Source organism: Hibiscus syriacus, unplaced genomic scaffold (genome assembly GCF_006381635.1).
Source record: "Hibiscus syriacus cultivar Baekdansim isolate YM2019G1 unplaced genomic scaffold, ASM638163v2 tig00009013_pilon, whole genome shotgun sequence".
Taxonomy (NCBI): Eukaryota; Viridiplantae; Streptophyta; class Magnoliopsida; order Malvales; family Malvaceae; genus Hibiscus; species Hibiscus syriacus.
In genome coordinates, this window is record NW_024062182.1 from 277,418 (window position 1) to 338,822 (window position 61,405).

General features: G+C 33.8%; 4 protein-coding genes and 1 pseudogene across 6 annotated transcripts; 2 read left to right on the forward strand and 3 right to left on the reverse strand.

Annotated features, from left to right (window-relative positions):
* Window positions 1-468: 468 nt before the first annotated feature.
* Window positions 469-29,956, reverse strand: LOC120203033 (annotated as a pseudogene).
* Window positions 29,957-36,122: 6,166 nt separating this feature from the next.
* On the reverse strand, window positions 36,123-37,165 carry LOC120203011 (60S ribosomal protein L7a-2-like; the record flags this gene model as incomplete). The annotated part of the gene is made up of 5 exons (XM_039203379.1): window positions 36,123-36,276; window positions 36,361-36,453; window positions 36,541-36,669; window positions 36,776-36,945; window positions 37,156-37,165. Coding segments are annotated over 5 exons (534 nt in total), but the record flags the coding sequence as incomplete, so codon positions are not given.
* Window positions 37,166-41,552: 4,387 nt separating this feature from the next.
* LOC120203035 (protein DEK-like) lies at window positions 41,553-46,565 on the forward strand. Of its 3 annotated transcripts, XM_039203406.1 has the most exons (12): window positions 41,554-41,840; window positions 42,003-42,224; window positions 42,306-42,339; window positions 43,203-43,282; window positions 43,354-43,413; window positions 43,604-43,717; window positions 43,803-43,883; window positions 43,981-44,052; window positions 45,245-45,734; window positions 45,850-45,947; window positions 46,047-46,077; window positions 46,164-46,565. In XM_039203406.1, the coding sequence occupies exons 1-12, from the start codon at window positions 41,754-41,756 to the stop codon at window positions 46,331-46,333; spliced, it is 1,539 nt and encodes a 512-aa protein (XP_039059337.1). In that variant the 5' UTR covers window positions 41,554-41,753; the 3' UTR covers window positions 46,334-46,565. The 3 variants fall into 3 exon arrangements, with proteins under 3 accessions (XP_039059335.1, XP_039059336.1, XP_039059337.1); XM_039203404.1 differs by having other exon boundaries at window positions 41,553-42,224; XM_039203405.1 differs by having other exon boundaries at window positions 41,553-42,224; window positions 43,984-44,052.
* Window positions 46,566-48,883: 2,318 nt separating this feature from the next.
* Window positions 48,884-51,938, forward strand: LOC120203037 (glutamate-1-semialdehyde 2,1-aminomutase 2, chloroplastic-like). The gene is made up of 3 exons (XM_039203407.1): window positions 48,884-49,087; window positions 49,741-49,914; window positions 50,660-51,938. The coding sequence occupies exons 1-3, from the start codon at window positions 48,908-48,910 to the stop codon at window positions 51,725-51,727; spliced, it is 1,422 nt and encodes a 473-aa protein (XP_039059338.1). The 5' UTR covers window positions 48,884-48,907; the 3' UTR covers window positions 51,728-51,938.
* Window positions 51,939-59,119: 7,181 nt separating this feature from the next.
* Window positions 59,120-61,035, reverse strand: LOC120203008 (bidirectional sugar transporter SWEET10-like). The gene is made up of 6 exons (XM_039203377.1): window positions 60,881-61,035; window positions 60,368-60,404; window positions 60,063-60,273; window positions 59,806-59,967; window positions 59,603-59,722; window positions 59,120-59,502 (listed from the first exon to the last, which is right to left on the reverse strand). Exons 1-6 carry the CDS (start codon window positions 60,921-60,923, stop codon window positions 59,236-59,238), a joined length of 840 nt encoding a protein of 279 aa, XP_039059308.1. The 5' UTR covers window positions 60,924-61,035; the 3' UTR covers window positions 59,120-59,235.
* Window positions 61,036-61,405: the final 370 nt, after the last annotated feature.

The window sequence follows — 61,405 nt, forward strand, 5'->3', positions numbered from 1 at the left end:
CGAATGTCGATTATCCCAACGTAACAATTTCGAACATGAATTATTACTTTAACTAATATATATATATATATATATATATATATATATATATATATAAGTTATTTGTGCACAGATTGTATTAAAAAATATTAAAGCTAAAAATAATAGAAAAATATATTGTCTATGAGCTTTCATGTAGATATTTTACTTTAGTATTGAGAATTCAATCTGTTAAAGAAAAATACATCTCAAGGATAATTTAATAAAACATACATTTATCTTATCTTATACTCTTTCAATCAAACACTGTAATCTTACATACCTTTCAAACAAATCAAACGAGGTAATACAACATTCCCATTAATATATTAAGTAATGCCACATTCCGGTAATGTCATTCCCAAATATAATCTTACATTCCATGAACTAAACGACCTCTTAAGTGCCAAGACTCCAAATGAAACTAAAGATCCAGAAATGCATTACTTTGTGTGTGTAAATTTAATTATAAGCAACATTGTTTATATGTCCAAACCACATAACAGCATTCTTCATTCCAACAAGCTTTTGGCTGCTGGAAATGTGGGAGCTATGTCGACGGGCACCTGAGAAATAAATGGAAGCAAAAGAATATAAGCAAAAATACCTGAAACATGCACTTCAATCCAATATTTATATCATAATCGTCTATTCACAGAATCATACAGCAACATCATCTACCATCAACGATTGTTACTTTGTGTTCCATTTAAGAGCAAAGCCCTCCAGAGGGTATATAATGTGGGCATGTAGATTCTCTAGTCATGCAGCTTCCTATTTATAATCTCGTTTGCAACAGGGGAGAAAAAGGATCACTGTAGGAAATACAGTTTTATGCATGAAGGTTCATTATTTAACACAGGTTGCTTCCACATTGGTACATCTCAAGGTAGGCTCAGTAACAATGCGAATCTAGGAACTAATCATATCCTATGTCTTGTAGTATCCAAGTATGAAAAATAATTCCCCCAATGACCCTCCAAACACGTGGAAATCTTGAACAAAGTTGATCATACCATTGTCACACTTGTATCGAACACTCACACTCCGACTAACATAGAATCTAATCCCGTTTATCCCAAAAATACTTAGAATACTTAAATACTGACAGAAATTAGTAGGTAACCAATGGAAAGTATTTTATCAATAAAGTATACTAGAATGTTGCAGGAACATACATTAATGGATTCCAACTTTCGCAATGCAACTTTCAATGGCGGTGTCATGATGCAGTATTTCTGCAGAAGCAAACTTGCACCTTCCTTGTCACCCTTAGCCTGTATGGTGAGTATAGCCGTACTCAAGCTTTCAACTGCTTCGTCAACCTTAAAAAAAAAGCAATAGTTTATGGGAACTGTTTCATTAAAAATATTTATATATGTGAAAATCCGAGTGTGCTGTACCTTTTCAAAATTAACAGAAAATGTCTCATCGGGATGAAAACAAAGGCTTCCTTTTCCAATAACCAGTTAAATTGTAATGCTTGACCTTTTCTGAAATTATTCAGCAAATCAAGAATGGTTAGTAACAATGATTAAAAATATTTTTCCAGTGAATAATTAATGGTCCGCTTACCCATGAGCTTCCTCCAAGCCAAACCGAACAGAGCGAAAGCATCCCGCAAGGAAGGAAACATACATGGATTTTTCCAGATTATTTGGAAGTAAATGCTGCCCGAAGATGTAAAAATATTACAGAGAGAAACCAATGCAGGCAGTCGTTACAAATGCACAAAATGTTAACATAAGATGACAACCAATGCGTGAACAAAGAAAAAGTAGACTACTAATGCAAAACTTCATATCTAATTTGTTAACAATATGGAATATGCAGGCAATCGTCTCTTCCAGATTCCTCTTTGATAATGTAAGGTTCAAGTTTGAAGTTGATTCCATGTCCTTCATTGGGCGTTTGAGATTTAAGCTTGACTGAGAATACCCCTCAAATCGATAACGAATAGCACTATATTACTAAAAACTTGGATGGTAAGTCCGCTTCCAGCCTAAAGACTTAGAACAGTGCAAGGACATTAAGAAATTAAATGCATGCTGAGGATTTGTCAGTGGTGGGACTGGTAGCAAGGTATTAAATTTGAAAAATGGTCAAAATAACTCCTCTTCTATACAAACTCTTTCACTCTTTAAGATTCTCTCAATAGTTGTCAGTGGTGGGACTAGTAGCAAGGTATTAAATTTGAAAAATGGTCAAAACAAACTCCTCTTCTATACAAACTCTTTAAGATTCTCTCAATAGAGGTGTTAATTGAAAACCAGGCATTTCTAGGAAAGAATGTTACAAGGTTTCAGAGGAAGGAAATGGTACTTGACAGCCAAGTCATATGCTTTAATATTAATGTTCAATTCTTCCTATGTGGTGATTTCCACTAATTGCAGTCCTCAGACAGAATAAATTTATTGAAATGATCATATCTAATCGAATTGATGATCATTTTTGCTAAGTTCTGTTATTTTCTTACACAAACAAGACACATGCGGACAGGATGTTGAAGTTAAAAATCTCACAGTCGCCAAAAAAATTTTAAAAATAGCCAACTACTACATCCCCATTTGGTAGACTGTTAGATTCTTGGTCACTTCTAGTTAACCAGGTTCAATCGTGGCAATCTGAAGTACCAAACAAACAAATTAATAACAAAAAAAAATCTATAATTAATTCTCAGAGTGATGTGTAAACATTCTTTCAACTTTGCATGTCAATTTTTGGAAGGAGCAGGGAGCAGTCATCCAATTCTGTAGTTAGATTCGAGACATTGCAGCAACTAAATTCTCGTGGAAGCATTACGAAATTGAACCAAAAACTTTGTTGACATGGGATACAAATGGTTCGGTTTCAATGAATTGTTAGACTCAAAAAATATGTTAAGTCTTACTGAAAGCAGCTTTTTCAATACGAAAGAACCTTAGAATTACACAGTTCTGAACTCCAGAATTTACCGCCTCTACTCTTTAAGCTTAGCATCCCACCTAGAGTTAACTTACAATACTCTTTTTGGAATGGGGTTAGAATCTAGGTAGATTATCATTTTGAAGTCATTTTTGGTTCTGGCTAAAATTAGTAAACCATTTATTCTTAAAAGAAGCAGCAGAACTTAAAGCAGTTGAAAACAATACTAAATTGCAGCAAAGAATTAAAATTTCAATCCCAAAGACAGAGCAAATTGAATGAATAAAAAAATAAATCAAAACTTGCGAACAGCACCAGCTAACATGTATGGGCATGCTTGATGATCACAAGTAATGATATCATATAAATGAAAATAATAAAACTCGACTTTTTAATAACCTTTCTGATCAGAAATTTCAGTGCCCAAAGGCCCACTATGTCAGCTTTTGCTTCTTCCAAAGCCGAGTGTAAATCTTGAAGCTCCTGTAAGAAACAGTAAAGCAGAAACCATAGGATGCCATAATTAATTAAGAATAAGGCACTTCTTTTAAGGAAAATAGTAACATCAGGAAACTCCATTGAACTTCAAAGGACCATGTCAATACACAGGTTATGCAGACATCTTCTCCGTGGAAAGCATAGATAATTAGAACACTTGTATTTGACAAAAAAAAGAAGGAACTCTTGTAAACTTAAACGACTCCTGCAGAAATAAGAAAATCCATATAAATGTACCTCAAATCTATTGATGGTGACAAAGCCAGGATTTTTTTTTTGTGGGGGGAGTGCAATTTTCATGGGACTAATTTAAAAATACATAATTTTTTAAGGAACTATAGGACATTTTTTATTTTTTTTTTTGGGGGGGGGGTAGATCTGTCCCTAGTGGTGCTCTTCCATCATAAATATTGGATGCCTAAATTACTCCCTTTCCTTTCTTTTACCCCCAGCCTGAAATCATACAAACCTCAACATTCTGTTCTATTTAAGCAACTGTTTCTCACAGTAAAAATTATTACATGAAGATGCTCAAGGTATGTAGACTCAAGTTTAGAAAAATATAAAACCTCAATCGTAAACAAAGCTTAGCTTTTCTCTAGCCATTTTCATCACAATGGCATGTAGAATATATGGATAAAACCAGCATAAGTGAGCTGTATGTCGATAGTTAATTAATAATTGGACATACATGATTAAATTACTAGATTTGCCCCAGTTTTGTACATGGATTTATGCTTGCAACAAAAATGCTAGACACACATTCTAGAAACGGATAAATAAAACATAAATAAAAAGGAAACATTATAACTAACCAATCTAACAGTAGACTTTCGGCCATCAGGAAGGATTATGGTATGAGGTCCAATCCCATGGCAGCACTCATGGCAGATTGTGTGAGTGAAGAAAGACTCAAAATCAACAAGTTCATGTTGTTCCTCTGCAACATGCATCAGCTATGGGACGAAGAATCTCTTTGAACCTGATTAGGATGGAAAAATTAAATAATGGTTAAGAATTATGGAAATGTAAGCCACAATATATCAGTAAATAGGAGCAACTTCAACAATTAATTAAAGAATTGAAGAGAACTTTGTACTTTGCTTCAGAAACATTCTTAAGGATAACCATTGCTGTTCCTCGATCTTTTACTATACGCTCATCATTTGGCAGATTAAAAGCAATAGTCTGAGGGCCCTTCACATCCTGATGTAAATACAATATGTTAAACATATATTTATCTGAAATAAACTATTACATATAAAAATGGAGGTTCTAGAGAAAACTGAAACTAATTAAGACCGAAAAATACAACACCTGGCTTTCCAGACAATACATCCCAATCTATGGAATAAAATTATAATTAAGGATTATCTAATAAACATTATAGCAACTTTGCAGCCATAACTACACAATAGTAATAGTAATAGTAGGCAACAGCAACAATTCTTTTTCTACTCATTATGTGCCAAAATGTTGTCCAAAAAGGTGAATTCAGGGAGCATGAGTTGCTTGTTGAGTTTCATTCTTTCCATTTCCATTCCTGAAATCCAGTTGAGTCAGTAAACTGGTAAATGATCCCACCCAGAACCGCACAAATATGTCTAATCACATTTGAACTTCATTTACTCTCTTGTTGTATTTATATCCAAACACAATGTTGTTAACTATTTAGTAAATATACAAATGAAAAATTCAAAATTGAAGGCATAGAGAAAAACAAGCATATGAATCATTAATAATTTGAAGAAAGTAATTAAGCATTATGCAATCCTTAAAAGATTAGTTACAAAATGCATGCATCAAACATTTGCATGCTTGCGTGTGAACAAGCGCATTACTGCCAACAAAACCATTTGATTATCATAAAAGACTTGTCTCGATGCTCCCCAAAACTTACCCCCGAATTGAAAAGAAGTTGGACAACACGAATTGGAGCAGCAATAATGTCCTTTGATTTATATGCATCATCCATAGGAAGATTTTGTTCCAAAACCTAAAATATTGAATATTTAGATAGAAATTAGCAAGTTACCAGAAGAAATGTGTGGGGACTTGGGATATGAATGACATTACCTGCAAGTTATCACCAAACAATTTAAGTTGAGCAGTGGCTTTTTCATCCCGAATTCCGATAAATGCTTCGAATGTAGCCTAAGCAAATTTGTGAATCTAATGAGCAATATATAACATCCACAGAAACTAATATATTGCAACAAAACAATTATACCAGGTTACAAATGGATTTCAACCTTTGTTAAGAGAACGTGGACGTAAGCATGGATGAGAGCAAGAGTACACAGAAGCACTCAAACTCTTCATGACTTGCTAGAGTAAGTCAATAAAGGACAGAAAAAGGAAGGACATTGAAGGGACATAAATTAAAAATGAAAAGGAATAAGAAGCAAACAAAGCATATAATAGACTAACAAACAAAACCAAGCACAATTGTATAGTGCACATTTGAATATAATTAAACTGGTACAAGTTTCTCGAGCTCCATGATTAAAGTTATTTGATTGCCACACTGAACAGGCTTTTGGCTGAAAGAATTAGCGAATCTTTCAAAATAGCACTCATCCTACCTAAGGGAATTGTGTAAAAATGGACAACCCAAGAATGCTACTTCCTTTAAGAAATGATACATTTGTGTGTGTTTTTCTTTGCACACTGTGTTTGTAATTATTGTTTGATTCTGTTTTGTTTACTTAAGTAGGAACCTAGCAAGATTTCCGTCTGCAAAAGGTTGTACAATTTTTAGCACAAATAAACTAGCTTTATAAACAAGTAATCCGATACTAGCACAAGGAAAATACCTATAAGACATTCAAATAAAATAGATTGACTTCAAAATTAAAGTTTTAACACTTTAGCTACACAATTTTAGTTATAAGGGGGTGATTGAACCATGTGTAGAAACTAGAAATGAACATCGTTGGTTCTAGTTCCCTATAGGTAACCCTGTATTAAAGGAGAAGCCACTTTTGCATGGTCATTTGTATTAGTATATCCATCTTATAGTTGTTCTTTTTCTAGAAAAGGTGAAACTTTGTACTGTAAGCTTTTACATTCACCACAGGTTTGCACTCAGATTACTCACTATTCATTTAACTAACAAACTACAATAGATAAAATTTGACCATTGATAAAACTTTCAAAGCAAACAATTCTAGCAACCTACTAAAAAATAATGCAAATAGATAAATAACATCATGAAAAAAAATGGCATCTCGAATCATGCTTTACTCATCATCTTACGCCATGTTAAAAGCTGCTCACTTTCAACAAGATTTTGTTTTTTATAATACAACTTTTAAGGAATTGAAACCTATAATCTTAATGCCAATGCAGATCATGCTACTTAATATTTAATTGTATGCATATAAACTAAAATTAATGACTTTTACTTTAGGAAGGATTTCACCATGCTACAGAGACAAACATGTCTACAAGTCAGAATTACTTCACTTTCTTTATTATTTGGAAATGAAACGTACTGAAAATAGGTTTCTTTTGATCCAAACTTATTCAGTAAAATAGCAGTCGAGTGTTTTGCAAGAATGGAAGGTTTTACTAAAATTTTACATTTTTGGCATAATCATTTTGCTTTTACACAAATTTGAACCTTTCAAGCACCACCCATTTGCATGTTCAAGAAAAGCTTTCAAGTTCAAGAAAAACTTGTTTTGATGTATTACAAAAAAAAGTGATACATTGTAAATATTTTGAAATATTATCTTTTTTTTTATAAGAAAGGGAGGCCTCGTTAAAAACCTCCTTCATAACCGTCAAAAACACTAAGGTATCTCGACGGACATTGGAAGAGGAAAAGAGTGCCTCAAAATTTTATTATAGTACAAGATAACCATTACAACAACGCCTAACATCGGACGAAACCTCCTAGAAGAACCAAAAAAAAACACAAGTTCATCCAATTCATATCTTAGCTAATTCATCCGCTTTACGGTTCACAACACTACTAACATGTTTAACAATAACATTCCTATCTACTACCAAAGACCCAATTTCCTTCACTAGCGAACTAAATAACATAGGACAAGAGCTCGGAAATTTGATCCAGTCTACCGCTTTACTGCAATCGCTCTCCAAAATAAGTCTTCCCCTTGAGCTCCAATTCGAATTCATGAAGAATAATAAACCGGCTTTGATAGCCAACAGTTCGGCCAAAATTGGAGGGCCCGACCCAACACTCTCAGAAAAAGTCCCCAACACCGAACCATCTTCATCCCTTAGTAAGCCACCTATACCCCCTTTATTCCAAAACTTCTCCACAGCTCCTCCTCGAGTGGAAGTCTTTTTATGGCAGGTTCTGACGTTGAAGGTAGGGGTTAAAGTTGAGCTTTTGAAACGAGGAGTTAATGGGGTTGTGGATAATCTATGTCCCTTGTGTGGTTTGGATGCGGAAACAGTTTCACACTTATTTATCCTTTGCCCGGTAGTGTGGAAGTTATGGTCTTACTTTTATTGAGTTGGGATGTTGCTTTTGTTGTTCCAGAAAGTCCTTATGTTTTTCTTGCAGGATGGAGAGAGTTGGTCCCTCGTTCAAAAATATGGGCCTTTATACCTGGAGCTGTTATTTGGTCTGTATGGAAGTTAAGGAATGAGATTATATTTGACGGAAGAAAGATGGACATTGCTATGTTGCATTTCTTAACGAGATATAGACTGGTTTCTTGGTTTGTTGCGAAATTTCCCAATGTCCATATTATGTTCGATTGTCTTGTGGGGAATCCGGTAATTGCTGATTCCTGTGTGTATAAGGTTAAATCTGTTGATTCACCGCTTTCTTGGAAACCTCCTCCTAAAGGTTTTTTCAAGATTAATGTTGATGGAGCCGTGGAGAAGTCTTGGTGTAAAGGGGGAATTGGTGGTATTGGGTACTTTCTCTGATAGTGTTGGGGGAGGCCCTCCAATTTTGGCCGAGTTGTTGGCTATCCAAGCAGGATTATTATTCTTTTTCAAGTCTAGGTGGAGTTCGAGGGGAAGACTAATGGTGGAGAGTGATAGTAGTAAAGCTGTGAAATGGATAAAGTGGCCGAGTGCTTCTCCTACGATTTTCAGTTCGCTAGTCAAGGAAATTAGTGAATTGGTAGAAGATAAGAGTGTTGTCGTTAAATATGTCAATAGGATTGTGAATTGTAAAGCGGATGAATTAGCTAAGATAGGAATTGGGTGATCCTTTGTTTTTAGGTTCTTATAGGTTATTTTGTTTTGTTGGTTTTGTCTGTGTTTTTTTTATAAGAATTTCAGGCCTCATTAAAAAACCCCTTATTGATTAATGGAGCTAGTAGGGAAGCTCCTTAATCAACGGAAGGAGGAAAAGAGTGCCTTAGGATTTTATTGAACCAAAATTACATAAGATACAACCAACAATACGACCGACAAAACCACCCCAACAGAACCAAATAAGTTGGATACACCCATAAAACACCCTAACTAAAAACACAGAATCAGCGAAAACAGCACTAGTAATCCCCTTACAAAACACATAAAATCCAGACACCACCCTAAACAGCCATCAACAACTTTACTGACTCAGCCTATGCCTTCTTTAGCTAAGGCATCAGCCTCTAAATTGGTTGTCCTACTAACCCATCTAACAACACCTTCAAAGGCATTAAGCCTATGAGCAATATCTTTAATCAAGAAGGCATATACAACAGGACATAATTCATCTCCTTTAATCCAATCCACAGCCAGCTTACTATCACTCTCTATAATCAGACGGTCCTTGATCCTCTGTCGATAGTTTGCAAAGAAAGACAACCCCATAAGAATAGCCTTTAACTCCATCAACGTAGGAGGTCCCGGACCAACAGTTTCCTTGAAATAACCTATAGTATAACCTGAGGAATCTTTTAGAACTCCTCCTAACTCGCTTTTCTTCCAATCCCTTGTAGTGAATAGTTTGTTATGTGTTGGTTATAATGTAATGGTTTATTTGGAAGTAATAAAATTTTGGGGCACTCTTTTCCTCCTTCCAATGGCCTTCAAGTTACCTTAGGGTTTTTTGATGGTTATGAAAGGGGGGTTTAACGAGGTCTCCCATTCTTATAAAAAAAATTGAAATATTATCAATGCTTCAAATCCATAATCATCTCAATTTATGTTATGTTCCCTTGACACAAATTGAGTCACCAGGCAATGCACACCTAAATCACAATGGAATGAGGAATAATCTCCCTTCTTATTGTTTCTTGAGTGGCCTAATTTTTAAGAATATTACAAAAAAATAAGAAAGACTTGATTTATTGAGATGTGTAGGAATTATAGAAATATATGCGCTGTTACCATCCCTTCAGTTAAGGGATTATGTAAATATTCTTCTTTTTTTTATAATCCCTTATTTAAGGGATCATATCTCCTAGAATTAGTATCTCCTAACTTAGAGTTTCCTAATTTAGAGATATATATAAGATACAATATGTCCTATTGAATTAACAAGAAAATACAAAAAATTACCCTGATTTCTACATGGTATCAGACTAGGTTACGGTTTCTTTCCAACCTAGACCATGCCCGCGACTTTTTCTCCTACATCTCCTTCACCTACTCCGAAGATCACTTCAAATCCAGAAAATCTTTGTGGTTCTAATGCTCAATCAGATTCATTTGGTCTGACTATCATCTGCCATCGATTGAATGGCAACAACTTTCTTGAATGGTCTTAATCGGTTAAGATTCTTCTCTTGGGCAGAGAAAGATTGGGCTACGTTATTGGTGAAATCAAGAAGCTTGCTGCGACTGACATTGTTTTTGCTAAGTGAATGCGTGACAATGGTTAGGTTATGAGTTGGTTCCTTAATTCCATGACCCCGAGTATAAGCAGAAACTTTCCTCTGTACACCACAGCCGTTGAAATCTGGAGTGCAGTCCGCGAAACCTAATCTAGCATTGATAACATTGCTGAATTATTTCATATTGAAGATCAGGCGCCACCCTTAAACAGGGAACCATGCCCGTCACTCTCTACTACAATACCCTTACCGCCCTTTGGCATCAATTAGATTTGTATGCACAGCATGATTGGGCAGATCCAAGAGATGCTACCCTTCACCAGCAAATTGTCACTCAGCGAAGGTTTTTTCAATTTCTCCAAGGCTTAAACAAGGACCTAGACGAGGATTGCGGCAGGGCCCTAGCTATTTCTCCTCTTCCCTCCCTTCGAGAGGCTTTATCTATTGTCAAGAAGGAAGAAACCCGAAAGTGTGATGCAGCCTGATGAACCATATTCCCCTCCTAAAGGATCTGTCTTACCCATCAATCATCTCCCAATTCAAAACGGGGTAGACCTTGGTGTGATCATTGCAAAAAGCCCAACCACTCCAAGGAGAAATGTTGGAAGCTTCATGGTAAGCCTCAGGACTGGAAGTCCAAGAACTCTCGCGATAACAAATCAAACCTAGTTGTTGCCACATCTGTCACTAGCTTTACCAAAGAATGGATTGTTAAACTTCAAAAATTGTTTGGAAAGTTTCAGGGGCCTTGTGAGGGTAATCTGGTCATGAAAGAACCAGAAGGTAACCTTTATGCTACAATTTTTTTCTCCTTCCAGTTGACTCCTAATTGGATCCTCGATTCTGGTGCTACGAATCATATGACTGTTAACAAGACTTTGTTTTGCAATTTTTTCCCAACCTTTGGTAAAGCTGTCAAAACGAATGATGCTTCCTTGTGCAAAATAGAAGGACATGGCACTGTTGTTCTCAATGAACAGATTGCACTTAAAAATGTTCTCTTTGTACCAAATTTGGCTTACAATCTCATTTCTGTTAGTAAACTTTCCACATACTTGCACTGCTCCGCAATTTTTAATGATATCGATTGTATTTTGCAGGCACTGAACTTGAAGAAGATGATTGGTAAGGCTAGCTTGCAAAATAGTCTCTACATCCTCCCTTCCTCTCCTAAAACCGAGATATCTAAATCTTTCACCGCTTTAGGAAAAGTTGATATTGTTATGTTATGGAACTTTCGTTTAGGCCATCCTAGTTCCCAATACCTTGCAAAATTGTTTCCTACTCTATTCATTAATAAAAGGCCAAATTCTTTTTCATGCAAAGTTTGCTCCCTAGCCAAACATACTAAATCAACTTATTTTCCTTCTACATTCAAGCCTTCTCACCCTTTTGCTTTGATCCACATTGATATTTGTGGCCCTTCTCGGGTGAAGAATGTTGATAATTGTAAGTGGTTAATCACTCTCATTGATGATCACAGTAGGATAACTTGGACTTATTTGTTGAAAGATAAATCTGAAACCGTTGGTGTTTTTGCCCAATTTTATTTTTTTTTGATAGGAAAAGTAGGTCTCATAAAAACCTCCTTCTTAGTAGCCCTTACCATGAGGTCAGAACCTACTAGGGGAAGGAGGAATAGAGAACCTTAATATATTGATAATGTAAAAATTACATAAAACTAGAACCACTCCTTTAAGATACATAAAACTTAAGCACACTCTTATAACGCCTTGATGAAAAACCTCCGAACCCAGTACTAAAAAAGTGACCCACTACCCAATCCCCTCCTTTGCAAGCAAATCTGCCTCGCAATTACAGCTTCTCGGAATCCACCTCACAATGACCTCATACTCAGAAACCGCATCCGCAATATCCTTGACAAAATTTAAAAGAAAAGGAGGAACTGACTCCTGATATTTCAACCACTCCACAGCTAACTTGCAATCAGATTCAATAATAAGCCTTCCCTTCAATACCCATTCTGATGACACAAAGATGTCTATTCCTCTTTTGATGGCTTTTAACTCTGCTAAAATGATAGGAGTAGGCCCTATTTTTTCTGAAAACGACATCAATTTAATCCGATTCCAATCTCTAAGAATGCCCCCAATTCCTGCTAACAACCCAACCCTACTAACTGCTCCATCCACGTTAAACTTAAAAAAATCGACTGGAGGAGGACTCCAGTAAACCACAGGCCTGTTCGAATCAAGAGAAGCTGAAATATTATCAGCCAATGAAGGATCACCAATTAGAGAGTCCACTTGAATAGAGGATAAAGGATACTTAGCTAGGAACCATTTCGCAAGCCTTAACCTGACTGTGAAAAACAATGAGGATGTGTCCAGCTTGCCTCTTTCAAAAACAATTTCGTTTCTCATCTTCCAAATCGACCATAGAACAGCCCCCGGAATAAACTTCCACATATTAGAAAATGGCCTAAGAACAGACCATGAAATTAGAATTGATGAAGGATCAGTAGGTAAGGCTAACTTGATACCCCAGTAGGCTATGATTCTGTTCCATAGTACCCAGGAAAACTGGCAGGAAATAAACAGATGCTGAACTGATTCCTCTGCTTGATTGCAAAAGGGGCATAGAGAGTCCTCCCCTAAGTGAACCCCTCGTTTCTTCAATTCCCCTCTAACCGCTACTTTATTAACTGATACTTGCCAAAGGAAAACCTCTACTCTAGGAGGAACCAGACCTTGCCAAACATATTTGTTCCACCTAAAGTTATCCTCATCCACTGAGTAGAAAGATTTCGTGCAAGCTTTAACGGAATACAAACCCTCGCCCGCACCAACCCAAAGCATACAATCCTCCAAAGATTCATTTAATTTGATAACATTGAGCTTGTCCAATAGATCAACCAGCTGAGCCACTTCCCAATCGCATAGATTCCTCCTAGTCTTAATATTCCACTCCCAACCATTCAAATCAAAACTACCAAATTCAGCAACCTTACCCCCTTGATTTGTTGACAGAGCAAAAATCCTAGGGAAAAGAACTTTCAATGGAAAATCCCCCAACCATGTATCATTCCAAAAGAAAATCGAATTGCCATTCCCAACTTGTAACCTCACATGAGATCTAATGCATCCTCCAAAGAAATCATCCTTCATGTAGCTATTCACAATACCTCTCCAAATCCAAGAGTCCTTATGGGAGGAGACTTTATTGACATCCATAGAAAGACAACTAACACTATGTTTAGAACATAAGAACTTTTTCCACAAAGATTCTTTTTCGTTGGCAAACTTCCACACCCACTTTCCCAATAGTGCTCTATTAATAAGCTTCAAATCAACAACTCCTAGACCACCTCCACACTCGGTTTACAAATCTTAATCCAACTCACCCAATGCATTTTCTTCTTTTCTTCTCCTCCACCCCATAAAAAATTAGCCATCAAAGAGTTTAATTTTTGACAGATTTTAGCTGGAATCTTGAAAATAGCGAGATAAAAGATAGGTAAAGAGGATAAAACCGACTTAATAAGCACCAATCTACCGGCCATAGACAAAGAAGAAGCTTTCCATCCCGCCAATTTCTTATCAAAGTTAGCTAGGACTGGCTCCCACAGTTTCTCACAGTTTCTTTTAGCCCCTAGCGGAAGGCCTAAATAAACTGTCGGAAATGAACCATAGAGCAGCCAATGTCCCTAGCCCAACTTCTCAGTGTGTCCTCCTCCACATTAATACCATACAATTTACTCTTAACTAAATTAAGATGAAGCCCCGTCATAAAACTAAAAATCATCAACACTCGTCTAACGTTTTTAATTTGAGTGATGGAGGCTCGACAAAAAATAATTAAGTCATCCGCAAACTGAAGATGGGTCAAATTGAAACTGTTTTGCACATTTCCAAAGAAAACCCTTGAAATAATCCTAATTCCACAGCTTTATTTAACATCATATGAAGGAGTTCACCAACCACATTAAACAAAAGAGGAGAAAGACTACATCCTTGTCGCAAACCTTTAGCAATAAGAAACTCTTTTGTAGGAGACCCATTCAGTAGAATAGATATAGAAGCTGTAGAAATACCTGATTTATCCAAGAACACCACCTTTCTCCGAAGCCCATCTCCTTCATAAGCCTTAACAGAATCTGCCAATCCACGGTGTCATAAGCTCTGCTAAAATCCACTTTGAAAACAACCCCCTGCAGCCCTTGTTTCCTCCAATAATCTATGCCTTCATTTGCTAACAGGCACAATCCAACAATTGCCTCCCCGGAATAAACGCGAACTGTGTAGGGCTAACAATATCTTTAACACAAGAAGAAAGTCTTTCGAAAGAACCTTAGAGAGAATCTTATACAAGCTGCCCACTAGACTAATAGGTCTATAATCTTCAATACTCTCAGGATTACCTTTCTTTGGAATCAAGGTAATAAAAGCATGATTCACCCCATGAACCCACTGCTTTCCATTGTAAAAATCTGAAAAAAACTCCATAATCTTCACCTTCAACAAATTCCAATACTTCTTGTAAAAACCCATTGTGAACCATCCGGCCCTGGAGCTTTTGCACTATCCGAAGCTGAAATTGCTTGCCACACTTCTTGCTCTGTAAATACCTCTTCTAGAGAATCACTTTGAACTTGAGACAACTGTTTAAAATCAAAATTCAAGCCCTCAACTTCCAGTGTAGTTTTTTCATTATATGCATTCTTGAAAAACTTAAACACACTGTCTTTTATCTTTTCTGGATCCGAAATAACTTTGCCTTTACAATTGATAGAATGAATAGTGTTGAATCTATTCCTTTTCAATGCACTAAGATGAAAAAACCTTGTATTCCTGTCACCATCTTTAATCCATCTGTTTCTAGATTTTTGAAACCAAATTCTCTCCTCAATCCTTAACAGTCTCCATAATTCCTTTTTAGACTCAATCAATTGTGCCCAATCCCCTGCAGACTGCTTTCCACCTTGACACTTTAAATCCAGACTGTTAATTTTAATTTCCAGCAACGAAATTGACTCTGACAGCCCTAAATGTCCACTTCCAGACCAGTTTCTGATTTCATTTTTTGCACCCTGCAGGATTCTGAAAATTCCACCACTATTGTTCTTCTTCTCTTCTACTTCCAGTGAGTCTGCAACTAAATCATCAAAACCTTGTTCTTCTAAAAGAAAATTAAAGAACCTAAAAGGTTTTGGACCCCAATTTCTAGATTTATCCTCCAGCAAGACTGGATTATGGTCTGAAATAGATTTCGGTAAAATCGACTGCACAATGTTAGGGAAAATCTTAAGGAATCTTGCGCAAATAAGGAACCTATCCAATTTCACCCATGTTGAAGATTCTCTATTACTGCACCAAGTGAAAGAACCTCCTGACATAGGCAAGTTAATGAGATTGGCTTTTTGTACGAATGACCTGAAAATATCAATAGTATGCCAATTTGTGATTTGCCTATCTTTTCTTCTGAATCAAGATACGCGTTAAAGTCTCCCCCTAAACACACTGGTAATTTAGAGCTCTAACATACTTCAGCAACTCCCCATAAAAAACCTCCTTCTCAGCTTCGACTGTAGGCCCATAAACATTAATAGCTACAAACTCCATAGAACCATGCTTAGATTTTCCTACTAACGCCAGAAACCTACTATGCACAATCTGATCAATGACTTGAACCACGTTCTCATTCCACAATGTAATCAATCCCCCCGATGACCCCTGTGCTGGAGAAACCAACACCCCCTTTAACAAGTTACCTCCAATCCTTCTAAAAATCGCCCCATGGCATCTTTCCAACTTAGATTCTTGAATGAAAAGAAAAACTGGTTTCGTCTTCTTGACTAACCTTGCTGCAGCTACACACTTCTCCCTCCTCCCAAGACCCCTAATGTTCCACGAAATAATACTAAAATTATTCATAAAAAAGAATTACTCCCCCTACACTCAGCTAAAACTGAGCAGCCTTCATCCACCCCTAGCTGCATCTGTCTCTTTACCAAGACATAATAATTTATCAATAAAAGCCTCCTTCCCTTCCTTAAATGAAATACCTAACATCTCACACACTTCCCAAGTATCCACTGCTTCCTTCAGTAATTCCACAAAAGAGGAAGAAGAAGCAGTCGAAATATTAACCAAGTCAATAGCTTCAGAAATTAAGGCTCTCCTCTTCCTTCTCTTCCTTCTCTTTTCATTTCCTTTCCCTGAAGCATTCACAGAAATAGCTTCCACCCTTTCAACAACATCATTACAAATGGTAGGGATCGTAGATGTATTCTGAAAATCGGCAGAACTATTGAGGTCCTTATCTTGTCCCTTTCCAATACTATTCGTAGGAAACTGCTTTATACTTCTAGGAACAGAATTGTTCTGCTTAAGCTTCGGAGGAGCCATGGGACAGAAGACATCATCTTCAATAGCTGGACACAACCATATTCTTCTATCTCTTGACCTTTTATAAACTCGGGCATAGCGTCCTCTTCCCCTTCTGCCAACAGGAGCACTCCTAATTGACAAACCTTTCATAATATCTTCATCTTCCATATCCCCATTTTTTCCTTCTTCTATTGATACACTTCTTTCTTCTGCAAAAATTCAGACAGATTCTGCTCCTTATTCTTGTTTGCTAGCCTAGCCCAATTCAACTTCACAGCAGGGCCAGCTGGAATAATTTTAGTAACAGAGAATAAGCCTCCCAATTAGACTCCGAATGGGCTGAACTCTGGACTGCAACCTCTCTCAGCCCAAGGCCTGCAAACTCCCCCCTGGGATTTAATTCAAATTCAAACTTGTCTGACACCCCATTACTATTGGGCAGAGTGTCTGACTTATTTTCCAAATCCTGTTCTCCACCTTCTTCTAACGTCCTCCTTTCTTGACTTTTCTGAAGCCACGTGTCAACTTTTGACCAGAACCTTCTGCAGAGTTCTCCCTGTTGTCTCCTACCTTATCTTTGTTTCTACCATCTTCCTCCTTTGACACTTCGTCATTGCAGTTGCCGAATGACACAGTCTGCCTCACGTCTCCATAAGCTTCAGAGAAAGCATTAGAGCTGGATCCCACATTAATTTTAACTTTAAACGATCTGCCATAAGATCCTACAATAACAGATTCTTGTACATCGAACGGACTTGCCACCCTTAGCAGCATTCTAGCCGAAGAGAGGTCATCTCTGTTTCTTGTTCCCTCCGGGATACAAACAACCTTTCCCCACTTTCCTCCAAGCTTCTCTAAAAAAGGAATACTCCAACTAAGAAGCGGTAACCCAACCAACTCGACCAAGCAATAAGCCAAAGGGACTCCATCTTCACTCAACAATGGATCTACCCAATCAAACCAGCAGTAAAGTTTCTCTCTAAGACTCGACCACGCCTTCAGGAACTCTTCATTTGTATTGAAGATAATATGCATGCGTTCCTAACGTATCCCCACTTTACTATCTTGACCTGGAACCCCTCTTTTGCCAAAGCTCGCACCACCATAACAGGCTGAAATGTATCTTTAAAAATCCCTGTTAAGGAATTTTTCACCCAGCAAAAATCCTCTGATGGGATGTGCATATCCCAGACATTTCTTACTCCTTTTGCTTTCTTCTGACCTTCCCTGTTCACCCTTCTTTGTTGATCCACACTCCTACTGTTATCCACATTCACAACCTCCTTATACGTTCTGCCATCTCTCAAACTTCTCGGTGACTCCAAGTTAACCTGCTGTCTACCATTAGCTTCTCTAAATGGCTTAACCCCTTCCAGCTGAGATCTTTTAACCTCTGCATCTCTCTTCCTGCCCCTCTTATACTTAGCCACCCCCACAGTGACTCTCTTCCCATCAATCAACGTTCCATTTACATTCATAACTGCTCTTCTGCAACCTTCCTCCACCGCATATTGCACAAAAGCAAACGTTGATGACTTATAATTCGTTTTAACCATAAAACTTGGGATAAAGACCCTCACTATTCTACCATAATGGTTGAAAATCTCTCTTAACTCACTTCTGGTAACTCTCTTACTAAGATTTCCAACAAAAACAGTCCATTCCTCACCGGAGAATGAACGACCAAATGCACCCGCTCTCTTTCTCTCTCTACTTTTCTCACTCATGGTCTTTTTTTTTAGTTTTTGGTTGTACCGTACCGTGTTCTATTTGTTTCTAACATGGTTCTCACTCAATTTAGGTCTAAAATCTAGCTCTTTAAATCTAATAATCGCAGTGAATTTTTTGCTAGGTCTTTGGGTGAGTTTTTTAGGGAAAAGTGCATAGTTCAGCTTAGTTCTTGTGTTGGAACTCCACAACAAAACGGAATTGTTGAAAGAAAAATAGTTACCTCCTTGGAGTTACTCGTTCTCTTCTATTTACCACTAATGTTCCCAATATTTGTGGGGGAAAGCCTTATTAACTGCCACATATTTAATCAACCCAAAGCCTAGTAAGGTTTTACAATTTCAAGTATCTCAATTTATATTTTTATAACATTTTCCTCATTTTAAACCTATATCCCTCATTCTGCCACTTAAAATCTTTGGTTGTACTGTTTTTATCCAAAACATTGCTCCTAACAAGTCCAAGTTAGATCCTAAGTCTTTAAAATGTGTATTGGTTGTGTATTCTTCACTTAAGAAGGGTTATAAATGCCATCATCCTCTTTTTAAACGATTTTTTACCACTATGGATAAAACATTTTATGAGCAGGATTCCTATTTGACTCAGGCTGAAATTCAGGGGGAGACATAGAGGAATTCTCAGCCACATCAGGTATCTCCTCTTAATATTCATTCTCAACCTTCAGAATTGCCACCATTTTTGCCTTTACCTACAAATTTGTCACCTGTGACTACTCCTATTGGCTCTCCTGTAATACCTATCATTAATTCACCCACACCTATTTTAAACACCCTTCCTGAAAATACACCTACTCCCATTGAAAGTCTTCCAAAAACAACACCACCCAAACAGTTTCGTGTCTACACAAGGAAAAGAAAACATATCCCTGAGGCTGTTTTGCAATCTGATTCTTGCCGAGAATTGGATTTGGGTTCAACTGCCGAAATGGAAGAAGAAATCAGTAAATCCATTTCCTACTCTAGATGACTTCCCTATTACTATTAGGAAAGGGATTAGACAGTGCACAAAGCATCTTATTGGAAAATTTGCTGGTTATAATTCGTTGATGTCTTCTTTTCAAGTATTTACAGCAACCTTAGATAAAGAACAGGTTGCCACAAGCATAGCTGAAGCTCTAAAGGATCCAAAATGGAAAAAGGTTGTTGAAGAGGAAATTTGTGCACTAGAGAAAATGCTACTTGGACCGTTACAGACCTTCCTCAAGGAAAAAAGGTTGTTGGTTTTAAAAGGATCTTTGTTGTAAAGTATAACTCCAATGGTAGTAACCAACCATACAAAGCTAGATTAGTGGCCAGAGGCTTTACGCAAACATATGGGATAGATTTCACAGAAACTTTTGCACATGTGGCAAAGCTTAACACTGTTCGAGTTGCGATTGGCAATTACACCAACTTGACGTAAAAAAACACATTTCTTAATGGCAAGCTAGAGGAAGAAGTCTATATGAAATTGTCACCTAGCTTAAAGTCTGATGAAGGTAGCAACAAGGTTTGTAAGCTCAACAAGTCTCTATACGGGTTAAAACAATCACCCAGAGCTTGGTTCGAGAGGTTCACTAAAGTCATTCTTAAAAACGGCTACAAACAGTCTTTCGTCGATCATACTCTTTTCACCAAGGAAACTTCTACAAAAAAGAAAGCTATCCTAATTGTATTCGTGGATGACATAATTCTTACTGGAGATGATGAGGAAGAGATAGCAATTTGAAGTTGTTAAATAGGGAATTCGAAACCGACTTGGGAAAGCTAAGGTATTTCTTAGGAATGGAGGTAACAAGATCAAAAGGACTTGTGATCAATCAAAGAAAGTACTAACTTGATTTACTCAAATTGGTTTTCTTGGTTGTAAGTTGGTTAATACACCAATGGAGGCAAACTTGAGATTCAACAAAAAAAGATGGGTCCTTAGTAGACAGAGAGAAATTTCAAAGATTAGTTGGGAAACTAATTTACTTATCCTTGACAAGGCCAGATATAGCCTTTCCCGTAAATGTGATAAGTCAACGCATGACTAATTCTACTGAAGAGCATATGGCAGCAACAAATAAAATTCTCAAGTACTTGAAGAAAACTCCAAAACACGACTTAATGTTTAAGAAGATACAAGACAGAACTGTTAAGATTTTTACATACTCTTGTTGGGCCGGAGATCTCACTGAAAGATCCAATAGTGGCTATTGCACTTTTGTTTGGGGTAACCTTACAACTTGGAGAAGTAAGAAACAATCAGTCGTTTCAAGAAGTAGTGATGAAGCTGAATTTAGCACTAGCATTGGAAATATGCAAAGGAATTTGGCTACTTAAACTACTAAAAGAACTTGGCACTAATCAGGAGGATCACTTTGAAGTTTTGTGTGATAATCAATCTGGCATTCAGATTGCCAAGAACTCAGTTCAACATACCCGAACAAAACATGTTGAGATTGCTAGGCATTTTATTGCTGATCAAGTTAACAAAAAGACAACCACCTTTCATACATTCCTTCAGAAGGACAAATTGCAGACATTCTTATTAAGGCTTTGCCAAAGCCTGTTTTCAATAAATTCCTATTCAACCTTGGATTATAAATGTATATCTCCAGCTTGAGGGGGAGTCTAGGAATTATAAAAATATATACGCTGTTACCATCCCTTCAGTTAAGGGATTCTGTAAATATTCTTTTTTTTACAATCCCTTATTTTAAGGGATCATATCTCCTAGGATTAGTATTTTTTCTAACTTAGAGTTTCCTAATTTAGAGATATAATTTTTATATATAAAGATGCAATATGTCTTATTGAATTAACAAGAAAATACAGAGAATTACTCTAATTTCTACAAGATGTTCCTAATTTTTGGGATACATTAATTTGTAGGGATTCTTTAAGAAGAATCCATATTTAATTAATATATTTTTTCCAGCTATTTGATTCACTTTCCAAAAGGGTCAATAACAATCTAATGCTGAATAAAAAGGATTAAGGGGGAAAATATACATGTTTTCATACAAGTATTTATTACCTTGTACCCAAACAATGAATCTTCATATGTTTCATACGGACCGATGGTGACATCCAACATAGAATCCTAGAGAAGGAAAATCAAACAGAGAAAGAAAGAGAACCAGTGAGTTCATCAAAATTAAGTAGAGAAAAAAAGTTGTAGGGATACAAGAGAATCGGTGGCTACTTTGTACATTGAAAATAAAAATAAACAAATCCTTTCATAAACAATTAAACTAGCTTTATAAACAAGTAGTCCCCTCATCAAGATAAGGATATTATTATAAAGCATATTTTGAGGGCGGCAAACTGGGAAGCTGATAAACTAGCTAAAGATGGGATAGGGTGATTCTTGGTTTATATTGGTTATGTTGTTTTGTAGGAAATGTTATATTCTGTGTTGTAAGGTTTTGGAGTTAAGTCTTATGTTCTTCATTTGGAGGTTTTGGAGTCTGTTAGGCTCTACCTATGTATTATTGTTTTTATGAATAAAATTTTCTATTCCTTCTTACTTAATCCTTCATGTTACTCGCATAACATGGAGGATTAGAAGGGGTTTTTTAATGAGGCCACTATTCTATAAAAAAAAGTACTTTTTGAGCAAATTGCCTCAAGTGGCAGTCATATGTTTGATCTCTTATCATGATATTATTTTAAATCATATCATAATAAATGTGTGCTCAAAATTTTCTCATGTTAAACATGAAAAAGCACCTTGAACAAGTGGAAAGAAAAACTTAGCAACAACTAACCAACTCCATCCAAGCTATATCAGAGTCATAATAGTCATTTGAAAGGAATGCGTCAGCCTTGCTATGGAGCAACCTCTTCAAACTATAAAGTAAAGCAACCAAAGAGATATTAGTTGACGGTAATAGCATTCAAAGTATGAAAACAAACAAGGCAGAACAAAGACCTGTCATATTCATACCTAGGAGAACTGACAAGGTCCCCAGCTTTATGCAACAGATCAGAAGCTCTTGTCAGGAAAGAATGATACTCTTGGGAGTAAGCAATGCTATAAAGATCACAAGTAGACCCTGCTGAAAGATGTGTTCCATCAAATATATGATTGTAAGCGAAGAGTCCCAGTTTACTTGACTGTGCCTTCTAATAACAGTGAAAAAACTCATTGCATCCTGTTGCTGGTCCAAGTTTAGACTTTTAGTCCATAATTCAAATTCCTATGACAAAGATGAAACTTGTCAATCTCTGTCCCATTTTAAAAGTAATACTAGATGGCTAAACTGGAAATATTATCGTATAGCCACATGTATAATCGAAAACAATCTTTGCAGCACATGATAAATTTTCTGTGCTACCATTTTGTCCATGTCCGGAGGGTAGAAGTTTGCACCAGAAGGTTTTATCATTGGAAATGCAACTCTGTACTGTACACCCTTCCACCCAGTGATGGGCTTCGTAGCTTCAGGAAGGAGCTTTATCGCTGAATCTGCAGTTGTTAAGAATGCCTCGTTTTCATCAAGGCAGGACCTGTTGATAAAGAAAGAATTATCAATGATAAAGGGACATTCCATCCAAATAACTAAGTAGAAAGACGTACCATGGACTCTTATTAATTAAATAATCCACTTCAAGCTGTCCAATTGAGACACATCAGCATGCTCCTTTAACCATTCTCTTAGAACTGGATTGCTGTACCACACCTGATTGTTTGGGGTGAAAAAGAACAAAGGAAAATATCATGCCATCACAATTAAGCATTTACATTATGATAGCGAAATTTTGTAAAATTCCACAATAACTTAAAATTAAGAATGTGTTTACAATTAAGGTTGCAAAATTTTGCACCATGTTGATACTTCCCGTTCCAAGTGAACGAATTTAGGTGCTTTATGGCAATAAAAATGAAGTAAAACTAGATAAAACATTCATAAAATCAGAATATTTACAAATTTAGACTAGGAAACAATAATTCATTAAAACAAGGTTACATCAGCAAAATGATTAAGATGCTATTTGATATACTGAAAAATTTAACACTAAAAAACAAGTAGAGGTTTTAGTTTGGAAAAATAAAGTGCCGAGTTTTTTTTATTTGTAAAAATTTGCTTGGTATTTGATGCAAATTAATTATTGATCAGATATTTCTGGATATTATATTAAGTATTTTAAAGAAATAGACGTGAAAGGAAAAGGTAAAAGCCTAAAATGGACAGAATGGCTCATGTAATTTTTTTTTGATAGGAATAAAAGGCCTCAATAAAACCCCCTTGGTGATTAACGGAACTTAACAATAGTTCCTTAATCCACACAAGGAGGAAAGGAGTGCCCTAGGATTCATTAAACTCAAATATAACAAAGTAATACAAACCAATCTCCCTCAAGAGATACAAAACCAGAAAGAAACAGCCCTTAACAGGGCATATTCAACCAATACCCGCCTTAGCTAGGATAATGGCTCATGTAATCAAATAATAAAACTTTCTTTAATGATTTAATTCATTAAGTAAATCTTAGATACCTATGTTTTGTAACACTGTGCTTTCTAAAATAGTAAACTTTGAAACATTAGAACATTGAAAATTTTCATTTTCAATGGCTATCATGCATGCCCTTTGCAACCAGCTCAAAATCCTATAGTGATAATGAATACTTCTAATCTGAATTGCATCCTAAATATGTCCGTCCAAATATTTCCGCAAGTTACTAGATGATGCATTCTTATCTAAAATTTATTCAAGGTCGTGCCATTAGTGCAAGAAAGATTCTACCATTCCAAACTAGCAATATAAGTTATCTTTTGCATTTACTTTCTGGGGAATAATAGACTTATGCCTTCATAATGTCTTTCCTAGTTTCCTGTAATATCACCTGAAACGTTGAATTGCATCTATAATACCACTTGATTCATTGAACTGAAAACAACTTTTCACAAAAGAAGCAACAAGTAAATTAGATAACTCAAAGAATATTGCTGAAGCGTTGGGAGAGAAATCAATCAAAACCACCGGTATTGTAATAGTACACTAGCAAATCATTGTTATTATGAACTCGTCTTCCGTTTGCCAACTAAAAAACAACTCATCCGTATATATTAAGTAAAAGTTATTTGCATTTGTTCTTGTCAATTTTTGCATTAGACCATCAATTCAATGGCACAAATTTTCTCTTCTTAGTGCCATAATAAACCAACAATGCTATTCTAGCTAGTGGCTTATAGAGAAATGCTATAACACCAGAGCAGATGTTTGTGTGATTATATGTACTTGTGTGTGATGTTTTGTCTACTCATATGCACCTGCAAATAAAAGATTTCATCCATAATCATTGCAGCCTTAATAAGTAATACCAAAGCCTCCATGTCTGCATCGTTAAGCCCTGTCAACTGCAATGAGGGAATAGATTTGGTAAATAATTCAATACATGCTAGGAAGGTCTGACTGTTATATTTATACAATATTTGAATGAATATGAAATAGTGGAAGTTGGCCACAAGGAACACAGTAACATGCAGATAAGTTATTGAGATGTATCAATAGTTACAACAACCAAGAAAAGCAGAGTAGCTAGTATTAAAATTGCAGAAAGTTAAGAACCTCTGCCGTCAGAGAAACAGGAGCATAACGACGAAGTTGCTTTAGTAGAACTTGACTGCGTTCCTCATTGTTCTCTTTGTACCTGAGGCAAGAATTTGAAATCTTAACAACAACATGAATGGTCAACATGAATATGACATTTAGATGAATTGCTGTGGCCTACTTAGCTCACCTTTTTGTAATTATATCAAAGAGAAGACCATACTGTTTATTTACATCATAAGGAACATATTTAGGATCCGCTTCAGCTAGGAGACTTCTATATTCCCCAAAAGAAATGTATTTTACATCAGAGACTTCAGTATCCTGTCATCAAACAAAAAGCTAATAATAAACATTCACATTTTCAGATAGTTTTATAGAAAGAAAACATTACTTTTCACTATTCCCTATTTACCATTCACCGTTGACGTTTTCAAAGCATGACTTTCATATATGATTGTAAAAAATGTACAATGAACTATTGATTAAGTACCACATACCATCAACAGCCTTATATAAAACCAACTCAAAGGAGAACAATCACGGTAAAGATGGAAATCCATATAATGAGACCTCAGTCTATAGAATAAAGACCTGAGAGCTATAATGATATACATAAAAATAGGGATTCTGCTGCAAATCTGTGCATACCTGATAGGTTCTCAAACTAACCATAAAAAATGGATTTTCTAACAAGTTACAAATATGTGTGATCAAACATTAAAAGAGGCACCAAAAGTTAAATTGTACTTAATGCTTCAGAATTCCAAAATATTTTGGAAGTTTTTTTTCCCTTTTGTTGGTTGTTTGGGGGGGGGAGATAAGTTCAACTGGTTTCCACTAATTCATCAATGACATTTTTTTCTCAGATATCACTTAAGATCAGCAAGGAACTTTCTAATCAAATATTAGTCACAAAAGTTGCAGCTTGAAAATAGATTGATATACAAGCAAGAATTGGTATCTCTACCATGTAGAAGGGCTTCAGTGTTGGAGTTAAATTCCATATGTTCATTCCTTACAAGTGATGTTTAAGCTTGAGATGATAAAGCATATCTAACCCTAGATATTTCACTCTTGTCAACTTCGTCATCACTGGACAATTTTCGAATGGAAAGAAAATTAATCCATACTCCATCAAAAAGAAAATTAGAAAAGAAAACCAATGCAATGTTGAATGATACTTCTGACTGTTATTGTTCATCTCAACTTTTTATAGACATCGAAAGTACTTGTTACAGAAAACAATTACAGAATTTGGTATATAGATATCAAATAACAATGAATGAGTTGAGATGTTCAACTGAGAATAATGATTAACTTCCTTACCTGAAGTGTAAAGGCCTCCCGAGGAATTGGATCTAGAGTTGTTACTAGGTATACATCGCTGTATTCATTATTGATGAATTTGCCATTGTTTGTGACACTGCAATCAGACGAAACAGCATTTTTTAAGTCAAAAGGAAACTAAAAACATCACAAAACCACTAAACCGTACCAACAATACTAAAATTAATCAATTAAACAGAAAATTCCAAGAAATAAACATGGAATGTAATGGTAATAATGATAGATTGAAAGTGATGCTGACCAGGTGAAAACTTAATGCCTAGATGGTGTTAATCATTGCATGGGATTGATGCAGGATACCTCAGAAAAAACAATAGATCAAAACACTCTTCTCTGAGAAAAAGAAACTCAATACAACTATGAATTTACAACGAAAACTATAACAATGCTTTTCTTAGTAAATTTATTCCAAATGATTATTGTATATTGAAAAATTGAACCCAGGCTAACACAAATAGACTTGAATTCAGAAAGACAGCAATAGCATTAGCACCATAAATTAATGCTCCAATGGTTCTATCAATACATAAAAACCAAAGAATATGTTGCCAAGATCACCAACAAAGAAACACAGTCATCTATTCAGCCACCACCAATTACATTACAAGGAGAAGAGTAAATATCACCAAAAGAAAAAATTATTTTATCAACTAACCATTCTTCAAGAAAAACGAAGATCAACTCAAATGCATCTTTGGGAGGATCACCCTAGTTCTTCTTGAAGCTCCCTCCTGAATCAATAAGATATTTAGCAAGCATTGCGTTTTAAGACCAGATCAACAACAAAGGGAAAACTTTCTGATAATAATATGTTCACCAAGTAAGAAATGTGGGGGAAGATTGAAAAATTGGGCCTAGCAAGGGAGAAAAAAATAGATACTAATCTCCAGGGAATTCCTTGTGTTGAAAGTTGCTAACAAAGGAACGGGCAATAAGATCATCTTCCATATAGTTGTTGTTAGGAATAGAAGGGAACTAGAAAGCATTATGAACCATGCGCTCAAATTCAAATTGTATTTCTCGTATTAAAGACCATGAGGTCTTGAAGATTTAACGTAGAAGGGATTCCGTAAAACCACTTCATAAGCTCATTATAATCCCAAAGCAGATGACACTACAGCTCAAGATTAAAAGGATTCAAACAATTGATAGTGCAAACACACAAATTTGGTAAAGGAATCATGGAAATTACCATGATAGTGCATTTAAGCTAAATAAGAACAGTCATATTTCTGAAAACACTCAATGTTGAGTATCTTCATTTTAATAGGAACTAAACGCAATCAGTCTTAACTCACAAGAATGAAGTAATCACCAATTTTCCTGCGATGATTGGTCCAAGCTGTTAGCTGACAATATCAAACGGCTTTGTTTTTGCAAAATATAGCTTGAAGAATGTATTTTCATGTTTTCCTATGTTTTTTAGTAATACAAGAGATTTGGTCAAATGATCTATTTGCTTGGTCAAACAAAAAAATAAAGCTTAGACTTTAGGGGGAAAGGTGACTTTCTGTTGGGAAAATTATTAGGCGATTTCTCAATGGATTCAAATTACTATTACCAGGGGTTGGCCACACATTTTGCTAGCTACCATCCACTGGTCATCCCATTATTATCAAGTCCACCATTTTAGGCCACCAGCAATCATTGATGACAATGTTATTACTCACTGCAATTAGGTGCAAAAAAAATAACTATCTTGGCTAGACAACCACAAACCTAGCTTTCTTAGTTTCAGCTATGTATCCAAGGCTCAGGCTGGTCATCTGCATAAAGTTTTGGACATGCAGAGTCATCTAAAAAGTGTCTGCAAATAAGATGCTTATATGGGAATATTGTCATTTAAAAAAGGTTACAAAAATTAACCATAATATAATATCTAGTACAAATAATTTTTTCTATTTCCCTTTTCCGAAAGCCGTTAAAAACTTCTTTATTAAAATTTAAATTTAATTTTTCCATGCAATTAATTTTAGATATTTTTGATTTAGTATCCTTAAACCCTACGAACTTTGATATTTGATTTTAAATGATTGAATAAAAGTTCAAAATATAAAAAGGTTTCCCTTTTTATCTTTTTGGGTTGGACTAAGATTTTCTCTCCTTTCTTTTATGTTCTTTCTTTTAATCGTTTTTACTTTTTGAGCCAAACTAAGTTCTTATTACTAAGAAATAAGGGAGCATAACTATAAACTACCATTAAAGCACAGTACTTTAAGAATGCATCACTAAGGTAGACATAAGATAAGATAAAATTAGCTCTAGATAAGTTGAACATTGTGAATAATATTCAAAATTAATTTTGGACCTTTACTTCAGAATTTTTAGTTATAATAGGTCACTAATAAAGAAAATGGACAGAATGAATTTCTTGAATGACTTACCTTAGACTGATAAAAGGAAAGACATAATATTTTAAAAAGTGCTAATATTTAACTGTGTATCAAGTTGAGCTCAAGGACTGGGATTTAAAAAGAAAAAATGGCTCGGATGTCCTCACTCCCCAACAAAATGGTTTTTTGGCGACTCTAGGAACCACTAGTTTAACATCAGTTAGGAAACTATCAATTAGATATTTAAATGAAATATATTAACCAAATCTAGTAAGTATATACAACAACAAAGTAGCAATGACAAACAATAATATGGGGAGAATATCTTTGCATGAAACAGACAGAAAGATTACAAACATAAACAGTTCTTCAAATGCATAAGAAAACCTTATGAAAGAAGCAGCATCATAGACTTGTGAAGTTGGATTCACTTACTGTGCTGTTATCAGTGATGAATCACCAGCAGATATATGGCCAGCACTGGAGATATCCCACAGCCCTGGCCAGGAGTCCTTGCAGTCAGCACGTTTTTGGAGAAGCAATTCCTGTGTACTCTCAGAAAAAATCCAAACATGGACTGCTCGATGGTAATCCCCATCACGATGGACATCTCCCCTGCAAGGAACACACAGTACGTAGAAACTACCATTATAGAGACCTCCCTGTACAAAAATCATAAGCAATGCATACATCATAACAAGATAACTATTAAAGCCAATTAATTATATGACCAGATGAATTAAATGAAAAGAACAAAAAGAAGCAAGATACACAACTTTCAATTTAATAAAAGGAAATGAATAACTAACTCTCAACGTTCAAAGCTATATACACATGTCATTTATGTACAATTAACAACTTATATTTTAGTTAAGAGTATGAAAATCAGTATCTTCTGAAAATGTCCGAGAAAATCAGAAATCAAGACCAAACTCGCATCTCTGGCATTACAAAAAAAATCCTTCCAAACAGAATTTTTCCCTGGTTGACAAGAATAGTTATATAATCAAAACCTTACCAAACTATACTTAAAATAAAATCTTTCATATCAAAAGCATGTCTCCCTATCTCTAGCTTGCAACTTTTCAATTCCCAGTTCCGATTTCAATGACCAAAAGCAACCCCGACCCACCCACTTGAAATCGTTCAATTTCATAATCCACAAAAACTTAGGGTTTGATTGAAAGAAATAAAAAAAAAATTGACTTATCACTACCATTTTGAAGGAAGCAGCATAATATTTGACAAAAGTTTTGATAACCCAATTTACAGAAGCTACAAGTGAAGATTACAGAACAATGAAGAGACGTACCTGGGCTTGGAAACGCCGGTTTTTTGACCGGTTTTAGTAAGGACGTCGAGATACTCGAGTGCTTCATGATGAGGATTTGCCATGGTTTCTTTTGATGGGCGATGAATCAGACTTATGTTCGCTGACTTTTTGCAAATGGCTTTATGTTTAGAAATTATTTAGGAGTAATTTCTGGGAAGTTTGCCCTAAGCAGCCTTAATTTACTGTTAAATAAATGCTTTACGTTATTATTTTCTTAATATTATCAGTAAAAAAATACTTAAATTATTGTTATTTTTATCTAAAATATTAATATTTTTTAACATTTTCAGTATAAAAAATAATGTTTTAATTAATGTTTTATCAGATATGTTAACAAACCCGATAATGCGTCTAATAATAACATTTTTTGTATAAATAATAATGTTTAAGGTTATATTTTTACCCGTAATATTAAAAAAATAATAACATTTCTTGTAGCGCCTTTCCTTAGCCGTAATTTTTTTGTTTACTCATTAAAATTTTAAAAATAATTAAAATTAGTCATTAAAATATTATCAATTTACAATTTTTTAATAAAATTGTCATTAATATTTCTCATTTTAAAAAAATAATCACTCTACTATCTGGTAAACAGATGACTTGATAATATAAAAATTAATATTTAATTTTTTTTTCTGGCTAAATATCAAATAAAAAATTAAAAAATAATTTTATATCTAATTTATTTACTAAAGCCTTTTGAAAATATCATATATTTAAAGTTGTTCCTTCTATATTTTAAGCTTATTTTTGCCGCAAAGCATAATGTTCTTGGGTAAACTATATTAGTGACCATCTAACTATAACCCTTTTTTATTTTGACCACCATTTTAAATTTTATATCAATAGAGTCTCACTCAACTATTTAAATGCATTCAATTAGGTCACTTATCATTATGCTGACATGGCGGTTAATAAAGTGATATAATTACACATTTGATCCTCAATATTTATATATTCTATTAATTTGATCATAATTTTAATTTAATTTAATAAATTTAATCTCAAATCAGATGGTAACACGTGTTATATCCAGATTGAAAGATAATTTATTTTATTTGCAGCTGAAGGAAATCAAACTAATGCCCATATGCACGCCAGAGCCATTAGGCTAAAATAAATTGAAGACAATCATATGTAAGCAAAATAAATTGAAACGAAATAAAGCATCTATAAGTAGGGGTGTTTAAAAAACCGAAACACTTAACCGTAACTGTTAATTGGTATAACTATTATATTTAACAGGTTAATTAACTGAACCGTTAATATTAAACGGTTTTAGCTAATCGAACCGCTAAAACTTGTGATTAACAGTTAAGGTTACGAATTTTGATAAACGGTTAACTGTTGGTACCTATGTTTATTATTTTGATAAACGATTAATTAAAATGATGGTTAACAGTTAATAAATTAAAGTTATAATTATATTTCTAATTTATTATATTTTTACATATATAACTTAATATAAACTTCTATTATTTATAATTTATATATATATATATATATTTAATAAAATTTGTATACAAATAACTTAATATATATATATTATTATTTATGATTTTTTATTTCTTTGAAAATATAAAAACATACTTACACCAATATAATTATATGTTTATTGTTAGGTACTAAGATATCGGGAGATGTACATACTTACATCGGTGTAAGTATGTGTAAAATGCTACACTTTTTTTATTTTATTTACTTATATCTTTGTAAGTATGTGTTAAGTGTTATACTTTTTTATTTTAATCACATACACCGGTGTAGTATGTGTTAAGTGACATACTTTTTTGTTTTATTCACATACACCGGTGTAGTATGTGTTAAGTGATACACTTTTTTGTTTTATTCAATACACCGGTGTAGTATATGTTAAGTGATACACTCTTTTGTTTTATTCACATAACTAAAGCTTAATTCTTTGCTTTTGATTCGCATTCTATTACGAAATTTATCACAATTTCATATTATGACAATTTGCACTACCTTCAAAGAAGTATTATTCTGTATTGATATACATACTTAAAAATTATTCTATTTGTACCTCTGTAAACTAGAATTGAATATGAATCTAACCATATAAGACACTTCTCTTAGTTCAACTTATGCAATTTATAACGAATTTTCAAACCTGACTTACAGAAACTGTTTTGAGCAGATTTTGCTGCTCTGTTTTCTAACCTATCATTGATTAAAAATTCATATCTTTTTTGTATACTTCTCAAAATCAATAGACGTTTGTTTTAAATGAAACTAGATTGATATATAAATTCAACAGTATAAAGATCATCATCTAATCACTTGTGTATAATTTATTGTGCTTTTCGAAACTTATTGTTTTAATCATAATTTCTAATTAACTTTCCTTAATTAGCATCCTTAACTCATTCCATAATTCTATCAGCTTACCAAATGAATATAGGATTGAATCACAATTCACATAACATATGAGTTAATGCTTACCGTAATAACTCCGTCACTGACTCATCGCAAGCTAATGTTTGTGCGATAACATAAATACAAATTAAATGCACTCACATTTGCCTCATTATCGAACCTTCTTCACAACAATCTTCTCAATCATGTACTTTTTCCTTCCTTTTTGAGTTATTTGGTTCACTAGATTTATCGTGGTGTGACAACTTCATATAATAACATAAAATATTTAAATTATATGTTAGTATCGAACTAACATAATCTAAGATTAAATATAAAATTCGATAGAAATAAAATTGATACTTGAATAGATACAAAACTAAATTGTACTTCCCTCGAAATTTCAAACTTCTCGAAATATGTCTTAAATTCCATAAATATTTATTTCCATTATCAATCCTTCAACTTTGCCATTTATACAATCAAGCCACTAATTATAAATTCTTTCTAGAATTCATCCTTAATAAAATTCTCAAATCAATACTTTAACATTCAAAAACTTGAAATTTCATCCCAAAGTTTCTTAGACTTTTTGAATTTAACCACCCATCTTTATAAACTTGTAATTTGATCCCAACTCAACATTTAAACTAAATAATCAACATATCCATAAAATTTCCAGCAATATAATATTTTACCCAAATGATACTTCTACATTTAATAAACTTGAAAGCAAGTCCCTATAATATTGAGACTTTTCGAATTCCACCCTCAAACTTTACCAAACTTGAAATTTTGTTTCAATCAACTTTCCAACTTAAAATTCCAGCATTTCTAATATTAAAATTCAGCATTAAAACTCCATCTATCATATTTATGCAATAATGTCTCACAATTCTCAAAACTTGTATATTAGCCCTTTTTACTAACTCAAGCTTCCTAATTGATCCAAATTGATCTCCAAAACACAGAGAACACTTCTAATATCATTTACAGACCACATGAAATTTTTCAATATTTTCCCCCTAATTTTCCCCTTGTGGCCGAATATAAAAAGTCTTTTAGGGCTTGATTTCCATTCAGTTTCAAGCATGAATTAAACTTCCTAATATCAAATTCATGTTATTCTAATCATAATAACATCAAATTACATCAAAATCCCAATGTTCTCAAAAACCCTAATATGGTCGAATATTTTATATAATCCTACACTTGATTTTAAACATCACACATGTTTAAAATTTAATCTCCGACATCAATAACATCGAAATCTTCCATCAATCTTTCAAAATCATAAACCCTAATTTTCAATCTCATGAAATAGGGATGTCACCATGTAATATTTAAAACAAATGATAGAGAATTTCATGTAGATTAATTCTATATCTAATAGCTTAATCAAAAAAATCAATCATGTAGGCTTAAAAGTGAACTTGAAAAATTTTCTTACCATACCATGGAAACTCACGGCCAAAGCTTGATGGAGAGCAAAAATTATCACGAAATTTCTAGCAAATTTAATGAACATTTGGCTTTGGCTTTCTACTTTGGCCATACAATTGTCAAAAATTGCATTTTAGTCACTAAAACTTCCACTATTCGACCAAATCTGAAAAATTACCCTGTTTTGAGCTAAATTTCTCTTATCAAAATAGGGGAATAATATTTCCAAACATTAGCTAATATCCTTCAAATTAGCTTAAATTTCGATTCTATCCGATTATCCGATTTCTATACCGAACTTTAACGTTTTATAGCTTTTAACACAAATATATAAATTTTGTTTTAGGCCAAAATGTTCATTAAGGGCCAAAATATATAACTTTTCAAAATTATATATTTAGTCCCTAAACTTTTGCAAAGTCTATACTTTAGCCATCAAACTTTTAAAACTTACATATTGGTCATTAACAAAAAATTGGGGTATTATAGTTTTGTTGTTATTATGATGAATTGATGGGTCTTTATCCTTCTCAGGAATTGGCTCTGTGTAACCAAAAATTGTTGCAACTGATGCCCCTTTTTTATGTTTCATTATTATTTATCATTATCAAGAGAGATTACAACTCTTTAATAATAAAAAGGGGTAAATTACACGCTTGTTCATTGAACTTTACTCTCTCTCTCTCCTATTTCACTCACTGTTGCTCACACATTAATTTTTTGGTCACTCAACAGTTAATTTTTTGACGGCGTCATAACTTGGATTACTTAAAAAATAATCATTAAAATACAAAAAAATCATTTTCATTATTTATTCTATGTTCTCCCATTTTCTCTTCAACTTATACAAACCTAAATTCCAGTCATCATGTTAACTGCCATTCTGACCATCACAGGCCACCTTCGTTGGAGGTAAATGACTCAAAATTACCAAATCCATCTCCCATTTTAAACAGTTAAAACCATATCTCATCTTGCAATGGAGCGGATAAGATACAACCTTAAAACCTAAGAGCAAACCACCAGGTCTATGTTTTTTTATCAAAGCTTGATTTTTTAGGTTGAATAATGGATGAACATGAAGAACAAATGAAGAATTTGGTTGATTTTGTTGGGATTTTCGGTTGAAGGCTAGAGATAATTTGGATGAGAAGATTTTTTTGAAGTGACAAAAATGAAGGCTTCTCTAATTTTTTGAGTTTTATAATGTAAATTTTTTGGGCTATTTGCTTCATTAAAATAGCCAACAATATGCATGTTTTCTTTGGGATGTGACTTTCCATTTATTTTATTTTAGTCATTGCAAGTTTGTAATTTGTACTCCGGATTTTAATTGAGTTCAATTTAGTCATTAGTTTCTTTCCAATTGTTTTAATTCATTTATTAAATGTGTTTAATTATTAATTCGTGAATCTTTTAAAATTGCCACTTGTTTAATTATAAAATAAAACCTTTAGTTTCTTTTCAATCTTTTAATATGATCATTAATATTAATTAGTCCTTAGGTTTTTTAATTAATCCTTAGATTTTGGGTGCTTTAGTTATTAATTAAAATCTTAGTTTAGTTTCCTTAAAAATAAATAAGTTTAGTAATGTATTTTTAGGATTAATTTCTTTAATACAATTAATTAGAAACACAAACGCAAAAATTCATAATTAATTAAAAGGAATATTCTTTTATTCCTAAATATTAAAAGGGGTGGTATTAAAATAACTAGATATAATTGTTCAATATTTTTCGAATAAATAAATGTTATAAAAAGTGGTCACCACAAAAATTAAATAGGTTCATTAATTTTAAACGAAAAGGTAGAGATTTGATCCTACATTTAAATTGCTAAGGACAAGTTGTTTAATTAACGTCAAAAGCTCGGCCTTCGTTCTTTAAATCGAGGAAAGTCCTTATCCTTTTCAATAACAATTTGGCTAATTTGTCACCTTTAAATATTTTTTCTTTAGGGTTTAATAATTGATAATTATTTAATTTTTAAGGATGACAATATTTCATTATTTCGATTAAAATATAAGAAATAATTCCGATTAGGGGGTTAGTTTCTCCTTTAGTTGGAAATAACAAATATTGTGTCTCTCTCAAATTTTAAAATAATTTAAGGAATAAAAAGATCATTAACTAAATAAATATTCAAATTTCTTAATTTTTAAATCCTTCCCCAAACGTAATCGACTCCCGAACTCAAAATATTTAAATCGCATACCAAATCAAGTATTTTTAATTTTTTTATTTAAAAAGACTATCCTGGGTTTTCAACCTACCTAATCTCAAATGTTGATGACAACTCCAAACATTTCAAATATTTTCTAAAATTCGATTTTCTAAATTATTCCGATTTTCGCCACTTTGAAAAAAGTCGTCGCGACAAACCCCAAAAATAGATATCAATGTCGATAAGGGAAAAGAGTAGGTCAAGTCGAAAATTGATTGCAACTTGCTACACGAGACTGCTTAATCAAGACACACATCACGACTAAAGGTGTGTTGTTCCTCTCTTTAAGTCATCCTCTGCGCAGCTTCCTTCGCAAGAAGCCTCTCCTTTGCTTTGGTTCGGGCTTGTGACTTGGAGCCCATGATTCCGCCTCCCCACTTCTTTCTATTCTCATCGTTCTTGTCGTTGAAGTTGGTCTGCAATGTACAGCACAAGTGGATAAAACGACATCTAACTTCTCAACGTAGATTACTTCGAATATATTGCAGGCATATTCTTACCTTGATTGCCTCGAGGATTTTGCTGAATTCCATCTTATCCTCGTTCTTAACCGTGGTCAAGCACAAGACAGTCGCAGTTTTCTTGAGGACAATCTGCAGTAGTACACCAACACAAATAAGTGACCTTGTCATTAGCTCCGTAAATTGGCAGAAAATTAAGGAAATATCGTAGGAGTTTACCGATCCCAAACGCGCTTTTCCCTTAACTATGCAGTAAGGGACCTCCATTTTCCTGCACAAAGCCGGGAGCCACACTGCCAACTCTATGGGATCAACATCATGGGCAATAACAACCAATTGTGCCTTATTCTGCAGAGTATATTACAGAAGAATTATTTTTTTTAAGTGCTTCAAAATGATAAAAGTACAGTACTACACTTGCTACACTGATGATACTAAGAAATTAAAGGGCAACCTGCTCGATAAGGTATGTAACATGGTTAAGATCATATTTCACCACAATTGGTTTCTTAGACTCGGGTGCTTTGCCTTCAGCCTCGGCCTGGGCCTTTTTCAGGAGACGTTCCTTCTTGGCCAACTTGTCCTCTGGCTTGTACTTGAGGAGTAACTTGAACAGATTTGTTGCTGTAACAGGACACAAGATGACACAAGGTTTTATATTACTTCATTTGGCGACATTTGGTTTCTTGTCCTCTGGCTTTTCCTTTGGCTACATTTGTAATGGCGTTGCATTGCTTCACATCGTTTTATATTACTTCTTAGCCAATCATTTTTTTGTTTAGGGTAAACTACAAGGGTGACCATTTAACTATTGTCCTTTTTCACTTTGACTACCGATGTTTCGATTTAATCAATCAGATCTCCTAACTATTTAAATGCTTCAATCAAGCCGTTGTCCGTTAACTTTTAACAAAAGAGGTAACGTGATAGTTAAAAAATTTGGTATGAGTGCATATTTGGTCCTCAATATTTATACATTATATCAATTTGGTCTGAATTTAATTTAATTAAAATAAAACTTAATTTTCAACTATATTATACGTGTTAGTATATGGTTGGAGGATATTTTCATATTTATTTATTTATTTAATCTAATTTATATTTCCTCCAATAAGATGACGACACACCTTATTAAGTGAGAAAATGAAAGGTCTAAATAATGCACCAAACAGGAATTGAACTTCTGTTGCACCCCAATTCCGTGGCTAACATTTTCTTGATTTTATTTAATGGATTAAATTAAAATTTCGGTTAAATTAAGGGACCAAAATGAATTTTTAATTAAATTTAGGTCTAAATCACATAGTTTAAAAAGTTGAATGATCAATGGCATGATTTTACCATTTCCTTAATGGTTGGGTTTAAAACCCAAAAATTCTGAAACTTTCCATATGAGGAAAGCTTATATCTTTATCTCTGGCTTCCTATTTTAAAAACTTTTCTCTGGAAAATTTTAAACGACGTTTTGTGGTCGTTCATAGCTCTATTTTTGACACTTCCTATACCATTGAATCATTACATTGTCTCGAATTCATCGGTGTTGTTTTTGTTGTCGTAGCCACCCACGTATGAAGGGGTGAACAACATCAAGTTTTCGATGTAGTGTAAACGAACTCTCCACCATTCAGCGTTGTGAACCGAGTTAGGTAAGTGCCTTAAAACGCTTCAAAATATTTTTATAATTTTTTTCGGCCCAATGTGATCTCACATGTGCCCTCACGCGCCATCGTTGTGCGTGGGGAGAACCCAACCCGTCCGCTCCAACTCTTGATCGCCCAAATCGACCAAACTGAATCGGTCTAGACCTACCTAATTGAATTGGACTAAATCAGTCCAATTGAAATGGATTGTTGATTGTTGATTGTCGTTGATCGTTTACTGCATTTACCGTTTATCGGTGTTGACTTTGACAGCCGTTAACTTTTTCTGAAAACATTCATTTTGATGTTTTTCGATGTTCTAAGTCCGATTTTACAGTCCATTTCTCCAAATTATGGTTTGAAGGCCCCGAAATAACCCATTAATCTGAAAATGCTTAGTATTTTTAGCATTTCTACATGATTACTTGGGTATTTAATCTATAATTGATATGTGATTATATTTTTATGAAGACACTCATGATTCCCCTTACCGAGGGTTGGCTAGGTCTGACTCTTCCTATCCAGTAGATCTATACGGTCCGAGTTCTTCGAGCATTACTCGTATGTTTATGTAAATTATTTAATTAAATTTTATTATTTAATTTACTAGGATTTTGATATCGTTCTTCTGACTCGTAGAATCTGACACTACCGCAGACCGTAATAGGTAGACCCGATATTAGGATACCGTACTAGACTTCTTATATCGATACAAATGTGTTCATGACGATTTTAAATATTTTGACTGCATGGTATCTATTTTACTGTATGCATTGAATTTTGATATCTGATTTCTCGTTTCTAGCATGACCTATGGTTACTATATTTATGTATCTGATTTTGAAAAATATAATATTTTAATGTTTTAAAGACTTAAACCAGTATTTTCACTCAAATTCATGCATAGTTATTATCATTAGTGGGTATTATTGGATGAAGTATCTAATGCCTAGTCTCTGACTTGTAAGACCTTATCGTATGTTCCTCTGTTTTGTGCATAGAATAAGTCCTTACCACATGTCCTTATACTATCAATATAAGGTCCTTATCGGGTGTACATGTTGATGTATGATTTAGGGGAGCCTACACGTTCTGGTGTTCGGATGAGGGTAGTGTTCATGTTTTAAAATCATGTTTTATAAATAAATTTTTACCGAAGTATTTATCTAAATGTTTTATACACCGCATGGAGCACACTGAGTTTTTTATCTCACTCTTTAATTTTTAATTTTTCATATACTTTCCGAATGTTTTATACACCGTAAGGAGTACAATGTTTTTTTTTAGTTTACTCTTTAATTTTTAAATTTTCAGATACTATCCGACAGTATGGTAGCCGACATGGCGTCAAGAGGATCGACTATTCTCAATTTTGTATTGTTGTATATTTCTACATACTCATCTCTGTTATATTTTGGTGACACGTGTTTTTATTACTGTTCTTATGTATTTGGAGTACCAATATTATTTTCTGAATATGTTTTTATATGGATCCCCGATGTCTGTATATGTATATACGTTTACCGTTTGAATCTTACCGTTATATCTATTTTAAATCTGAAAAAGGATTTCCTGAAATTAATATGTGACTGTCTAGATTCGATCGTAACATCCAGGTCAGGTCTAGGGGTTACAACTTCATTCAATAAGGTGAAATGCAATCACTTTGAACCGCTAAGCTAAACAAGTCATTTGGTTTCAGATTACAACATATTTTAGATATCTTAATCCGGTTAAAGATAGAAAAAAAAAAAGATTGTAAATGCAAATTAGGGACTCAAAACAAGGATGGAATAACTTTGACCATGAAATCCAATCACATATTTGAATATAATTTAGAATATATTTTTTTATATATTTTAATTTTTAATGGAATAAATAATTCTTAATTTTTTTATTAACTATAGTTTACAATAGTTTTATATATATTTCTATTATTGTTAATGGAAGAAATAATTTTTTATTTATTAACTATAATTTATAATTTTTTATATATTTATAATTTTTGTTAATGAAAGAAATAGTTCTTAATCTGTATTCATTAATTATAATTTGCAATATTTTTGTAAATCTTAATTTTATTTATTAATTATAATTTAATAATTATATATAATATTAAATTATAGTTAATGGAAGAAATAATTTCTAATATTATATATATATTTGGATAAGTAATTTCTAATATTATATATAAATTTTAAATTATAATTAATAAATACAATTCAAAATTATTTCATTAATAAACATTTAAAATATATAAAAAATATTGTAAATTATAGTTAATAAATTAAAATTAAGAATTATTTTCCCATTAAAAACTAAAATATATAAAAATGTTGTAAATTATATTCTAATATATTATTGGATTTAATGGTTAAAGTAATTTCATCCTTGTTTTGATCCCAATTTGCATTTTCAATTCTTTTTTTCTCTAACCGAAATAAGATATCTAAAATATGTTGTTGTTTGAAACCAAATTACTTGGTTAACTCAGTGGTTCAAGACTTTGTATTTCACTTTTGGTTGCATTGTTCTAGCCTTTCATTTTCTCACTTAATAAGGTGGCGACACATGTCAATATTTGATTGGAAAAAATAAATTAGATTAAATAAATAAATAATTACGAAAATATCTTCTAACCAGGTATTGATGTGTGTCACAATCTAATTGAAAATTAAATATTATTTTAGCTAAATTAAATTATGATCAAATTGATAGAATATATAAATATTAAGGATCAAATATGCAATTATACCAAGGTTTTTAACTGTCACATCACCTCATCCATTAAAGTTAACGTACAATGGCTTAATTGAAGTATTTAAATAGTTAGATGGTCTGGTTGATTAAATCGAAGCATCAATTTTCAAAGTAAAAAAAAGACAATAGTTAGGCGATCACCCGTGTAGTTTATCATTTAGTTTGATATTGTATGGGTAAACTATGTATTTAATATCTAAATCATATGTAATTAAATCGATTTTATCCGTTTTAGTACTTAAACTTTTAATTTTTTTCAAAATCATATGTAACGTTTAATTTTTGTTTTATTAAAAATTTAACGAAACTTTTGCACATGACATTTCTATGAGTAAAGTACATCATTGCTCCCTTAACTACATTCTCACTCTTATTTTGGTCATTAAAGTTTAAAATTATTCAATTTAACTACTCATATTTCAAATTGCTCATGTTTTAATCACTCTAATTTATTTTATTAATAATATTTTGTGAGATGATATTTTTTATTTTTATTTTTATTAATATATAATTAAAATAAAAAATTAAATTTGAAAGTTAGAGTGATTAAATTAGAAGTAATTTGAAAGTTAAATAATTAAATTTAAAAGAATAAACTTCAATGACCAAAATACGAGTGAGAATATAGTTGAGCGATGAATGATATAATTTACCTATAATATTAAGTTTTTAATGTTGAGATATTAAAACAAAATAAAAATAAAATATTAAATATGATTTTGAAAAAAATTAAAATATTAAATATTAAAACAAATAAAAATTGATAATTTAAATTTTAAAGGTTTATTTATGAAAACGGGTTTAGGGTTTAAGAAATGCCGCTCTCTCAAGAAAGTTATTTTTGGTTGCCCGCTCGTTCCTCTTATTCTCATCTCCATCGCGCCAATTTTACGCCTATCACTTTGATTTTCCTCTTTCATGTCCACTGCTCCGCACTTCATCACTCACCATTTATACTAATTTTCTCTTGATCTGTTAGGGTTTTCATTTCGATTTTAGGGTTTTGGGGAAACTGCTCGGTTGGTGGTTTCTATGGCGAGGGAAACCCTAGACGAGAAGAAAACGGAGGAAGAGGAGGCTACTCCGGTTAAAGGTGAAGAGGAAGAGGAGAGAGAGAAGGTAAACGGTGGGGAATGTAAGGAGGTTTTCGAAAAAGGGGATTCTCGGCAAACTGAGGAAAAAATGGAAGTTGGCGAGAAAGGGAAAGAGGAAGGGAATGAAGAGAAGGAGAAGGAAGTGGAAGAAGAGGAAGGAAAGGAAGAGGAACTGAAAGAGGTGGAGGGAGTGGAAGATGAAGAAGAGAGTGAAGATGAAGGAACTAAAAGTGCTAAAGGTAGTGGTCGAAAGGGAAGCTCAAGGAAGCCCGGTCGAGATTCGGCTGAGAAGAAAGAGCCTGTGACGCCGAGTAGTGATAGGCCTACAAGGGAAAGAAAAGTCGTGAAAAGGTACTCAGCTCCTTCCGTTGCCAGGTCTTCCTCGGCCAAACCTTTTTTAATTGAAAAGGTATCGTTCTCGTTAAGAATTCGGTTTCCCTTTTCACTCCATTTTCCTCATTTTCACTCCAATCATCTGTCTTGCTTTCAGGGTCGCGGTACACAGCTTAAAGATATTCCGAATGGTATGCATCTACTCTAATTGTTAAATATTTTATTTGAATTTCGAGAGATCTGATTGAGCTTCAATCTATCGATTTTGGGTTATTTTTATGTCATCTGGTCTAGGTTATATACAGACTACAACTTAGAACTTAGTTAATTTGGTACTTAACAATAACTAAAGTGCATTTTAGTTTTTGCCGATGCAAACTAACTGAGACTTGGTTGGTTGTTATGCATTTGAGTTTTATATTTTAGGAAGCAGAACAATCAGTCTCCATGAAACCTGTCAATATAGATGTGAGTAATGACATTCAAAGCCATAAAACGAGGTTAAATGGTTTCCATGTGCAGTTGTTGAGTTTGAATAAATGCTATGATAAATTCTTAAAATCGGAGGAATCCTTGGTCAATATCTAAAAACTTAAAATTTTGTATAATCAGATAAATATGAACACTTTTGAACTGCTATGATAACCTATTTGTTTTTTGATGATAATCTTTGCAATTATTTATTTTCGACTTTTGGGAAACCATGTTAGCCTGATAGCCTCTTCAATACCTGTTGTCAGGACTCAGGAGTTCATTCCCGTAGTTTCATTGTGGATTGTCATGGTTGGTAGGAATTTTATAGGTACTTGAATTGCTTGGAAATTTGTGGATGAGATGTATTTAACTGCTGTCAAGATTAGCATGTTACTGCTAGCCTCTTGCAGTTTTCATTTAATAATTGACACATTATTCTCTTGGATGATAGAGAGATTCTATCGATGCTCTTTTGATGCATTATTCTTCGAAATGACAATTTTTTACGGTTATTAAACATTTCTGTTACTGCAGTGCAGAGTCTGGCCTATTTATTTTATAGTTTTGTACATTGTTTCAGTGGCTTTCAAACTGTCTAAGAGAAAAGCTGATGACAATCTGCAGATGCTTCATGTGATACTCTTTGGAAAGAAAGTAAAGGTGATGAAGTTATATTTTCTTGTTGTTCCATTATCCTTTCTTCGATACTAATCATATTTTTCCATCTACAGCCTTACAGTTTGAAGAGAAACATTGGCCAATTTTCTGGCTATGTTTGGGTTGAGAATGAGGTATTTTATTTATCTTGTAAAAGCTGGTTTCTTTCTTTTTTCCCGTTGTCTGGATGCATGGGTCTCTCGTTGCATTTCATTAGTCAAATAGATTTAATTGAAGATACATTGCCCATGCTTGACCTTGGGAATGAGCTGTTATTCATCAAGCGAAAATCTCTTAATGCCCGTTGTTTTTTATTTTTTTCAGCGGGAAAAGCAAAAAGCAAAAATAAGGGAAAAAATTGAAAAATGTGTTAAAGAAAAATTGGTTGATTTCTGTGATTTGCTGAATATTCCAATTGCAAAGGCTACTGTAAGAAAGGTCAGTAAGAAATATATAAAATGTACCATTATTTATGTAATGGATCTGCTTATTTATTTGAGTGTAAGTCTTTTCTCTTTTGAAGGAGGAAGTCTCTGCTAAATTATTGGAATTTCTAGAATCCCCCCATGCTACTACAGACATTCTTCTTGCTGACAAGGAACAGGTGCAATGCTATTTGAAATTCTTTTGCATGTTATGAAGTATTTGGCATGATTAATTGTCAATTTGGATCTGAATGGGATTCTTTATCCTTGTTTCATAAGGGTAAAAAGCGTAAAGCTACACCAAGCAAAAGCATTGGTTATGGGGAGGCTTTGGATACATCAGCTAAGGTTTGTCTTGTTTGATTTTGCTCCTTTTTATGTATATCTTGTTGTTATCTATTAAATCCTTCTATGATTATCTGGTAGTGCTTGTTCCTGCATGTATCCCCGTTCTGTTTTGTACTTTATATTTTATTAATTCTGTCTTATTTCTTTTTAAAAATATCTTTCATTGTGTATCATTTTACCTGCTCCAGTGCTGAGTTTAAAATTGCTTTGATCAATGTGGTGTGATAAATTTTGATTTTGTTTTTTTTTGCTGATAAGAATGAAGTTTAAGAATTGTTGTTATGTTGTCTTGTTTTTGCAAGGGCTGGTAATTGATCTTGGTTGATCAAAAGTTGGTGCTCTCAAGACTTGATCTAACATTTCTATTTAGTTTGTTTTATGAAACTTTACTGGCTGCTGTGTCTTTATTGTCTGTTCTTGGATTTTTATTGTTAATATAGGTGTTAACTTGTTTTTTGTCCAGTCATGGGGAGATTGTTCATTGAAGTTTGTCAAAATATTTGAGGTTTTGTTCTCGTTACATATTGGTTCTGTAGTTCATTTATTTGGGTTATAGATACTCTTGGTGGTTTGATTAAAGGTTGGAGTATTTTCCCATGACTTTTTGTAGATTCAGAATAAATTATGTTTCTTCGCTTGCTAAGTCATGAATGGTCTTCAATGAATTGTGGTTCCTATGTGTTTATGGGAAAAACTGTGTTTGTTTATGGTTTATATCCGTTTCTCTGTAATTATTTTGTTTTCCCGAATCTTGTGATAATTTTCATTATCGTACTTGCTAAGGTTCATTGTGTGCATTTCACCTGGTATGGTTTGCTATGATGTTCCACTTGCAGATGAGTTGGTGCTTGTAAGTACCATAGGCAAGAATGCTTGGTTTTTTTACCTTTTGTTTGGTGGGTTAAAACATTGTTGCCTATGCAGCTATGTCCATAGATGTTGTCTAGCAAACAAAACCCGTACAAACTTTGGTTTTTCGAAAAGAAAAAAAGGAAGAGAGGAAAAAGATAGCTAGTAAATTTCTACCAGATTAAGAATGTCCTACATGAATCTAGCTGGGGATCACTGCTTAAGAATGATATTTCCCCCTCATTTTCTGTTTTCTTGTCTCTGCGCTATTTTTAATTTCTGGAATTTATTGGGGCTGAGAAAGCTTGATGCTTGTTATTTTGTTTCAAAATTTGTTCCACAGAAGCGACTAAGAGCGCCCCAAGGTGGGGAAAAGCGTAAGCGTTCATCCAAAGCTGAGGAAGATGAAGATGATGATAAAGTTGAATCCCCTGTCTCTAGAGATGATTCTCATGAAGATGATGCTGACACTGCTCCTAAAGAAGAGAATGGTGACGAAGAGACTAAATCAGAGGAGGAAGAAGAGCCCAAAAAGTCAAGTGAAAAAAGTACTTCAAAAAAGACAGCAACAGAGAGTCCCGAGTCTAAAAGCAAGGATAAATCCACATCCGGAAAGAAGGCTACCCCTGCAAAATCTGGCAAAAAGTCCTCAGGATCAACTTCAAAGCAGGATGTCAGTGATGGTGGAAATTCTGGTTCTAAATCGAAGGGTTGTGCGTCAAAGAAACCAAAGGTTGAAAAGGAAAGCTCTAAGGGTAGTTCCACCAAAGACAATGCTGCTGGCAAAAAGAAAACAAACAAGTCATCAGAAAAGGTTTCTGCTAAGTCGCAAGGTAGGTTTTGCTAAATATTGATGTTTTATGTTTGCATAATATTAAAAGAAGAGATATATTTGAAGTGGCTTGCTGTTCTTTTATTCAACGCCTTTGTGTTATACGGTTGCAACAGGTAAAGGAAAAAGTGGCAAGAAACCTAAACCTGAGCCTACCAGGGAAGAGACTCATGATGTTGTGGTCAATATTCTAAAAAAAGTGGACTTCAACACTGTAAGTATTATTTTTAATTATTTTATCTGTTCAATTTGGATGTGAAATGAATGATTAGATTCAGATTTTCAGTGCTAAAATTGTGTGCTTATGATGCAGGCAACGTTATCTGATATCCTTCGACAACTTGGTATGTTTCACGGGACGTTGTTAAAGTATTTAAATTACAATATTGATTTTTATACTTGAATAATTATAAGATTTGGATGATCTCAGGTACTCACTTTGGGCGGGATTTGATGCACCGGAAAGCCGAGGTGAAGGACATTATTACGGAAGTGATAAATAACATGTCTGATGAGGATGAGGATGAGGAAGGGGAAGAAAGTGAGGAGAATGCCGATACAAGCGGTGGTGCCGATAAAGATGGTGATGGAGATGACTAGTTTCACCATATGTAACTTGTGACATGTGCACGGTCATAGGTAATTATCTGATCCCCCATGGGGTTTGATTTTCATTTGTGATAGAATACTAGAATTGGCCTAGTGATTTTAGATGGTGGGATTGTAACTCCTGTAGTAACTTAATTGTAGTAGTATGTATGGTTGTAGTTGAGATTTGCCTAGTTTCTCATAGCGAACATCTTGTTATTTTATCAGGCTGAGGTTTCAAAGATTACATTTTGATAAGAGTTTTATGAGCATTTCTCAATACTAAAAACAATTTAAAATTGGTTCCATTGTTAGGTGCTTGGTTGATGTTCGATTTGGATTGATTTAACTCGAATTATAGCTCGATTTGAGATCTCAACGAGTTGAATAGAGCAAGGTTTAATTTGATTCAATAGGTTTGTGAGCATTTCGTTAATTCTTTTTTATAATTTTTTAGTTGTTACCAACAATTTTTGGTTTTTGTAGAAACTTATAGTTGACTTGGAACATCTTAATAGCGAAGAACTTACACTAATTTTTGGTTAGATTGTTTGCAAACTTGAATCATGTAAATTAAACAAAAGTATTTTATCAATATTACTTAAAGAACGGGACATGATCCAATATAACCGAACATGTATAATGTTTAGCTCCTAAAAAACAATATTTTTTGATAAAAATTGTTTGTTCATATAATTAATTTTTAGTTTTGAAGTATTTCTCGTACTACTAAAGGCTTTGAAACTTAATCATCTATAAATGAAAGTGAAAATTACTTCCTACAAGTGTTTGATTTAAAATTTTCAATCGACTTAGTTATTGTGTCAAATCAAAATGTTATAATTTAATTATATGGAATTGACATTACCTTAGGTATGGCGAAGTAGAGTTTAAAACGTCTAACTACCTATTCCAATTTAAACAATTACCTAATTTCATAAAAGCAAAATTAGGATGACTAAATTTAAAATGTACGAAAAGTACATGAACTTACAAGTTACAACATTGTGTAACCTTTTCCATAATAAATATATTCTTGATAATTATCCATTTTGAAGGCAACGATGTTTTATGACACATTTTTTTTTACTTATTTTATGATAAGACATTTCAGATATGACTTTCATAAACAAATAATACTTATAAGATGTCCAAAAACTTAAATATTAATTTATGAAATTAAATGAAGAGACAGAGCAAAATATAACCAATTTCATTAGAAGTTAAAAAGTTGGCAAACGAGCCAATTTTGTAAAAATATTTTTTTTTTCAAAATTAGATAATATATTCAAACGAGACCTATTTTTATAAAATAATATTAAAAATTGAATTAATTGTTTGATATTTAATTAAAAAATGAATAGTTTAGTTGACAAATTTTAACATACTCAAACCATATTTTGTTTTATAGCCTTGCACATGTAAAGTAAACAAAAGTCTAACATCAAGGCTCAAAATTATGTATTTCATTTTTTTCAAAGTTAATCTTCAAAATAGTTTAATAAATTATAAAAAAAGCGGACTCACACCCGGAGTAAGCGTTAGAGTAGTACGTCTTTGAGACTTCAATATTTTATTGGAATTTTGAAACAGATATAATAGAAAGTATGAATAAGTAAACTTTGTATGTTTGACACCTCGTGTAGTTTTATATAGCTTTAATGATGACTGCTTAGCATTTTTACTTGAAATAAAGATAAATATCGTGTACGTTCAAGTGTAATGCACACATCCGAAACGAATAAGTCAAAATACTTAAAATGTTACCACGTACGTGTTGTTTATCCTTCTTTTAAGGTATATTTTTCTTTAAAAAATAATAATAAATATTTCTTAATAACTTAGAATTAATATGAAATGGATGCATTTATATAAATGAAAAAATACATAAGGTACATTCACTTTTTTTATTGTAAGCCAACACTTAAACCGTAGGAGTAGGGTTTTCTAGTACAGGAGTAGAACATGCAGCCGGATTTTGTTGAGAACCACACCCAACATCAATATGGAGTACTCCATGCAAGATGGACGAACCCGAAGGTCTAACCTCACACCAAGCAGATCCAATCACGTAAGGTGAATCAGTGGCGGATCATTAAATATTTTTTAGGGTGGGCACACATACGTTAACAACATAATTTTTTTTAAATGTGATGAGTACAAATAAAATTTCATGATGGTCCCATTCCGTAAAATAAATAACTAATCGAAGAAAATTCAGATTTTAAGGTGGATACGAAAGTTTTCAGGGTAGACACCATCAATAAAATAAGTAATTAATCAAAGAAAATTCAAATTTTAAGATAGACACGTACCCATCCTCGTCACGCTGCGGCTCTGCAATGAGAAATGAGTGAACGATCTTATCATGTGATTCATGTCCGTTCAATGAAGAAAAGGAAAAAAATGTTGTAATGGGCCGATGTCCATTTACAGGGTTCGTCGGCCCACATATTTTGATAATTGGTCCGCCCAATCCGGTTCCTTGGTTTGCTATTGGCTGATCCTTCTTACGATTTCACCATTTTCTTATCTTCTTCTTTATACTGCCTGAAATAAGATCACTTGCAAAAACAAAGAGAAAAAATGGCGGCCTCAATGAGCGGAATCGGAGTTGGGTTAGGCCTATCTTGTTCTTCCAACCTTTCTAAGCCTCTTCATCCTACTTCACAATCCTCTGGTTTTCGCGTCAAGATGACTGTTTCCGTTGAAGATAAGAAGAATTTCACCCTTCAGAAATCTGAAGAAGCTTTCAACGCTGCCAAGGTAATTCTATCTTCTTCTGCATAGTTTTAATCTTTGCCAAGTGAAGCCGAATTTTGTTGAAATTCAAGCCATTCGATTGATTCTCAATCTGGGTTTGTTTGGGGCTGGCTGAATTCATATGAAGTTTAGCATGTTTGATTTCTGATTAGTCATGGATGAAATGAGCATAATTTTTTAGAGTAATATAGTAATATTTTAGGTTAAAATTGAAAATGTTATGTTATCAGTAACAAATAACATAAATTGTAGGACTATTCCGTAACAAATTTGGTAAATTGTATAATTATTTGGGTTGTAATCTAAAATCTTAACGTTAAAACATTCTCAGTTTAGGGTTTAGGGTTTAAAGTTTATTACTAGTTGTGTAACTTTCTCGAGTAGACAGAAATATTTTAAGTTGAAACCCACCGTAATGTAACATTCTCGGTTGTAATCGAAACTATAACCAATCGTACACTTTTTAGATTAAAAAGGGAACATTTTAAGTTAAAATTCGTCGTAAATTAACTTTAGGTTAAGCCACCGCACAACAGAACTACCCGATCAGTTATGGATAGCTTGTTCCTTTCCTCTTTCATATCCTACACTGGGTAAATGCTTTTGTGAAGTGTATTTGTGCACTGACTCGTTTAAGGGCTATTTTTTTGGGTCAGAGTCTGATGCCAGGAGGTGTAAATTCACCTGTACGTGCCTTTAAATCTGTTGGTGGACAACCAATTGTGATTGATTCAGTGAAGGGTTCTCACATGTGGGACATTGACGGTAACCATTATATCGACTACGTTGGCTCCTGGGGACCTGCAATCATCGGTCATGCAGATGATCAGGTTAAGTCTTTGACAAATCCCATAACTTCATATGCATTTTGACCTTAACTTCTTGTTATGTGGGATGCAATGTCCATGATGATGCATTATATTATGTTTAGGGTTTGAAACGAGTCGAGTTGAATTTAAATATAGTTGGGTTCGACTTGATTTGAAAAGTGTCAAATTGAACTCGATTCGACTCGAGAACTCACAAGCTTTAAATTGTCTAGTTTGACTTGTACTTGCAATGAAAAATCGCAGCACGACTCGACTAGAAAGTTCACGAGCTTAAAATTTTCAAGCTCGACTCGAAATAGAAAATTGAAGCTCTAATTGAGTTTGAAAAAATTTGAACTCGAAATATTCTTGGACTTAGCTCGATTGAAGCTCAAACTTGACCTTAAGCTTGATCTTAAAGTACATGAAAGCCTTATATTGCAATTTTTATAAAAAAGAACAACGTATAAATGTTAATGTTATTAGCAATTTAATTTAGAAAATCTAAAATTAATATATTATTTTTTTATATTGCTCGCAAGCTTTTCGAGTCGGGTATAAAGTGGCTCGCTTTGTCTCGATAAGAATTCGAGTCTAGTTGGAGCTCGAGTCAAACTCATTCAATTTGAATGTTGACTGAATCGATCTCGAGTAGCTCGCGATTTGTCTCATCTCGTTTATGGTCTTAATTATGTTAACCAAGAGTTGTTAGGTTGGTAATGGAGAGCACATATAATAATTCTTCATGGTTTGCAAATATCTGCAGGTGCTTGCTGCTCTGTCTGAAACAATGAAGAAAGGAACCAGCTTTGGCGCTCCTTGTCTTCTCGAGAACGTTTTGGCCGAGATGGTGATCTCTGCCGTGCCTAGCATCGAAATGGTACGGTTCGTAAACTCGGGTACAGAAGCATGCATGGGCGTGCTGCGGCTCGCGCGTGCGTTTACCGGCCGAGAAAAGCTCATCAAATTCGAGGGTTGTTACCATGGCCATGCTGATCCATTTCTTGTCAAGGCAGGTAGTGGAGTCGCTACCCTAGGACTGCCCGACTCTCCTGGTGTTCCGAAAGCAGCCACTTTTGAAACTCTAACTGCCCCTTACAACGACATATCCGCCGTCGAAAATCTCTTTAACCACAACAAAGGCGAACTTGCAGCCATTATTCTCGAACCCGTTGTTGGCAACTCCGGATTCATTCCACCTAAACCTGACTTCCTTGAAGCCATACGTCGCTTGACCAAGGAAAACGGCACCCTCCTCATATTCGACGAAGTGATGACCGGGTTTCGCTTGTCCTACGGCGGGGCACAGGAGTATTTCGGCATAACACCGGATTTAACAACCCTAGGGAAGATAATTGGTGGTGGTCTGCCTGTTGGTGCATATGGAGGAAGAAGGGACATTATGGAAATGGTGGCACCTGCAGGGCCTATGTACCAGGCTGGTACCTTGAGTGGGAATCCATTGGCAATGACAGCCGGGATACATACACTTAAGCGGTTGATAGAGCCGGGAACGTACGAATACTTGGATAAGATCACCGGAGAACTTGTTCGAGGCATTTTGGATACCGGAAAGAAGACGGGACACGCGATCTGTGGAGGGCATATCTGCGGGATGTTCGGGTTTTTCTTCACAGAAGGACCTGTTCACAACTTTGACGATGCAAAGAAGAGTGATACTGCAAAGTTCGCCAGGTTTCATAGGGGAATGATTGAAGAAGGTGTGTACTTAGCACCTTCACAGTTCGAGGCCGGATTTACGAGCTTGGCACATTCGTCGGAAGACATCGAAAAGACGATTGCAGCTGCCGAGAAAGTTCTTAGCAGGATTTAAGGGTACTTTGGCCTCTTGTTCTTCTTTTCCTGTTGCATGATTTGCCATTTTCTGGGGAATGGTTCTTTGGCTGTTGTCATTTCTTCTGAGAATCTGTATTTGTTACTAATAAACCTTTGTATCTTTGCTGTTAGAGCTTGTTTACATCCTCAGCTTTGACCTCCCTAAAATTTTCAAATTATCATATATTTCAGGTAGGGTATTGTTTTGTCGAGTCTCCCGACTACTAAAATTTATCAAATAGCTCTCCGAATATAGGGTGTTACTTTGTTGAGTCCTTAACTATTAAAATTACAAAATGATCACCCAACTATTCATATGTTCTAAACTCGTCATTTCGTTAAAAAATTGATGGCAGTCTGAGTTGAATTTTAACATAATGACTGAGATATGATAGTCTTATAGATTATGAGATCAACTTTTATCATATTCTAATCAATATGTTAAAGTCTAGATCAGACTACTCTCAAATTTTTAACAAAAAAAGACGAGTTTGGAACATATGAATAGTCAAGTGATCATTATATAACTTTTAATAATTAGATACTCAACAAAACAACATCATATAATTGAAGGATTATTTTATAACTTTTAAGAGTCAGATGACTTAATAAAGCAAAGCAACATCCTATAGTTGAGGATCATTTGTGGTGTCCTTAACTCTAAAATAAATTATTTTGAATGGTTTAATTAAAAGTTAAAGTCCAATTTTGAACCCAAACTTCAAATCCAATTCGCATAAGGCCCACATATTCAAAGTCATATCCATATTGGTCCACTTTACGACCAAATAAGTTTAAAATGAAACTAAACCAAAATTAACATTAGACTATACCAGGGCCGGGCCTTGGGCCGGGGCAGGAGGGGCGCCCGCCCAGGGCCCATAATATTTTTCATAGTGACTATTAATTTATAACTACAAGATTTTACAGTAACAATACTCCGTTATACAATTGATTCTGACAAACAACACTTACTTGACGCTAAATAAAGAAATAAATAGGGGCTCATTTCTTTTATTTCGTCCTGGGCCAAAAAATAAAGAACATAAATAGGGGTCCATTTCTTTTATTTCACCCCGGGCAAAAAAATTCCTAGAGCCGGCCCTGGACTACACAATATTAATAATCTAAAAACTCAATTAAGATATTTCAAGTTTTGTGATCAATTTAAGACGGTGGCGGAAGTATGCACAGCTCAGGGTGGACACGTGCCCACCATAGAATTTGATTTTTTTAAAGTCAGTTGCTTATTTTACTGAATGCGTCCGCCCTGAAATTGTATTTGTGTTCACCCCATACGATAATCTTTTATTAATACATATGTGATCGCCTTAAAAAATATTTATGAATCCGCCACTGATTTAAGAGTTGAGGTGGGATTTAAGCACACGGTCCATTTTGACTCGTTACGTTAAGCAACTCAAAGTTTGATTTACATCGGTGGACTAATAATTTGGTTCAATGTGGCCTTTTGGGCATCAAATGGGGACCTATTTAGTTGAGCAATTGCTAGTGCAAAGCAAAAGGTTTTGGTACATGGACCACTTTAATATAATGTTTCAAGGAAAAAACGAAGTCATTAAAATTTAGGAGATTTCTTTCTTTCTTTCTTTAACGTGACCGATCCAAATTGTTCATGAAACACTTGTACATATTTAGAGGGCGGAGCTAAGATAAAATATTTGGGGGACGGATTACCTAATTTTAAAATATTAAGAGGGTGTTTGGATGGGGGAATGTGGGATTCCCCGAGAATGGAATCCACATTTTCCCGTTTTGTTTGGCCGGGAATGTCATTCCCGGTAATGTTTTATTACCAATTGTGGATTTTTTAGGGTATATTACCGGGAATGTCATTACCTCCCTTCCCTTAGGTATTGTAACATTACCGGCGTTTTGGACTAAAATTCCCTTAATTTTTTATTTATTTATTTTCAAAAATATCATTCTTCTGTCATTGAATAATAAAAATTCTACGAAGTTTAAATTATAAATTTATCCTTAAATTATTTTAGATTTACAAAAAAATCTATAATTAAAATTTTATATGAAGTTCAGGGGTTAAAATAAAATTTTACCCTTTCATTAAACCTTTTTTATATTTTTAATTTTGTAAAAAAATTATATAAATATTATGAATTTATTTTTTTAAAGAAAATATATAAATATTTTACAATTTGTAATATTATACAAATATATAATAATGACAATTTGGTCAAATATACATTCCAATAATCTTTATTCCTTTAACCAAACACGGTAATCTTACATTCCTGCTAAACCAACCAAACACAAAATACAACATTCCCAGTAATCCTATTCCCTGGTAATCTTTTATTCCCCACTGGTAATCTTACATTCCGTGAACCAAACGCACCCTAAGGATTTATTAGATATTTAATCTGAAAAATTGGAGGAGACAAAAGTCTAATTTTACTTAAGTTCAAACAAATAAAGACATAGAATGATATTAAATCAAAAAATTTGTCACGGGGCTGTTTTCGGTCCCTCTCTCCAGAAGACGTGTCTGATAACGCTTTTAAACTCCATGACTTTTCTTTTCCTTTTCAAGCCATGAAATTCTCTCTTACTCGATCTCGTGACATCCTCGTCACAATTGTTCATTCTGCCTATCCGACTCACCTCTCCAAAATGTAGCATATAAACATATAATTAGAAAAGGACACGACAAATACGATACTAATACTTTAAAGATTTTAATAAAACTATTTGAAGTTTGAGATGAACATATAATCCTCAAATCTTTTGATTAAGTTAAGATGATTGCAAAATAACATCTGTTTTAAATACTCTCTCAACCATTTTACAATGAATGCTCAATCACTCTGCTGGAATCGCTGGTGCTCGAACTCGTGACCATTAGGAACAACAACGATTTCTTTAACCACCCAAGTAAGTTGGTTCGTGCTAAAATCCTTCAATTATATGCACGTTTTGATGATTGAATCGATAGAAAGACAAAAGAATATATATATATATCATTGGCATTGCCCTTATGCAGGGCCGTGGCTGGGGCGACGCAAACTGCGCGACCGCGCAGGGCCCCCCAAAAAATGGGGCCCAAAAAAAATATATATATAGTGGCGTTTTACCGATAAACGCCACTATAGATGGATCTATTGCGACGTTTTTTCAAAAAAAACGCCACTATTATTGCGGCTTTATTGATAAAACGCCATTATAGATGGATTTATTACGGCGTTTGTCAAGAAAACGCCACTATTGTTACCCCGAAATCGAATATATCTAAAAAATAGGGGCCCCTTTATACGAATTTGTACATGACCCCCGAAAACCCTGCCACGGCCCTGCCCTTATGTCATAGAGAACAATGTGGACAGCCATGGATGAGATATAAAGGGGGGGAAAACAAAAGAAATAAGGTGAAAATGACACAAGATGAACAAAGGAATGGACTTTCCTTACAAATGCACTGCAACTAGGTCATGAAATGGAGAGGTTCACTTTAAGGTAGAAAGAAAAGAAAACATGAAAAAAGACGAGCCTTTATTGCAGTTGTTTTGCTTATGGTTTTTGGGGTCACCTTATCGTCTAAACTTTGCAAAAAGGACAGAAATAAAAACAAAACAAAAAAATTAGCTAAAGCCATGACGCATGTTTCACTTGCTTGTCCGAAATCTTCTTCCAACTCTTCGTAATTTCAGGCACGGAACGATGCGACTATGATGCAGCTGTCATGAATATGAACATGACTCGACTATAACTCATCGAGTGATTTTAGTAGTAAAATGGAATGTTGGTTTTTCTCTCTCGAAGTTTTGGTTTCGAGTAGTTATGTCAACAACGTATGTTTGTTGGCTATTGAGAAATAAAATTTTGAACATATACTTAGAGATAACAATTCAACCCGAAACCGACGGATTTTGACCCGATTTGATATGATAGGATCGGATTTTATTCAAACTCAAAATTAAAATAAAATAAAATTTTAAACCTACTCGAAACCAGAATCTTAAAAAATTATAGCGATAAAAATATGGGCTTAAGATGGGAGTAGTGGCCATGAATATTGTATTTAGGGATGACTACGGGTCAGGTTGGGTCGGGTTCTAGGTCAACTCGAATCGATATGAAAATATGTATCTTTTACTCGAATATGACCTGATCTAAAAGTTATATATCATCTACCCGATTTGACCGGACTCAAAAAATATATATCCTCCATTAAATTCAGACTCGACCTGAATTTTTAGAATATAAATCATACTCGACATGAGTCAGTATAACATAAATTTTTTAAGGAAAATACATTATTATCCCGAATAGAATTAAAATTTTTCACTCTCCACTCGACCCGACTTTACTAAAAAAAATCTGATATAACTCTAATTTGAACTTAGATTTTCTTTTTAAAAAAATCTAAATCAGATCATCATCATTTCGAATTAAATTAACTTTCCTAATCGGATCTTGTACCAAAAGGAGCTTTAAAGGATGGGATGTAGCCTGCCTGCCATTTCATTTGACGTCATCTCAATTATCACAACTCTTTTACTACTTGGATCGTTCAGATCAGATTTGATAAATTAAAGTGATTAAAGAATATATATGTTAAAGTGATAAAAGATAATATATTATTCACAAAGAAATGTATTACGTGCGTACTGCACCCTCCACTACCATGCAATAGATAGATATTATTAGCTTCCACTACCCGAATCATATATCTGATTTTAGTGGGTGAATCTTCTAATGAAGATTTTTTACATACACAAGTATTAACAACAAACGTTTAATTATTATAATATCTTAGTTGGTAAGAGCACAAGGCTCTTAATCTTGTGGTCGTGGGATCGAGTCCCACGGTGGACAATTCATAATTCTGATTGCCAGAGGTCTCCCACGAAAACTGCTCTCAACCTGGCGTTGGGGCAGCCTACTATCCTACCTCCTCTTACCCCATTACATATGGGAATAGGGTCAGCTAATTATATATATATATATATACTCCCTTTACCCCATTACATATGGTAATAGGGTCAACTAATTTTATATATATATATATATATATATATATATATATATGATTGTCAATGTCAAAAATAAAATTTTCAATTTATTGATTAATTATATAAGTATTAACAACAAACATTTAATTATAATATATATATATATATATATATATATATGATTAATTTGAAATAAATATAAATTAATATATGTTCAAAGATAACTCTCAATAATTTAACATTGAACGCATATACTTTTGGCAATGCTCGAACCTAAGATCTTAAGAAATAACAATAATTTATTTTACCATCGAGATCGTTTGGTTCGGGTATATATATATATAAAAACAAAAGTAAAATTATACATGCTGGGAAGTGGTGATTTTGGCATGAAACAATTATCTCTTGTGTGTGCCCTAAAAGCACCATTAGGAAACAAAACAACATATAATATAATAAAGTAAACAATAATTATAAGGGTAAACTACATGTTTAGTATATGAACTATTAGTTTTATTCTGTTTTAGTATCTAAACTTTCATTTTTTTTTTCAAAATCATACCTAAAGTTAGTTTTTGTTTCATTTTAGTACTCCACCATTAAAAAATAATGTATTTAGTACCTAACTATCAGTTTTGGTCTATTTTAGTACCTAAACTTTCAAAAAAAAAAATCAAAATTTAACGTTAATTTTAAATGGGAGTACTAAAATGAAACAAAAACTAAATTTTAGGTATGAGTTTGAAAAAAATTAAAAGTTTAAGTACTAAAACGGATCAAAACTGATTATTTAGGTACTAAACACATAATTTAACCGTATTATGAAAACTAGTTTAGGTAATTTATTCATTCAATATATGGAAGAGCCAATACCAGAAGTGTTAAACTGAAAACGACGGCGTGTCCATTGTTTTTCAGTATACATAATTAGGTGCTGCTGCTAGCTTCTCAAGGTTATGCCATTTGGCTCTATTCTCTTTTCCAGATTGCTTCTCGTTCTTTTTAACAGTTAAACAACATGACTTGAACCGGAAGCACTTACCTGTTATGGAAAAATCCCCAATCAACACAGTTTTAATTAGGGTTTTTAGCTCGTCTATCATGATTGAATCTGACGTTAGCTCTTTACTTGTCGTTTATTTGATTATCTTATCGATCTATTATTGATTCAGACCCTTAGACTGATTCTCTTACATCGATAGACGTTTACAATCTTCTTAAATATGTCGTGCTTGAGTTTTGATAAAACTAATTGTCAACACGATGCCATCATTATATCTGTTTCATTTTTAGCTAAATTACATGTTTAGTATGTAAACTAATCCGTTTTGGTATCCAATTTTTTTTTAAAAAATTATATATGAATTTTAGTTTAGGTTTTAATTTGGTATTATGTCGTTAAAGAATTAACAGAACTGCTGATCGATGCATTTTTTATTTTTTCAATGATGACGTGACATTATCTTATAATGGTATGTCAACATTACCGTTAAGTTTTTTAATGTATGATTTGTATTATTTTAATGATTTTAAGAGAAATGATTGACTAATGTAATTAAACTAATTTATTTTTATAAGCTTTTCTGTTTTAAGACTGTGATAATATGATTTTATAAGGGAAAAAGGATGGTAATAAAATATTATAGATGCATGTATATTTTCGGTCATAATTGTAAATATAAATAATATACATCCAAATAAATATCACAATAATTATTATATAATTACAATGGAATTAATAATTATAATATATCAAAACAAAAATCACATATAAAAATAATTTTTCAAATAGTATCATGTGATTATAAGGTATTATATTTTCAAAATTTCTTGATTTATGACCATTATCATATGTTCATAATTTTTTGGTCTTTGACAACACACACTGCAGGCATAAGCTCTAATCCGGGTCGTCTAAGGAGAATTATATTTTCTTTATTGAAGCCATGCAATAGGTTCATATAATATTTTTTATATAGTCTAGAGCGATTATAATGTGATATATGTTCAGAATATTTCTTAACCAATTCAACAGATATAACTGCTCAAGCTCAAGACCTCTAAGAAGAACAACGTTCATGTATCCAATAGAGCCACTCAATGAATAAATTATATGTATATATAGCGAGACTCGATTTATATATAGACTTACTTTCTATGTTTAAAGAACTTTCAATGAGCTAAGGAAAGTTTCTTTAATGCATATAATTGGACTGGCTCTATGATGATGGGAATAGCTAGTTTATGTTTAATATGTATATATTACCATGTAATACTGTTTTAAAATTTATTTAATCCTTAATCAACATGATCATCATGATAATCATGAAATATATAATTTATTATTGTATCAGTAAAAGTTAAATACACTATACTGATTATTGATAGATAGTTAAGAGAGAGATGGAGAGAACAAGATTATACCGAGGGGGCATAAATTACACGACATTAATTTTGCATTATCCATGCAAACCGAAGCTACACGTAAATTTGATTGAACTTCTTCCATCAACTTCTAAACTTTATTGGAAGCATCTCTAGGGGTCTCCTTTGTATTATGAGCTTCAACGTCTCTTCCTCCGTCACCGTCGCCGTCGTTCGGTTGAGGAGCCACTGCGTTTAGATCCAAGCACACCACCGACCTGAGTTTCGCCACATCGACTATATGCTGATCGGATAACTGAAGCTTCGGATCTTCCACCATCTTCTTCGGGTGATTCTTGTAGATTGCATAGAGTATCATTTGAAGAATCCCAAAGATAAACCCTAGCACGTTTGGGACCTGATTTCACCCACCAAAAGAGAGATGATAATTGATATGGTATAAGGGCTTGTCTAGTAATTTAACCAAAAAAATTTATTGCATGAATGAGATAACGTACGGCGATGTTCATATCCTTCAACAAAAGGCCATAGAAGAACCACATCACTGCTCCTAACGTAAGGAACAAAGATAAAGAAAATGGCATGAACTCCACGCTCTTCGTTTTAATGACTTTCCTCTACAAAAAAAGAATCGAAACCTTCATTTACGAAACGAATCCCGACGATAAGATAAAATCTGCAAATCATGAACAACACTCACCAATATGGCAAGTGGTGCGGCGAACACACTCAAAGCGAACGCCATGCAGATGTATCCGAGGACTTCGAGTCGGATCTTCAGGTCTCGAAGGAAATAAGTGGAGAAGAAGATAACTCCGAACCCGAGAACATTGAACACGAGGATCAATTTCAAAGTGACAAGCTGGAAATTCCATCATTTTGGGTATTGAATTAGAATAACATCGATGAACTTCATGGAAGATGTATAAATTAGGGTTTCTCATGTGTAAACTTTACCTTCTCCTTCTTGGGACCATAGTAGAAGTAAGTGACGATGTAAAAAGTCTGAATGAAACAGCAGAAAGTGTTGATGGTAATCAGCAGCATCGCGTCCTTCTTGAGCAGTGCGTAGTAAATCCAAAGCATCGCACTGAAGAGCGAAACCACGTAGGGAAGCGATTGGAACCCTTCGGATGTTTTCTTCTTATATATTTGATAAAACGTCGGCCTGCAATCAATTCATCACCATCTCCATTAATAACCCAGAATCTCAAATGCGGAAAGAAATCCATTTCTTAACAAGAAGAAGAAGTAGAACTCACAGTGGAGCAAGGGAAACCATGAATGAAACAACGTTCCCTGGAAACAAGAAAGCAAAGGGGGTTAATCATACAATAAAATCAGACACGAACCCGAGATTTTACGTCAGTTATCTAACGTTTAGTTTAAGTTTATTTCAGTATCTCATTGTTAAAAAAATTAATAGAATTATTGACGTGATTTTTTTTGTTTCTCTTCAATTATGACGCGACATTATCTTATGGTGACACATTAATATAACCGTTAAAAAAGAGTACCAAAATAAACCTTATACTAAACGTTAGATATGATTCCGAAAAAAATAAAATTTGAGTACCAAAACAAAACAAAAATAATAATTTAAGTACTAAATATGTAGTTTACCCTAGAAAATATCTTAAAATACGTGATAATTTGAAATTTTTAGGGAACGGATGCCACTACGCGCACCCGCTCCCTTTCGGTTCATCCCTGATAAACCCCGAGATTATCATGCATCAAATGAAGAAGAAGGGAAGATGGAGATATTAGAATACCGAGAATGCCAAAAATGAAAACCCAGGAAAGGTGGAGAACCATCTTTATATATATACACACACTAATATTCTCCTTCTCTTCTCTCTCTCTCAAACTCTTTCTCTCTCTAAAAAGAAAGAGTAGATGATGAAGTGAGGCTGATTTCAATGCTCAGTCGAGACCAGCTATGGAAGCCAGCCTTGGGACGTCCATATTTATAGTGGTGGAAATAAGTGATTATGATGTCAAGTTTACATATATGAAAATTGTGCGGGGAAAAAGAAAAAGAAAACATTGAGTTTTGGTGCATTTTTGGCCCCTCTACTTTAGTTATGGGATCTTCATATTGATAACAACAAAGATGAATTTATGTTAAGACATTCGTAACTATTTGATTGGTATGTATTCGTATTATCATTTAAGAGTTCAATTAGTGCCCGAATCAAGTTATCTCAGTAGATAAGAATTTGTTATTGTTTCTAGAGATCTCGAGTTCGAGTATCGACATGGATATGAGCGTTTTTATTGTGAACTGATTGAGAGTC

What these genes read in the sequence shown, in the direction of transcription:
- LOC120203035 (XM_039203404.1), top strand. Translation starts at nt 41,754, where the DNA reads ATGGCGAGGGAAACCCTAGACGAGAAGAAAACGGAGGAAGAGGAGGCT. An exon ending in AACCTTTTTTAATTGAAAAG is followed by an intron (nt 42,225 to 42,305) that starts GTATCGTTCTCG and finishes TCTTGCTTTCAG; the next exon opens with GGTCGCGGTACACAGCTTAA. An exon ending in GGTTTCTGCTAAGTCGCAAG is followed by an intron (nt 45,735 to 45,849) that starts GTAGGTTTTGCT and finishes CGGTTGCAACAG; the next exon opens with GTAAAGGAAAAAGTGGCAAG.
- LOC120203037 (XM_039203407.1), top strand. Translation starts at nt 48,908, where the DNA reads ATGGCGGCCTCAATGAGCGGAATCGGAGTTGGGTTAGGCCTATCTTGT. An exon ending in AAGCTTTCAACGCTGCCAAG is followed by an intron (nt 49,088 to 49,740) that starts GTAATTCTATCT and finishes TTTTTGGGTCAG; the next exon opens with AGTCTGATGCCAGGAGGTGT. An exon ending in TCGGTCATGCAGATGATCAG is followed by an intron (nt 49,915 to 50,659) that starts GTTAAGTCTTTG and finishes AAATATCTGCAG; the next exon opens with GTGCTTGCTGCTCTGTCTGA.
- LOC120203008 (XM_039203377.1), bottom strand. Translation starts at nt 60,923, where the DNA reads ATGGTTCTCCACCTTTCCTGGGTTTTCATTTTTGGCATTCTCG. An exon ending in TTTCATTTTTGGCATTCTCG is followed by an intron (nt 60,405 to 60,880) that starts GTATTCTAATAT and finishes TCTTGTTTCCAG; the next exon opens with GGAACGTTGTTTCATTCATG. An exon ending in ATGGTTTCCCTTGCTCCACT is followed by an intron (nt 60,274 to 60,367) that starts GTGAGTTCTACT and finishes AATTGATTGCAG; the next exon opens with GCCGACGTTTTATCAAATAT.